Source organism: Capsicum annuum, chromosome 9 (genome assembly GCF_002878395.1).
Source record: "Capsicum annuum cultivar UCD-10X-F1 chromosome 9, UCD10Xv1.1, whole genome shotgun sequence".
NCBI classification, from domain to species: Eukaryota; Viridiplantae; Streptophyta; class Magnoliopsida; order Solanales; family Solanaceae; genus Capsicum; species Capsicum annuum.
In genome coordinates, this window is record NC_061119.1 from 206408393 (window position 1) to 206480481 (window position 72089).

Genomic DNA, 72089 nt, shown 5'->3' on the forward strand with positions numbered 1-72089 from the left:
TGCCCTTGTGTCCTTGAAAGGCCAAATCAACCTAGATTCAAATGAAAAGCAATTCTTAGATAAGAGTATACTAAATTAAAATTAGTTAGATCTTTTAATAAAATCGATTCATAATATATCGTATTATATCGCATTGTGTTAATATTGAGATCGATTTTTAGGTCGATCTTTTAATAAAATCGATTCATAATATATCGCATTGTATCGCATTGTGTTAATATTGAGATCAATTTTTAGGTCAATCTTTTAATAAAACTGACCTCACAAGGTAGCTTTCCTTGATCTATTTTAGCAATTCTTTTAGAATTGATATTGAGTCTGAGCAAAAATTATTAGGTTCACCTAAATTCGTAATCAAACCTCTAGATCCGCCCCTATAATTCTTTCACTTTTAGGTTGACATAATTCAAGTTTTTGTACTTTTCCCTGATCAAACATGTTGTCCATACCTTGAGTGAGATATCCTTGTCAATATTGAATGCCCTTACGTCCTTGAAAGGCCAAATTAGACCAGATTCAAATGAAGAAGCAATCTTTAAAAAGAAATATATGAAATTAAAATTAGTTATAAATGCATATACATGAATATTTTTTAAGAAAAAATCATCTTTGCCCTTGGTGTTAATTGGAAGTATTTGATTAATTTATTAATCATGACTTATCTGATAAAACTAGATTTAGATATTCTCCAAAAATATTATTTAGATGAATAACGGACAAAAATTATCAAAATATGAAGAATTAAAGCAAATAATATCTAAAAAAACATAAAGAATTAAAAATAAGAATAGAAAGACTACAATATAACATAATTGCCGGAGTTAGTAAAAACTCAATAAATGCACAAAAAGAAGAAATATCAAATTTAGAATTAACAATAGATAGTCTAGAATATACATACCAACATGATCTATTAACAATTAAATAAAAAATGAACAAAGAAGAATTTATAATAGATAAAAAAATATATGAAAACCACGAAGGATTAAAAATAAAAATAGTATTTTCTAATCTAGGAAGAAAATATAAGAAAATAGGTGAACACTTATATTTAATGTTAGAAAAAGAATAATTAAAATTAGAAGATAAATTGACAGTTATGGTAAGAATAGAAAAAAAAATGAAGAAATAGATAGAAAAAAGGAAAGAGAAAAAATTAAAAAAAAAACAACTACAGAAGAAATACAAAAAATAAAAGAAACTAAAAATAGTAGGATTGTTGAATTAGAAAAAGAACTACAAATGCTAAAAGATTTGTATGAAAAAAGACAAAAAGAAAAAGAAGAAAAAGATAAAGAATAAAAATTATTAAACGAAATAAATCAATTTAAAGAAAAATTAGAAATAAATACAATAGATGTTGAAGAAACAGATAATTGTGATTCAGAAAACAGTGAAACATATACAGAAATCTTAACAAATATAAAAAAAAATTAGAAATCAATGAAAAACAAGAAGTAATTAATGAAGAAAACTTAGAAAATAGAAACACAGAAATAAATACTCTTGATAAAAAAGAAGATAAAAATATAGTACCTAGAACATCAGAAATAAGAAAACCTACATATTATAAGAATAAGTTTAAAGGATGAATATGACAAATGGACACCAAAACAAATAGTTAATAAAAATTATAACTTTTTAGACTTAGATTGTGTAATAGATGCAAAAAAAAATAATACAATTATGGATAGGATATATGACAAAACAATTATTAGATAATAATATAAATGTAATAGATGCACCAGAATATATAGAAAGAACACTAATAGGAACAGTAAAATTATGGTTTTCAAATCTAACTGAAAATAGTAAAAGGGTATTAAGAACTGACAAACCTACAGAAGAAACATCATCAACAACTACAACTAAATTAACACCTATAGAATTATTAAAAAAATATGAAATAGCTATAAAAGACGAATTTAGCAGCATGACAACAACAGAAAAAGAACAAAATGAAGAGAAAGATACAAATAGGAATTTAATGTTAAAATTAGCAATATGTAATATGTGTTACATAGATGGATACACTTGCGCATTTAAAGAATATTATTATAAAGCAACATATAATACAGAAGAAAGTAAAGAAATAAGAAAATTATATTTTAGTAAATTACCTGAACTATTTAGTTCAAAAATAATAAAAAGTTGGGATGAAGCAGAAATAGTAGATACTCTAGGAGTAAGAATAAATTTTTTTACAACAATGGTATAGAAACCTATGTGAAAAATATAGAGAAGAAATAAAAATAAAAAAAACATTAATAAGAAATTTAGCATGTTGCAAAAATAAAATAGCACCTCAATTTGGATGCGAAGAAAGATATTATAAGAAAAGAAAAAGATATAAGAAATATAAAAAATCAAAATATAAATATAAGAAACCAAGAAAAAGATATTATGTAAAAAACTATAAACATAAAAGACCATATAGGAAAAAGAAATCTATAAAAAAATGTACTTGTTATAATTGCGGAAAATTAGGACATTTAGCTAGAGATTGTAAGTTACCTAAAAATCCAAAAAATAAATAAATATCAGAAATAAAAATAAAAAATACGGAATATATGCAGATAGATTATATAGATTACGAATTAGAAAGTGAAGATAGTATATATGAAATTTCAGAGAATGAAACAGATAATGAAATACATAGTGAATTAGATGAATTAAATGACTGAAGAAGATATAAGAATAAACCAAATAACTGAAGAAGATATAAAAATAATAACAAAGGAAGAATATTTAAATGAAGAAGGAACAAATCAAAAAAAATATTTGATAGTCATATATTTGATGAAATAAAAGGAAAAGAATTAGATTTAAGTTTAGAAAAAATATTTAAAATACCAACAATAAAAAACATATTTAGTAGAAGAAAAGAAGAATACTACGTAGTAAGCCAAAAAGAACATGTAATAGATTGTAGATATATAAAAGGAAGAGCTAGTATACCACTAGTAACAAAAAGAATAATTAATAAAGAAATAAATGATATAAAAAGTAAAGACCCAATAAAATTTGTACACCTTGGAGGAACAGAGATATTGATAAAAGTATGTTTTAGAGAAAGAATAGATACACCAATAGAATGATACCTAGCATCTGATAGAATTATAAAACCTATAGAAAAAAGTAAAATAACTGCCATAAAAGTAAATTTAATATACCAAAAATTTAAATTTATAATAAGTGTGAATTATTCAGCAACAATAACAGATAAAACTATAGATAAATCATTAGTATTATGTTGAAAAATATCAGGAATAGAACTAACCCCAGGAAGTAAATATTTACCGCAAGATGTAAATATCTATATGTATTAACAACAAAACATAAAATAACGGGAAAAAATAAAATTAACAAAATACAAATAGAAAGTCCTTTTGAACAATTTGTAAAAATAATTGATAATAATGATTGTAGTTATAGAGACATAGATATAGAAGAAAATTTAGAAATAATAAATGATAGAATAAGTACAACAAAAAGAATAGCTTATGAAAAACCAGAATCATCAAGTTCATAAAAAAAAAACAAGTTATGAAACAAGTTCAACAACTAATTTAAACCAATATTACATAACAGGAACAATAAATGAAAAAGAATATTTAATACTCTTAAATACAGGACAAGAGGAAAATTATATAGCAAGATATCTAGTAAAAAATGGAGAAATAAAATCTGACAATAATATATGCCCAGATCTACCAAGAAGTTTAATAAACACTAAAAATATATTAGAAAAAATAAATAACAATAGGAGTTAGAAAAATAAAAATAGAATTTGAAATAAAGGAAGAAATGCAAAAAACAGACATAATATTGGGAATAAAATAGTTAGAACAAGTAAAACCATCTAATATAGAGCATACACAATTATCTATAATATACAACAGAGAGAAATTATTCTTAAGAAGAGCTTTAACATGATATGAAAATATATGTATTAATGAAGATAGTAGTGGAAGGGTATTACAGTAGATATTATACGCCTATGATAGATACAGGAGCAGAACCTAATTTATGTAGATATAATTGTTTGCCAGAAAGTAAATGAGATAAATTAAAAACACCAATAATAGTTAAAGGATTTAATAACGAAGGAAGCTTAATTACTTATAAAGCTAAGAATGTAAAAACACAAGTATGAGATAAAATATTAACAATAGAAGAAATCTATAATTATGAGCTAACATCAAAAGATATACTTTTAGGAAATAACTAGAACGGATTGGTGGTTTACATCGCCATGTAAACAGAAAGTAAGAGCAAAAAAAGTTACTAATAAAATAAGAAAGGAAACTAATTGGATAGAAGGAAGTGAAAAAATTACACAAAAATTAGAAAATATAAAAAATACTAAAGAAACAATAGAACTGGTCGTATTTTCAATAAATAAAAAAGAAATAACTATATTTTCAATAAATAAGATAGAAATAATTAAGAAAAAATTAGAACAATTATATAGTGAAGATCCATAAAAATGATGGGAAAAACATAAAACTACTATAAAAATTGAATTAATAGATAAAAATAGCATAGTAACTCAAAAATCATTAACATATAATTTTGACGATTTAAAAGAATTTAAAATGCACATAGATGAACTAGAAAAACAATATATACAAAAAAATAATAGTAAACACAATAGTCCAGCATTTATAGTAAATAAACATAGTGAACAAAAAAAAGGAAAAAGTAAAATGGTTATTGATTATAGAAATCTAAATGCAAAAACTATGACATGTAATTACCCAATAGCAAATAAGATATTAAAAATAAGACAAATACAAGGATATAATTACTTTAGTAAATTTGATTGTAAATCAGGATTTTACCATTTAAAGTTAGAAGAAAAATCTAAGAAATTAACCGCATATACGGTATCACAAGGATTTTATGAATGGAATGTACTATCATTTGGATATAAAAATGCACCAGGTAGATATCAACATTTTATGGATAGTTATTTTAAACAATTACCTAATTGTATAGTATATATAGATGATATACTATTATATACAAAAACCAAAGAAGAACATTTAAAATTATTAGAAAAATTTACAGATATAATAGAAAAATCGAGAATAAGTTTAAGTGAAAAGAAAGCTGAAATTATGAAAAAACAGATAGAATTTTTAGGAATATAAATAGATAAAAGTGGAGTAAAAATGCAACAACATATAGTATAAAAAATAATAAATTCGAAAGAAGAATTAGATACAAAAAAGAAATTACAATCATCATTTTTGGGATTAGTAAACCAAGTAAGGGAATATATACCAAAATTAGCAGAAAATCTAAAACCTTTACAGAAAAAAATTAAAAAGGATGTAGAATATAATTATGACGAAAAAGATAAAAAAAACAAGTCCAGAAAATAAAAATACTTTGTAAAGAATTACCAAAATTACAATTTCCAGACGAAAATAGAAAATTTATGTATATAGTAGAAGCAGATGCTAGTTAATGTAGTTACGGAGGAGTACTTAAATATAGGTACGAAAATGAAAAAATAGAACATCATTGTAGATATTATTTAGGAACGTTTAATGAAACAGAAATAAAATGAGAAATAAATAGAAAAGAATTATGTTCATCAAAAAAATGTTTATTAGCATTTGAGCCATATATTGTATATAACAAGTTTATTGTACGAACAGATAATACACAGGTACTTTGGTGGCTAACAAAGAAAATACAAAATTCAGTTACAACAAAAGAGATTCAGAGACTAGTACTGAATATATTAAATTTTACATTTACAATTGAAGTAATTAGTACTAATAACAACGTTATTGCAGATTACATATCAAGATAAAGCTACACAGACTGATATAATAGAAGATGATGTTTTAGAAAAGATATTCAAAACCCTAACTACGCTTTCAATGAAAGTGGGTAGTATAGGTAATGAAATAGAAAAGCTAAAGACTAATGAAGATAAACTGAAGTCTGTAGCTACAAATCAGCTAACTCAGCAGTGTGCAGAGCTATGTCGATCGAAAGGCAATAAAATTCCAGAGCTAGAAGGAGACTTTGGGATACTCCGTAAAACCCATAACGTTTATCAATCTACAATTGCAGGTACAAACAAAGGAGTTATTGGACAAAGATACCAGAATATGAACTTAAATAAGATATTTAAAAAAACATTTACACCAAAAATACAAAAAGACCTCTTGAACATACCCCCACAAATTACCACACATCGAGATAGTCTGAACCAAGATAAAAAAGTTTATAACTATACAACCCAAAAATACATAGAAAATATGTACCGAGTACAAACTTTTCTAAACCTTAACCCCAGAGCTACAAATATCAAAGAACCCAACATAAACTATATAACCCAAAGATTATAAGGTCACAACAAGCTAATTGCACTACCCAAAACCAACCCAAGCTTAATAAAAACTTGTTTTGATTATGGATTATTAAATACCATATACACCCAAGATGGAGAAGAACTATCAACTATGGAAGAATTACAAAAAATATTCAAGACCTATAAAAGAATAACCAAAGGAAATCTATTTTATATAAAGTGTTATACTGCACTAGCAGAGATATTATATGATGAGATAAAATCAGTTATACAAGTTGTAAAAATAAGATTAACCAGAGATATGATTATACCAGAAGATATTGTGCAGCAGCCAAAGATATCCAGAATCGAGATACCTGATTTTTATGCAAACAAACGACTTATTGGACTAGCTACAATTATTCAAGAACTAGCAAATAATTATACCAATGGAAACCGAATATGGAGCTATTATTCAAGAGACCATCAGATGATTTATTCAAATTTAAAAGAACTACGACAAGCAGATATGGAAGATATCAGACAATGAATATTGACGTTACTTAACTCAGAAAGACAACCTACTGCAAGAGCAATTAGGAGAGAATTTATTTTAGACGAATTATTGACAAGATATTTCAAGATAATTGGACACAAATATCCAGACCATCAATGTTCGAGATGTAATGGAGAAGATAATATTGTCCCAGATGTACAGCTAGAATGAAGATAAGCATGCCAGCTAGAAAGAAGATAAAAAAGCAGCAGATACGATAGAGACAACAACGAAGGAAAATCAACTACAGATAAAAAAAAAAGACAAAAGTTATCAAAGTCATAAAAGACATGAAAAGGACATATGACTTATAGTTTTCAACATGTGAATTATAATAGTTTTTGATTTCCTTTAAGTAAAAGATATTGTATAGTTAGTCTTTACTAGGTTAGGTATATACCATTATTAGCCTACTATAGACTTTTTGACTTTTTTAAAGTTTGTAAGACTTTATGTAAAATATTAGTCTTTTCTAGGAATAGTATGTAGATACGTGTAAAGTTTTTAGGAACGTGTAAAACATTAGTACGTAAAACTATGTAAATCATCCATTATAAATGAAGGGATCGAAGGCAGAAAGAAGCAAGCCTTCATGCGTTGAAGCAAAAAACTCTCTCTTGCCTACAACAAATAATTTGATTATTTAAAAAACAGGTATATTTCAATGGAAAAATCTATGGAAGAACAAAGCTTAGAATTATCAAAACTACCAGAACAGGTATATTCATTTACTATTATGAATAGCTGAATTCATAAATTCCTAACAATCATAATATGATAAAATAAGTTCATGTTAGTTGCTTTATAGTAGAATTATTCGAAAAATAGCATGTTAAGAAGTTTATAAGCAAAGTGGAGAAAAGAGAAAAAATCCTAAGAACTATGTCATCCTAAAGGTGAAACCGGTGAGGCAAGAAAGCCATGATAGGGGAGTAACCAAAGTAGAGGCGCTGTTTAAGGGAAAAGTAGCCAGATTACCATGCTAATAGTGATCGAAGAATATGTTATTTAAGAATAATCTAGTATCTAGCAATCTAAAGTGATCATATTTTGTTATGTGCATGATTGAAGGGAATATTTTAAAAAAGCATCATATGAAAAATGAATACTAATTTATCTGACGAAATAGTAGATAAATTTAAAATACTTGTTTTGTATGTACTTAAGGATATAGAATTTGTAGATATAAGAAAAATCACATTGAAAAAAATATTTGATAAATATTTTATGACTAGAATAAATTATATTCCACACTTACCTAACTACTCTTACAAATACCTATATACCAAACCTACATATCAACCATGATAAATTATATATATTTAGAATTTTGGAAAATGGATATGAAAAATATACAATCAACAGAAAAACAAATGAAAACAAATCTAGATGAATATATGAGGACTAAAGATATAAAATATATACAATTTCTTAGTGAAAATATAAAAGAATTAATGAGATTAAAACAAACAACTAAAAAATATTATAATAAAGTATTTAATCAATTTTAAATGACAGATAATCTTAAAATATTAATCTTATATATATACTTAGAGATATAAAAATTATAAATATTAAGAGAATAATATTAGAAAAATTATTAGACTATGAAATTGAAATTATAAATTGGATAGAAAGTTATACCTGGATAATTACCCAAATAGATATCATTCAGATTAAGAAATGTTAAAATATATTAGAAGAATTAGAGAAAATCAAGATAATCTAAATAAGGAAATTAATTATAGAAACCGAAATAGAAAAATAATGGAGAATCTAAAAGAAAAATTAATATGGATAGAAGAAACCTTAGAAAATTTAGGAAAAAGTACATGTGATAGTTTATATAATTTTAAAAACTCGCTACGAGAAGAACAACACAAGGTAATAAATAGCATTGAAAATCTAGAATTAGATATACATTACAGTACAATTAGGATACATTTTTATACAAAAATTTGTAAATCTACAATTACTACAGGATAAAATGATAGACCATGAATACTTAAAATATTGGAGAGAAAATATGGAAGAAATAATATTATTAGAAAAACTTATGAAAGACAATCTAATTTGATATTTTGAAACAAAGGATATAGAATATTTAGAATACCTTCAAAATAATATAGAAGAATTACAAAAACTAAGAGAAAAAAATAAAGAATACTATAGTAAAACATTTAATCAATTACCGTATAATCACCCCCAAGATATAAATATCGATAAAACTAACATAAATAAACTCAAAATAAAAATAAAAATAAAAATATTTAGAGAATTTAAAAAATATCCAAGCACTATTTTACCACACAAGTTATCCGCACCCCCTACAATTGGTATTTAATTATTGATTTTTTGTATTTGAAGATCACTAATCTTAGACTTTAATTCTTGATCTAGATGTCAAATTCTATTGAAACATTCGAAAAATAATAATTTTTTAGATGTGAATTTAAATTGATCAGTTTGATAAGTACCAAATATCAGATGATTATATTAGAAAAAATCGTCTCATACAACAATCTTATAATTTATTTTATAGAATTAAGAGGAGCTATCAAATCAATACATACACATCATGTGCTTACACATACATTTTTTTCAATAATTATCCTTCGGCTAAGCTAACCTCCTCCATTCCTTGGGATTAACAAGGAATAATACATGAATGTTCACCCGTTATCTATTAACCTATAATTACAAAAGGATTTATCTCTAAAAATGCATAAATCGAGGTTATTTGGCTGGGAAAGAATTATTTTGAAATAATTAATTTCGAAATTAGCCATCTCGGGATTAACTATTTCAGAATCTGTTATGTAAAATGACTTATTCCATCACTATAGTATAAATGATGGAATAAATAATTTCGAAATTAACTTATACCTTCAATTAAATACAGAATAAAATAATCTTATATTTTCTTTTAAAAACTATATATAGCTTAGTTATGCTTCATACCAAACAAGTACGACACCTAAGAGTGAAAAGACGTGTAAAACGTGTTTATACTTTTGTTTGGTCCAACAAGGGTTGGCAAAATGATTTTTTAAATAAGTATTACCCCATTCGACCCATTAAATAAAGATTGATTAACTAATCATTCGAAAATGAATTAAATATAATATTTGTTCATATTATCTAAAAAAAAAAAAAGATATTCATATTATCAACACTCATCTTTTATGAGTTTTTGCTGTCTGAAAGTCTAAATTTATTTTGATTTTTAACTTATGTTCTCACATGATCACAAATAATATGAATATCATCTATTAACTGATAAATTGTTAGTATCAAATATGAATAGAACCATCAACGAATATGGTCCAGTGGATAGGGTTGTTTTTCCCTTAATCAGAGGTCTCGAGTTCGAACTTTGAGTATGAAATTTTTTTTAGTACGAAGCGCTACCTCGAATGGGTCCTATCCGACGCGAGTTTGAATTAATCAGGGTTCAACATGAATACCTGACATCGGATAAAAAATTCAAAAAAGAAATATGAATAGATAAAATATTTTATTTTATTTATTTTTCATCCATCCATATCTAAGTTTGACTTGCCTATTCTAGGTCCAACTAATGGGTTAAAAATTATATTCTTTTGTGTACAAGCAAATCTAAGTTAGATTCAAGTCGTTATCCCCTTGTCTTCTCATCATGTGCTAACATTCATGCATCTAAGATACCAAATCATGCTTTTGGTCCTAATTAGTTGGTACCAAAATCCACATTTTTGTATTCATAAAAATATTTAATCAACTGCATTTACAATGCTAACACAGGGGTGGATCTATTAAAGCCCGTGAGGATGGCACGTTATTTGCAAATTTCGACGGAAACTCTCTCTCTATATAAGTATATATATATTGATATATTCAAATAATAAACCTGCCACCCACAATACCAAAGTAATATCCAGTGAAAGTGGTAAGACATGTTTTTAGTGGCCCAATGGTTGTGGGTTCGACCTTTGTTGGCAGAAAATATTTTTTTAAAGCAATATATATTGATATATTCAAATAATAAACTTGTCACCCTCTACACCAAAGATTTTTTTAAAGCAATGCCTGCTACTTAGCAGGCGTAATTATGTTTTGCATAATATTATGCTAATTACAGTTGACCTAATTATTATGAAACGTTATAGTGCAAAAAGAGCGATCAATATTTGAATTATATTGGTACGTAATAGCGGAATTAAGACAAACTAACTGAAAACTGAAACGGACTAATCATTTGAAATAAGTCACCACATACGCCATGAGTAAGGATGTGTGAAACAAAAGACTTACTAACCTCTTCTTGTAAAACTGTCGGGACTAAAGTAGTGTAATGAGTGAGTTACTTAAAATATTGAAAACATGTAAGAACTTAAATATAAACTTTATAAAGTGTAAGTCCGAAATCGAAAGTAATCAATTCTAATGTTGTAATAAAACCACTTCAATGCAAATATCATAAGTAATAATTATAAGTAAGTCGGTCAAATACTTAGTATTTTTAGATTTAGGGGAGTTTCTCTTAACCGACATAAACCATGTGAGCAACATGAAGTTCATTGTTTCGCCCACATTAAGAAGAGTCGTCCTATACCTTGCCGAGATATAAGACGAAACATAACCTATAGATCCAATTGCTAGCCTAAAGGCACAACCTATGATGGCGATGTAATTATGGGGTATGTGACCTCAGACTCATAACCAACTCAGCGCTAAATAATTTTTTTAAAAATATAATAGTTGCTCATATCATAAGTCTTAACAATATTTTCTAAAATTATACTAGTCTCTAAAATATCGTATCAAGAAACATATCTTTCGCTGCGAGCCTTGACTCTAATTGCTATAACTTGCTTTTACTTTGCAAGATATGATAACTTCTTTTCACTTTTCAAGTCATGGTATAACACATAAAGGTTTTTCATAAGCTTTTCATAAATTGACTACCTTTGAATATTCTTTATAACAAAACTATAGTAGTAAACCTATTGAAGAATGAAATCAACATTCAGTACAAATTCCCAAATCATAAACTTTATGTGAAAACTAACTCTTGATTATGGAAATTAAATGTAAGTTTAAAAACGACCTTAACTCGGGGAATAATTCACAATACTTAAAGCATATAGAAGAAAATTATAATAAGACTCAAGAACAATACTTGAAATATTTAAATCTTCAAATCCAACTTGAATCATGACTTAACGTGAAACTATGACTCAATTGTGGAGATGAACAAGGTTCTCCACGAAAGGTATTTCTCTTACGTACCTCATAGATGAATGATGGGGAAGAATCCTTTGAATTTGGAGCCCTAACTTGATTTTCCTTGCAACTTGAAGGTTGAAAGCTTGAAAAAATAAGAAAGGGCTTTGATTTGAAATCGTAAGAGTTTCTGACGTTTTGAGGCGTATTTAACATAAGATGGGCGGTTTCTAAAAAGAAAAGACCATTTTGCCCCTAATATAAAATAAAAATTAAAAATCATGACGTCGGAAAAGGGGGTCTACGACGCGCCACCCCTGTTGTGCGGTGCCCCACCCAGTGTGGAGGTCTTCTAGCGGTTCTCTCTTGTGCTCCACGGCGCAGGGGTTCAAGGAGGAGGTCCTCGTGTACAGCGCACAACCTATTTCAACATCCAAAATCTCACTTTAAGTACCGAAAGGTATCCTAAACGATTCGGGTTGATTCAAGAGACTTAAGACTTAAGTTTTGAAGCGTAAACTCGTCTTTAGAATACTAAGATCATGGAATTTTTTTTGAGGCGTTGTATTATTTCTCCCTTGAAATCATTCGTACTCAAATGATGGGTAACTCTAAGATGAAAGAACAAGCCAAACCATTAGCAACCCTATCCTACACATAGGTTGTAAACATGAGTCAAAATGTTTTAACTTAAAATCAGGATATCTACAAAGCGTACATAGACACGAAGTCTTTAGAGCACGAAAATCATGATTTGGAAGATATGGAATATCCATAGGAGTTTACAAAATTAGTAAGACTTTTTCTTCTATCCCTATGGACTGATCATGGACTAGGAGAGGAAATGTTAACACACCAAAAGCTAGAGTAGAGTAACATCTCAACTAACGTAGAGAGTAAATATGCAAGCAAGGTAAAACAAAGCCATGCACAAGCCCGAATCTCTAAAAAGAAACTCAATGACACTAAGACTAGCCTTTGCTTATCAATTCACCATTTCCCTGTCATACTAAAATCAATAACTTAAGGTTGTAACTATTCCTATTTAATAAACTGTCCTTACTAAATCCACAAAAACAACCTCATATCAAAAGTTCAACACTAACCATCTATAGATCCCTCAGTTTTCTTCTTAGGAACACCCTTTACACTACCTTAGCCTCTTTCACACTAAGCAATATTAGTACACTGGCTAATCATACATGACACTCGCAACTTCAAAATTTCCAACTACAAAAAATTATATCTCAAGCACACATCACCTTAATTCCTTTACCCTCTAAGTTTCTCCTTCACCTATAGGCTTAACTACAATCTCTCTCTATATTTTGCCTAGGGGTTTCTTCTATTGTGTTCACACTTAACTTACTTTTCACTAACACCACATCAAACCTACAAAATCCAGATCCCTAAAATCAACATTAGCACCCTCATGTTACTCACTTGCCTAGGTTTTAAGCTAAGAAAACTCACGCCAAATATATAGTAGGAGTCTGAGGACACTAATTTTCTATGCATAGGGAAAGTTAAACAACGTATCAGTCGCAGCATCAGGAGAGTTTTCTGGATTTTGCTGCCTAGTCAAAGAATACAATCGGTTTCAACGTCTACCAATTTCTGAAGTAGTTCCTTTCTAGGCAACTTGGCTTGCTAGAGCGGATGATGCTGGAGTCGGAGCTCTACCCGCATTTCCTTGCTTTGTTGATGGGCAATCCCTTAAAAAGTGACCTAATTGCCGCATCTGAAACATCTATCTATACCAATCCTACACCCCCCCGTTTGAGACCTACCACACTTAGCACAACGAGAGTACTTTTAGATAATTAAATTTTTTTTAGTGAAATCATCGCACCCGTATCTGTAGGGATGCTTATCAGTTGGTTTGGTTCGATTTTTATTATTACCTGTTGGTTTGTTGATTTTTCATAATACGTTAATTGATAACCAAACTAACAAGATATTCATTATCAACTTTTGATTATTGCAATTCAATTTTCGGGTTAACCAATAAGAAAGTACTTCTTTAATATTTTTTGCATTCTTTTATTTACATTTATTTATATATACACAATCTTCATGCATAAGAGTCTACACAAACTACACCTTGTTTTCTTTAATGAAGTATCAAACTTGAATGCAATAGCGTTTCAAAAAGAAAACAAGGCCAGCTCATAGTTTTCACCAATGCTTAGAACACTACCAAGACAACAATTTAATAAGTAGACAACAACACCAAACTAACAATCATAAAATGCCAAAAATAAAATAAAATTGTGTTTAAAATCTGAAGTCATTATTATATGAGTAGGGACAAAAAAAAATTAATATTGTTATATAAGGTTATCAGTTTAATCATTAACAAAAATTTTTAATTGAAAACAGAATTAATATTCCAGTAAAAAAATTATAAAAATATTAATCAAATAACTCAATATCAATTTTCAATTCAATTTATTTGTTAAATTATTTTTGCACACCCCTACATATTCGTACATGAACCCAAATCCTAAGATTTAGATCATAAAGTCTGACTTAGATCTAGGATCCACACTCATATCGAACACCCATACTGAATTTGAACAACTTAGCTAACCGCTAATACCGACCATTCTACAAATAATCATCTTCATCATTGCTATCAAAGATAAATATTTCTTATCATGTTAGATTACGGGTCAGGAATCATCCATGTGGACAGACCCGACCTGTTTCTTAGTAAAAAAAGTGAGATTAATGTATAATCTAATTTTTTAAAAAAGGACGGAACGGTTACACAATAACTGTTCCCATCCCAAATCCCCTATATGTTCTATCTTTATTCTGACAAGAAAATATGTACAGAAAAAATTGGGTCATAAACAAAGAATCAAAATTAACAATGACGCCAAAATGAGAGCAATTTAGTTTGTGATTCAAGCTTTGTTTTCAAGAAATTCAAAGTAGACTTGGGGCGATTTTTCGGTAGCAAAATCAACACCTTTCGCTTTAACAGAAAAAGGTACACACTAATTTTTTATTTTTGCTCAGTATTTTATTTACAATGGCATCAAAGCCAGGTTTAATTTCTCTATTTTGCATGATTTTGGTATCGATTTTAAGTTTATAGACATACTTGTTAGATAGAGACCATAACTGGATGGAGATCAGAAGTTTGGATCCGGTCAAAAGTCTTAAATCAAAGCGTAAAAACAGACGAATCATAGGGAGTAGCACTTTTGAATTTACCAGAAATGGGTATTTTTTTACTGGCGATAATTTGAATAATCATTAGCAGTGGGGAGAATAACAGAGAGTGGCAAATCCATCGATTGATTAAAACACTCTAAAGCTTTCTACTTTTTGCCTCACAAATTTACTAATAATAAATGAGCATAATGTTCCTTTTTTCTTTTTGTGTTAACAGTTCTTGTTCTCGTACTATTACTAAATAAACCCCAATCAATAGGGACCTAAATAAAAAGGCCTATGTAAAATCCAAATCCTGACTGGGTCGAACTGGCTTCACAATTCGTATCCTACAGTTGCAAATTGTTAGAGGGAAAAGGAATTTTGCCGAAAATCGAGAAAAATATTTTTTGAAAGTGTAATTATTTTCATTATATATCTAATTTTATTATCAAGTTTATCATTTTACATGTGGTTGAAATTGATTTTGATATTAATTTTTCGAATTTAAGCCCTTTTAAGTTTAATTTAACAGATTTGCCTTCTAAATGATTTTGTGACATAAGTTGTCACATTGAGTATTTCAACCATTCTTATTGTTTCTTGGTTCCTATTTCAGAAATGGATGAACAGGGACAAACTCGAATCACTCCAAGTAGGAGTTCTGGATGTCGAGCAAAGAGACAGTGGAAGAGCACGTCGTCGAAAGACATGTTTCCGAGGTCGTGAGATCATGCAAATTAAAATGATTTCTTCAAGGCAACATAAAATCTGTTATGAAATGAAAGGGCTATACGTAGGGAAAGAGAGAAGAAAGTGAAAGAATTCAAGTCTTTTAAGATTACCCCAAGCATTTTTGTTGCTAGTTTTATACATTTGTTTGAATTGAAATGTGTCAAACTGAAAAATTATGTAGAAATCTAGGATTGGAAAGCATTAGCTATTTTAGCAAATTCTCTTTGTGATCCTTGGGGCGAGAGATTAATTAATGTTTACCACGAGATTTGATCTAGCGAGCCCTTTTGGGTGTATATAAGTCATCTCAAATATTTGTAGAATGACTTTTATCTTTGAATTGACTTGTAACTTGAAGTAGTTTAACTAAAACTTTGTATTATAAATATATTAAGTTGTTCCTCTCCTTTTATATGAATTTCATTCATTTATTTGAGTTTAAAATGACTTAATTGAAAGCAATCATTCTAATACACATTAAATAATTAATTTCTAATTTTGGTCAAATATTTCGTTCGTAGAAGATTATCGGATTCTTAAGTGTCCTTTCGATTAAGCACTAAACATGAAACCTTCATGTGAAATTATTTGCTTGAATGTGTAAGTTGCATGCATAATTGATAAAATATTTGCGTGATTGTCTCTAAATAACAGACATGACATGGAAAAGCATAATTACCGACTTGAACAAAGGAGAAAAACTAAATTGTGACAATTACAACATTTGAAGTCGTAAAATGTGGTATGTGCTGGAAGAGCAAAATGCTCTTAAAGGTATTAACCATGTCTTATGTCTACCAGAAGAGGGTAACACTAAACAACACAGAAGGTTGATTTCATTACACGTGAAATCATTGTAAGTTCTGTAGTTGATGACCTCATACATGAGTGTGAGGAATTTCCTACTGCTAATGCCATCTGGGCGCACTTTCGAGGAACATATGGGAGTACTTTTATCATCCGCCTCAGACAGTTGACTATCAAGTTTGACACTTACAAGAAGCGTCATGATCAGAACATCAAATAACACCGTAGGGTGATGTCGAATATGATAGCTCAAATCAAAAGTGCTGGTCACGTTCTATCGGATGAGCAGCAGGTTCAGGCAGTGATCCGATCTCTTCCCAGCAGTTGGGAATACTTGAAGGTCAACTTAACCCACAATGACAGCATTAAATTTTTTTCTGATGTTGCTCGTCATGTTGAACTTGAAGATGAGCGACTTGGTACTGCTAAAGTTATTTATAATGCCTTTATGGCAGAATCAAGTAGTAAGAAGTCTTCAGGATTCAAGCGTAAGAAGAAGTGAATAGCTGACGAGAAGAGTAAAGAGACCGAAGAAGAATCCCCTGAGAAAAAAAACAAGCCAAATTTCAAGAAGGAAAAAAGAATTCAAGAAAAAAGCCAAGAGCAAACTGAAGTGTTACAATTGCCAAGTTCTGGGGCATTTTGCTTGTGAATGTCCTGGGCAGAAAAAGGTAGCATTTCTAAATGCATCTCTAAGTGCTACATATGTTTCTAACTATTTTACTAACGGAATCTTATCCAATATGGATCATAGACTCAGGAGCCACCAATCATATAAGTCGAGATCGAGAAACGTTTGTAGAGATTCGTCGAGTTTCACCTGGATCAAGGTAGATTTATGTAGAAAATAATGCAAAACTTGAAGTCAAAGGTTTTGGCACTTGCAAAGTAGATTTGTGTGAAGACCAGTCTTTAATGTTGCATGACGTCCTATATGCTTCAGAAATTTGATGAAACTTAGTGTCTGTGTCTATTCTTTTAGATGTTGGTTTTCATTTATTTTTTAGTCGTAATTGTGTAAGAATTACTCTAGATAATGTTTTTTTATGGTTTTGGACATCATTATGATCGCTTTATTATTTTAGATTGTAATCTTTCAACTTATGACTATTATGTTGACCGTTGTGTAATGTCATGTTATTCTAGTGATAATGATGTTGATATACTTAAATGACATACTAGATTGGGTCACATAGGGCAGTATCGAATAAATAGATTGGCAAAGAAAGGACATCTAGGTTCTTTCTCCAAAATTGAAATATCAACTTGTGAAAATTGTCTTGCCGGAAAGATTGCACGTAAATCATTTGGGAAGGCTAAAAGAGCTAAATTCCCATTACAATTAATTCATTCTGATATCTATGGTCTAATAAATGCGAGGATAAGGACTGATGCTTCATATTTCATTACATTTATTGACGATTTCACGCGCTTTGGTTATGTCTATTTGATATCTCATAAATCCAAAGCACTTGAATGCTTCAAAAATATATGATGAAGTTGAGAATCAATTAGACAAAAGTATAAAGGCATTAAAAACCGATAGAGATCGTGAATATTTGTCAAAGTAGTTTGAAGAACTGTGTATTGAAAAAGGCATTATCAGACAATTAACTACTCCTTATACACTTCAACAAAATGGTGTAGCCGAAAGAAGGAATAAAATATTATTGGATATATCAAGATCCATGATGATGCATGCGAATTTACCAATCTTTTTTTGGGGAGATCCATTATTAATTGCGGCCTGCATATTGAATAAAGTATCTTCTAAATTAGTATCTTCTACTCCTTATGAACTATGAACTTGTAATAAACCAAACTTTAATGATCTACGACCTTGGGGTTGTGCTGCATATATCAAAGATCGTTTTAGTAAGTTTGAAAAACTAAGTCCAAAAGAAAAGAAATCTTTATAAGATACTCAGAACACTCCAAAGGGTATGTGTTCATTGATGAATTGGAAGATGAAAGTACAACTGAAATTGAATCATGAGATGTCATATTTCTGAAAAATGATTTTTCAAAAAGGGGTGAAATAAAGAAAAATGAGCCTCTTTACAAAATGTTGAATTCAGATGATCAAATAATGTCCCTAGACATGCTTGATAAATCAATAGATCAAGAAATAATTTTTGGTCCAAGTGGGAGTTGTGAATCCCAAAATCCTGTTGAGGAATCTGAACTTCAATTACGTAAGAGTACCAGAAAAGGTTTACCTAAACGATCTTATGAGATTGAGGATTATGTTTTCTTGGTATCTCCCACAGAATTGGATGAGCCTAATTCTGTGACTAAGGCTTTATCGAGTCCTGAAAAAGATGAATGGATAAAAGCGATGAAAGAAAAATTAGAGTCCATGAAAATCAATAATGTTTGGGATCTAGTTGACCTTCCTTCTGGGCGTAAAGCTATTGGGAACAAATAGATTCTCAAAGTAAAACGCAAATCAGATACGACAATAGAAAGGCACAAAGCATGATTAGTGGCAAAAGAGTTTACTCAAGAAACTGGAATAGATTATGAGAAAACTTTTTCACCAGTTGTGAAATTTACCTTAATTCGCTTGCTTTTGGTTATAGTTGCACGTTTAGATTTAGAATTACATCAAATAGACGTAAAGACCGTTTTTCTCAATGGAGAACTAAACGAGGAAATCTACATAAAACAACCTGTAGATTTTATTGTTAAAGGACAAGAAAAGAAGGTTTGTAAATTAAACAGATCAATATATGGCCTTAAGTAGTCTTCAAGGCAGTGGTACCTGAGATTTCATAAGGAAGTAATTTCATTTGATTTCACCATAATCGATGAAGATCATTGCATCTATGTGAAAAAATTCAGTGAAATGTTTGTGATTCTTTCACTTTATGTGGATGATATTTTATTAGCTAAAAATAATTTGGAGTATGTAAAAACTGTTAAGTCATGGCTTTCAAAGTCATTTGACATGAAAGATATGGTGAAGCAGACTATATATTGGGTGTTAAAATCTAAAGAGGTCGTCTCAAGAAAATTTTGAGTCTTTCTCAAGAAACATACATAAAGAAAATTTTGGAACGCTTTCGAATGAATAGTTGCAAATCCATGGATACTCCTATAGCAAGAGGTGAAACTTTAAGCCTTGAAATGTGTCCAAAGACTGAAAAAGAAAAGAAAGACATATCTCGAGTTCTATATTCTAGTACAGTTGGGAGTTTGATGTATGCTATGACGTGTACTCGCCCGGATATTTGTTATGCCGTAGGTTTAGTTAGCAGGTATCAATCCAATTCTGGAAGAGATCATTGGAAGGCAGTAAAGAGAATTTTTCGATATCTAAAGGGAACTGCTGATTATTTACTATGCTATAGTAGATTTGATTTATTCATAAGAGGTTATACAAATGCTGATTGGGTTGGTGACCGGTATGATAGAAAATCAACTTTTGATTATGCCTTCTTGCTAAACGGTGGTGCAATTTCGTGGAAAGGTAAGAAACAAACTTGCACAACCCTGTCAACTATGGAATTCAAATTTGTGGCTTGTGCATCTGCAGTGCAAGAAGCTGTTTGGCTGAAGAGATTCTTTGCGTATTTGAATATCGCAAAGAATTCTAAGGGTCCCATGATTTTATATTGTGACAGTCCAACTGCTATCACATATACGAAGGATCCTAAATATCAGTGGAAGACCAAACACATTGATATTAAGTATAACTTTATAAGAGACATAGTAGCAAGTGGAGAAATAAATTTACAATATGTTTCTACACGAGAAATGATAGTTGATCCCATTACAAAGGTCATTCTAGAGACTTGTTTGAGAAACATGTTATGACTCTAGGATTACGTAGGGTATGATTATGTTTCTGTATTGTAGATGACTTGATTGTAATTATTATCAATATAAGAGTCTTGAATTTATGTTCAATCTCATATGTATACGAAAATGTGTTTTATTGATATAGCGTGTCGAACAAGTCGCGAGATTGACTCTCTCACACGAGCAATCGCCTTTTACATCGAGGAACGTGAAGAGAAAATATCCACTATCATATTATGACTTGTTTTGAAAAGCCAGATGTGAATTTCTTTAAGAATATGTATTGAGGGTTATGAAAGAAAGAAACTCAGGTTAGACATTTAGAGATGTCTAGACCTAGATCTGTACGATGTTGAATAATTAAGAAGATTGAGAAACACACACCAATATAAGGTGTGAACATCGTAGCACGTGTTTTATACTACGTGTGCTTAGCGACTAATGGGTTAGTGAAAGAATGAATCCCTGCTTCTTCATTGTGTGAGACCCTTAAAGTTAATTTTAACTTTTCATTGAAATACCCTTGGACCTTTGACTGTTTCTTGAAGTTTCGACCGATGTTGCTATTTTAGCATGTTACTAATAGCCATAAAAAATTCGGCAATGCGATGCATGTCTAGGAAAATAGTTGATTTGCAACAGATTTGAGTAGAAAGGAAAGACGATTAAAATAAATATTTTAAATTGTTTACACAAGCCGGCTATTACACTAACCATATAAGAATCAAGTGTAATTGTGTATATAAAGTTAACCATGAACTTGAGTTCACTTCTTTAAGAGTATGAGGGATCGGATAAGTGACTACTGAAGCAGTGAATGATGTCTGGGATATTGTGAGTATTACTATCCTCATATTAGTAAAGAATTATTTCCACATATGATTGGATTCCCAAATATAGCTTGTAAAACCTTATAGGAAAAGTTAGTGAGCATCACAGGTCGCACAAACTATTTGCCGTATGAATTGGTGATTTGTTGATGTTGTACTGGCTCGGGTCATGTCCACCACGTGTGAAGTGGGAGATGTTGGATTACGGTCATGGGTCACTCATGTGGATCGACCCGATCCGTTTCTTAGTCAGAAAAAGTGAGATTAACATATAATCTAATTTTAAAAAAATGGGAGGAATGATCACACAATAACTGTTCCCGCCCTAAATCCCCTATATGTTCTATCTTTATTCTGACAAGAAAATATGGACAGAAAAAATTGAGTCACAAACGAAGAATCAAAATTAACAACAACGCCAAAATGAGAGCATTTAGTTTGTGATTCAAGTTTTGTTTCCAAGAGATTCAAAGCAGATTTGGGGCGATTTTTTCGATAGCAAAATCAACACCTTCCGCTGTAACAGAAAAAGATACACACTGATTTCTGATTTTTGCTCAGTTTTTTATTTACATATCAAATAATTGTTTTATTATTAAATTCATATATTTTAGAAAAACTACAACTTTTTATTTAAATTATATTTATGGATAAAATTATACATAGTCACATATGAAAAAAGAAACCATTTTAATAATTGACAATCAAAGCAGATAAGGGGAAATGGAGAAAAACAATAGTATGAAAGGGAAGGTCACTGACATTAGTCTTCTTTTCACACTTAAGATACCTCAAACTTCCAAGGCTACTTTTACCTTTTTTATGTCACAGCCTACAAAGGCTACAGTATTGTTTAGTGCCATAACTACAGGGCATCAATAATATAGCTACATTTTTTAGTTTCATATCTAATTATCATGAGTAAAGTAATTAGTATTCACTGAGTTATAATCAAATTTGCCACGATATACTCAATTTTACGGGAATTCTATTATTTCTAAACAAAATTTTCGCATATTTTTATCAATATTTTTAGCTGACATGTCATCTTTTGTCAATCATTTTAGTTAACGTGATATTTTTAACCTTAATTTCATTTTATGTTATCAAGGTATCACGACAACACAAAGAATGATAAAAATATACTAAAATTGAGTTCTGAGGGGTAATATGAATTTTCTTTTTGAACTATTATTAGTTATTATTGAAATACACTTTCGTTCTACTTATTTACTTTTTTCTACTTGAACGATGTTCACGACTCAGGTAGAAAAATGAAATAATTAATGATGATATCATACATAAAAGTATTCTTTAATTTGGTTTTGATTGACAGTTTATGTTATTCAACTTCGAATATTCACAATTTGACATTTAAACTTGTATAAAGTTAAACAAATCGATACATGCGTCCTATGTGATAATTTGTGTAATATATAACGTCTTATGTGTATTATGCCATACAGGACACACGTGTCTACTTGTTTAACTTCATACAAGTCAAGTGCTATTTGTGTACATCTAAAATGGAGGACCTATATGCTAATAGAGGTCAAGTTAAACGACAAGTCAATATATAACACAATTGATGATAAAGTGTATTTTGATAAATAATTGGTAATAGTTCATATAGAAAATATGCACACCTAATAGTTCATGTATAAAATTCAAAAAATAAAATACTTTAAGTGTATTTTTTAAATTTCATTTAATAATATATTAATCGATAGTATGGTACGTAGAAAAGATAATATATTCGAGATTAAATTTATATCATCGATTAAATATAGTATAGTATAAATCTAAATCAAACTTAATTGTGAAAATCTTATCTAATTCCATTCAATTTAAAATTAGTCACAAGAAAAATAATCAATCTAAAGTATGATCTTAAAATTATAATCCCAAAATAATTTACAAGAAAAATAAATCAATCTAAAGTATGACCTTAAAATTATAATCCCAAAATAATTTAGTATGATTATCACATACATGCTTCTACAACTAACAAAGTAGGAGTAATTAATTATATACTTCAAAGTACTAATACTAGTAAAGACTAAACAGTAGTTTCAGCAATCTTTCATTTTCGATAAATCTTCTTTCAATCTTTGAGGGTCCCTCTCCTTTTCCCCTTTACTGCTTTTTTCTATGTAGCTTTGAATACTTGAACAGTGTCACACTGAAATAATTAAATAAAAAAAGTGCTCAAAGATCTGTACAAAAAAAGCTGCTTAATTTACTGTTCTTTTTGCATAGATTTAGTTGTTTAGAGTTTCAAGATTTTTACTTGGGAACTTAAAGATCCAGTTGCTTCTGTAGTCTGTGGAGAAAAGGGTTTTTTTTTTTTCCCTTGATTTTCAGTGATTTTAGGACAAGTACGTAGGAGTTGACATTGGTGGTGTTTAGCCTGCTTCTTGTTTTTTGCTTAGTGTGTGTCTGTGTGGAGGGGTTGGGGTTGGGTGGTATAACCAGTTGCTCTTTTAGTTTCTTCGGAGAAAAGGGTGTTTTGGGGTTTTCTTGTTTTATGTTTTTTCTTGATTTTTTCAGTTATGTTAGGACTAGTATGAAGTAGCTGCCATTGGTGTGTTATGCTTGCCTGCTTCTTGGTTTTAGCTTAGTGTGTGTGTTTGTGTAGTGTCAAAGGTCTGCTATAACTAGTTGCTTCTGTAGTTTCTTTGGAGAAAAGGGTGTTTTGGGGTTTCCTTATTTTTGTGTGTTTTCTTGATTTTCAGTGATTTTAGTACAAGTGTGAAGTAGCTGCCATTGGTGGTGTTTAGTTGTATACTTGCCTGCTTGATGGTTTTTGCTTAGGGTGTCTGTGTGTGTGTGTTTTGGGAGGGGGGGGGGGGGGTGTGGTAAATATTTTTTTTATAAATTGTTTTTTTTGTTTTTTTTTTGGGGGGAGGGGGGGTTTGGTGTTTTTTTTTTTTTTTTGTTTTTTTTGTTGTTTTGGTTTTTGGGGGGGGGGGGGGGGGGGGGGGGGGGGGGAGATTAGTGTCAAAGTTTTCATTTTTAGCCTTCTTTTTGCTCTTTTGTATATATTTGGGGCTTTTTTCTTTTAGCTTTTTGGGTTAATTAGGAAAAGTAGTTGAGTTAAATTGATTAAAGGGAATGAGGGTGTCATCTTCTGGCTTCAATCCTCAGCGTGAGGAAGGTGTGTTTTGTTTCTCCTTATTTATTTTTGTCATCTTTTGTTTATTGAGCTTGAATTGAAGTATTCTTTGTAATCATTAATTTTTTTCTTTTACTTGGGAGTGAACATTTTTGATGTTTGATTATGGCAGGAGGGGAGAAGAAATGCCTGAATTCAGAGCTGTGGCATGCTTGTGCAGGGCCATTGGTCTCTCTTCCACACGAAGGAAGCCGAGTAGTGTATTTTCCTCAAGGGCATAGTGAGCAGGTTAGTAGTAGAACTTATGTTATACCATAAACTCATAAAGTTAATTATAAGCACAGGTGTCTGATATGGTTGGAGTAAATTCTTATGTTGTGGTTCTTCATGGTTATGATCAGTGATGAAGTCAGAAAGTTTGTTTAGAGTCTTCAAAGATACTTTCAAGATTGTAGTATATACGTATCGAAAGTAACATTTGACCTATATACATAGCATCATTTTCAGACAAAGGGTGTTCAACTGACCTCCCTTCGATGTACATAGCTATGCCCCTGGTCATGTTCGCTTTGAAGTTTGAACTTAGTTTTTGTAATGGTAGGTGATTGATATAAGTAACTTTCAAGATTTAACTTGTGCCGTATGAGGGTATGCTACTATTTTGTAATTTGAATGTCTCTCTGTCATGCCTTCTGGGATGTTTGAGCTTTTAGTTGAAGGGGTTAACTATTTTGCACTTCCAGGCATGTTGTGCCTGTCAGGGAGATGTCCCTACGTGTGTAGGTATAGGAAAGAAACCTTTCTTTCTAACTCTGGAGAACTAAGTAACTCCCAGTGCCGTATTCATCTTGGCAAATTAGTATTACAGAAAAAGAACATCATTAGTTGTTGATATATTTCTTTTTATTAATTTGTGAGGGATTCTAATTCATTAAGCTATTTCCTAGAGTTGATCTTGTTCTTGATATAATTCTGCATTAGTTTGGACTGTTTGGCTAATTTTCGGTGCGACCAGAATAGATTACCCATTGGATTCCTAGAACTCCTAATTATGGGTGAAATGATGTTACTTGAAATACTTTGTACTGGTCTTTTTTTTAATAGCTTGTACAGTAGTGGTAGGCTATGTTGCTCGGACTGTCTGAAAATGTGGCCACACCCATATCCGATCTTCAAAAGCTGTACCTCGTTTTGAGGATCTGGCGACATATTTGAAGAGTCCAAGCAACAAAGTTGGTAGGCACCTTTAATCTTTTGTGGAAGTCTTACAGGTTGCTGCATCCACAAACAAGGAAATAGATGGTCATATCCCGAACTATCCTGGATTACCACCTCAACTTTTCTGTCAGCTTCACAATGTGACTATGAATGTAAGTTTGACCCTACATTCTCTTCAGTGTGAAAATCATGTTTTTTGGAGTATTAACAGTGGTTAAGAGATTGAAAAAATTCTAAACTACAGGCAGATGTTGAAACTGATGAAGTATATGCTCAAATGACTTTGCAGCCATTAACTCCAGTATGTTACTTTCATCAGTTCATTTGTTTTCTTTCTAAATTATTTAAAAGTGCTAATTGACTATTTCACCATAGGAAGAGCAAAAAGATTTGTGCCTGCAACCAGCTGAACTTGGGACCCTGAGTAAACAACCAACTAACTATTTCTGCAAAACATTGACTGCAAGTGATACCAGTACCCATGGTGGATTCTCCGTCCCTCGACGTGCTGCAGAAAAAGTTTTTCCTCCTCTTGTAGGTCCCGTCAGATGCACTCATCAGCAATTTTTCCTTTTTCTATTTTACTTGAGGTGCATTTGGTTTTAGGATATCCTGCTAGTGGCCAATTGTGTTTGATTGACTCATGTTATATCTTGCTGTTGCAGGATTACTCTCAGCAGCCTCCTGCGCAAGAGTTGATTGCTAAAGATCTTCACGGAAATGAATGGAAGTTCCGGCATATATTTCGCGGTGAGTTTCTGTTCAGAGAGTTGATATAGTAGTATCACATTGAAAGACTTTGTTGCAATGTTGTCGTGGTGGTTGGTACCTTTTTTTGAATCGTCTATGTTGAAAGTTCTTAGGGACTTTATATATACTGCATTATATGAAGTTTGAATTCACTACATTGTGGTAGGAAGTTTATGATGCTGCTAATATACTTCTGAATTCAATTCAATGACTACACCAATGGTTGAGCGATCCAGTTCCCTGGCCTAATAGACCTCTGCAGAGTGATCTAATGACTATATAACATGTTGGACCAGCGTTTAAAATTGTATTGACCTTTTACTCATCAGGACAGAAAAATTCACCTTTTCCTTTTAGCTTCTAAAACACTGAAGATGACACAAAGAAAAAGTTGGAAATTAAGAATTCTTGTTTATCGCTTAAATTAAATGAAGAACCTAGTGCAGCAGTGTATTATTGTTTTGACTTAGGTTCTGTTGTCTCTTTCCTCTGACCTAGATTCCATTATGGATGCAATATGATTTTTTCCTAGTTGTTATCCTCTTATTGTATGATGTAGGACAAGCGGGTCTGGATTTCTAGTGTTGTTTCTGATTGCTGTGCTATGATTTATGAAATCGGACACTAATGATCTAATTCCTCGTACTTAGGCCAACCAAAGAGGCATCTCCTGACGACAGGATGGAGTGTGTTTGTAAGTGCGAAGAGACTTGTTGCAGGCGACTCAGTTATCTTTATCTGGTAGAAAAATATCATCCTAGCTATTGCAGTTCCTTTAGAAGTTTCCATACAACCATTTAACACTCACAGTTGATATGTATATGTGTTTATAAATTGAATGTATCTGAGCTGCATATGCAATATAACTGTTCTGTTGCTCGTCTTTTATATCCAATAAGGAGGCTGTCAATTAAATCGATTTGTTATTTGTCTTTCCTTATAGGCTCACATTAAGTTGGTGGTTCTGTGGGGTCTGTTACATTTGCCTATGTGCTCTTTTCTCTGGTTGAATACATGCAAACATTTGAAATCTCCATTTTTGTGTTGTATACTTGGCAAGCTAAATATTTACTGCTCGAAAACTTTACAGCCAATGTAAAATACATTTAGAATCTTCATGAAGTTTGGAAGTGGTTAACAACTTCTGCCTAGCATGCAGTCTATATTGTGTGCTGGTATAGGCTATAGCTTGTTGCATTTGCAATTAAATAAACTCTCTTGTTTCACCTTCTCAAACTTTCAGATCGATTTTATCTGGCTAAATGCTGTTATCTCCCATCAGGAACGAAAATAATCAATTGCTTTTGGGGATACGACGTGCCAATCGTCCACAAACGGTTTTGCCTTCCTCAGTATTGTCAAGTGATAGCATGCACATTGGTCTTCTAGCTGCAGCAGCTCATGCAGCTGCAACAAATAGCCGGTTTACAATATCTTTCAATCCAAGGTAATGGTTGCATTTCTAGTTCACTAATGGAATTAAGTTCACATTTGATGTTTTAGCTTTCCGATTTCAGGGCTTGTCCATCAGAGTTTGTAATACCTCTCGCCAAGTATGTTAAAGCAGTGTATCATACGCGAGTTTCTATTGGCATGAGGTTCCGTATGCTGTTTGAAACAGAAGAATCAAGCATCCGCAGGTAGGTATAATCTTCAAGAAAATTTTCGCAAGCATTTTTAAAACATTACGAATGACAAGGTCAGTTGGAGAACCTAATCTTTTATTGATAAGAGAGACATTATATTGAAATGTGAAGGGATGGGCCAGGGGTTTTATCGATTTCTCAAAGAGTTTGGTGTGAAAGTATTTCAACATCTTTGAAAAGTATAGACTGCAGTGTAAAAATGTTCTTGTTAGAATAAGGAAACATTAGGAGATCATAATTTTGGTGGGAGCTGCTGCCTAACTCTCTCCTCCCAGGAAAAGGTCATGGGGAATTAATCTTGCTTGAAAGAAATGGAACTCCTTATTGTTAAATAAGTTTCAATCTAGGACAATCCGTGTTTTTGAGTTGTTTATGATTCAGTTTTCTCTGCCTAATATTTTTGACACAGTTCGTGATAATTTCCCAAGAGAAAGAAGATAAACTCTGCCCTTTGTATTTTATCCCTTTTTTCTTTCTAATTGGTACAAATAGTTTAATCATGTGAACGTCTTTGGTCTCAGGTATATGGGCACAATTACGGGCATCAACGATTTAGATCCTGTTCGTTGGCCAAATTCTCATTGGCAGTCTGTAAAGGTTAGTTCATAGCAGGTGGTCATTTTGTATTAAATAATAAATTGAAACTATTGCTACTTAAATCCTTTTATTACTTGTGGATTCTCACAGGCATACTGTCCGTTTGGGTTTAGAATTTCATTGTTGATCCTCTTATCATGCAGGTTGGATGGGATGAATCAACTGCAGGGGAGAGGCAGCCTAGAGTTTCGTTGTGGGAAATTGAACCTCTGACAACCTTTCCAATGTATCCATCTCCTTTCTCCCTTAGGCTGAAACGGCCATGGCCATCTGGACTGCCTTCATTTCCTGGTCTGATATTTTTTCTGTTGTTCCTGGGGGATATCTGTATGAGTGTATTCATCAATTTGATTTCAGTTCTAACTTTAGGTGTTCGCTCTTCTCATCCATTCAGGTCTATCAAATGGTGATATGACTATGAATTCTCAACTTCCATGGCTGCACGGTGGCATGGGCGATCAGGGTATACAATCACTTAATTTCCAGGGATTTGGTGTTAATCCATTCATGCAACCAAGGTTTGATGCTTCTATGCTAGGCTTGCAGCCTGACATTTTGCAAGCAATGGCAGCATTAGATTCTTCTAAGCTTGCAAATCAGTCGCTTATGCAGTTCCAACATATCCCTAGTTATTCAGCATCTTTGATTCAGAGCCAGCTGTTGCATCCATCCAATTCGCAACGTACTTTGCTTCAAGGTTTCCCTGAAAACCAGCTACTATCTCAGGCACAGATGCTGCAGCAGCAATTGCAGGGCCACCAATCTTATGATACTCAGCAGCAACAGTTGCAGCGCCAGCAATTGTGTCATGATCAACAACTTCAGGAACCACATCAAGCACTCTCGCTGCGTCAAGATCAGCAGCAAACCAAGGCTGAGTCTCAGTCACAGCTTTCTCATTTACAGGTCTTAGGTTCAACTGGTTCTCAACAAACATATTCTGATATAGTTGGTAATCATATTAATACATCTAACAGCAGTTCCACCATGCAAAATCTCCTGAGTTCATTTTCCCGTAATGGAGCATCCACTTTCCTGAACATGCCTGAAACCAACTCTCTGGTGTCTCCTTCCTCATCATCAAAGCGGATTGCTCTAGAATCTCAGCTCCCTTCACGAGCTCCGTACATAGTGACACAGGCTGAAAATTTGATGGTGCCTAATACTAAAGTCTCAGACTTCTCCAATTTGTTTTCACCGCTTCCTGGCAGAGAAGTTTTGGATTATCAAGGTGTAGTAGATAGCCAAAACAATATGCTATTTGGAATTAATAATGATTCATCTATCATACAGCAAAATGGTATGTCAAACCTGAAGGGTAACAGTCCGGATAAGGGATCTTTACTTGTGCCTTATGCTACCTCTACCTTCACAAATACAGGGGGTAGTGAGTTTCCTGTTAATTCAGATATGACAAGTTCAAGTTGTGTAGATGAATCAGGTGTCTTGCAGTCCTCAGAAAATGTGGATCAAGCAAATTCACTTGCAGGAACCTTTGTGAAGGTGAGTGTATAATCTGCTGTGAGAAATGTGGAACCTTTAATTTGCTGATGATTTAAAGGCACATCTTTTTATAACTTCTAAAAGTTGGGAAGGGTTGTCAATAATGTCTCGATTCACGTGTCTTGTTTCTGGCAGGTTCACAAATCAGGGTCCTTTGGACGATCACTGGATATCTCCAAATTCAGCAGCTATAATGAGCTGCGAAGTGAGCTTGCTCACATGTTTGGCCTTGAAGGCCTGTTGGAGAATCCTGAGAGATCAGGCTGGCAGCTTGTATTTGTTGACCGTGAGAATGATGTTCTTCTCCTTGGTGACGACCCCTGGAAGTAAGTATCCAACCACTTGTTTTCTGTGGCAGGCTTGCTCCTACCACCAACTTTTTTTTTGTGTAAGCGCTTTTTTTTCCCCGGAGAGGGGACGGAGTGGTTCTGTGTATTTCATTTGACTCAAAGAAATAACGGAAGTCAGGAAATCATGGTAAAATACTGAGGAAGCATGAGAAAGCATTCTGGAAAAAAAGGAACTGTAACTACAACAGAATAGTGCACTAATTTTAAGTACAGGAGACAGTAGATAGTTCTGATATGTGAGGTTTTGGGATAGTTTCTGATGTTTTCTTACGACCTACTAAAGATCAGTTTGGATTGGACCATCTCTAAAACGACTTGGAGGTAAAAGCTAGATAGGCAAGTAACATCTCCAGTAACTTTGTCTAAGGAGAGAGCCCATACTTCCTCTTTGGTTTACATTTACGAATTTCCACAGATCATTAGTTTCTGCTCTCTAGACATTACGAGTAGCTTTTGGTCTTGTACTGCTATTTGAAACAATCCTGAACCGAGGGTCTATCGGAAAGAGCCTCTCTACTTCATTTGAGGTAGTGGTATGAACTGCGTACACTTACCCTCCCAAGACCCCACTTTGTGGGAAATACACTGGGTATGTTGTTGTTGTTGTTGTCATAGTACTGCTATTTGAAACAATCGCAGTTTCCACTTTAGATACTGCCAATTGCAGCTCCCCTACTTAAAGCTTTCAACTTCATCAGTTCATAGCATCATATTTCCCACTTGCACATTTCCGAGTACTTATTTTACTAAATTTAGTTGTTAACCAACATGGAAGGGGAGCCTTGGAGTAACTGGTGAAGTTGCTGCCTTGTGACCAGGAGGTCATGGGTTCAAGCCTTGGAAACAGCCTCTGGCAGAAATGCAAGGTAAGGTTGCGTACGATACACCCTTGTGGTGGGGCCCTTCCCCGGACACCGCGCATAGCGGTAGCTTTAGTGCACCGGGCTGCCCCTAGTTGTTAACCAACATACACTGACGATGTAGAATTTTTAAATTTTTTTGAACGTCACCTTGTCAATGTTATAAGTAGCATATTTGTTAGAACTTTTGGTTATTTACATTTTTAACTAATCTCTATCTTGCTACAGCGAGTTTGTGAACGATGTTTGGTACATCAAGATACTCTCTCCACTTGAAGTGCAACAGATGGGCAAAGAGGGCCTTGACCTTCCAAGTGCTGGCAAAACGCAGAGTATCGCTAGCAATGGCAATGGTAATGGCTGTGATGATTTCATGAACCGGAACCACTCGTTTAGTATTATGAACGGAATGCCCTTGGGGTCACTTGACTACTAATCTATGTTTGCTTGGACACAACAAAAATGTTGCTGCACCTGTGTTGGATCCTCCAAAAATACCCTACTTCTGGAGGATTTGACACTCATCGGTAATTTTGATAAGTCCGGGCAATATAAGCTACTAATGAAGTGATGTATCATGTAGCTGCTCTTGTACTTGGTTAATATGAGCAATTCTTTGTACCTTCTTCAATCAATATGAAGCTAGTAAACCAGATAGTTTTCAATGTAAATTATTCTGTTTATTATTGTTATTACTGTGGAACTACCTTCAGAGACATGTACAACTAGTGTTACTAGCTGAAGCAATGATTTTCACCTGTTGTATTTATGAATAGACGTTCTCTATCTCTATGAGGTAGGTGTAAGGTTCGTGTAAACTCTTACTTTTTCTAGACCCCACTTGTCAATGGTGGTAGTCTGGAACTATTAGTTGTTTCCTTTTTTATCTGAACTATCATCATTGTGATACTTCGTGTGTTTTTGACAAAACATGCCCAAGAGCAGATTGACGGTGTTAGTTATGGGTTCAATGAAACCCAATACCTTTGGCGTAGACCTGTAATGTGTTACAAAGTTCACCAACTATGTACAAATATTAAATTTTGAATCCAGTTATTGCAGTTGGGGTCAAAAGTATAACAAAATCTCAAATTCATAAAGTTCAGATCTTGAATTGCATTTCAAAAGCAAGATTGATCCTCACCTAAGCTTCTAAATGAACTATAAAAATACACTTAATTTTACCTACCCTTTATCAATATAGCATATTTTGCCTATGATACTAATCTATACATTAGTCTAAACCAGGACTGGTGGTTGTACGTGTACCTTAGTGAATTTCGTACAAACATATTTACATCAACTCACATTCTGTTCCTTTCAATGCATACAAAGTTGCATTGTTAAAAGACAAAAGGCAGTAAGAACAAGTACCTAATAATATACTTCATTCAACAGCTAAATTATCAGACATGACATCAGACGAAATCAGAGAGTTTTTGGAACACAAGAATGTGTCTTTCCAGGGGTATTTCAAGTTGTTTGTATGGGAATCAAGGCCACTTTGGCTTCTGTCAGGGGCTGTTTTTACAGTCTTGAATTTTAACTACATGCTTGGCATTGTCACACTTAGGTTTGTTGGGACATTTAAGTTCATTGGAGTTAGCTGGTGCTTCCATTGCTAGTGTGGTAATTCAAGGCCTTGCTTATGGTGTCATGGTATTTTTTATATGTTCTGCTTTTTGTCAGGTTGACGCGTAAAGATCTTTTTACACCATCTGTGTACGTAGTACAATTTAGGGATTTACGTATAATTAACTCGTAAGTGATCAAAAATTGTGTATATCCTTATATCCCTCCCACCAAGACATGGAATTAACATATGAGAAATCTAGTAAGTGGTATCAAGAAAATAATTCTTTTTTCTCCAAAAAAAATAAAATAGTTCAGGAGATGGAAGTAAAATCTCTTCATTCCATGATTCAATGAAATATCTTGAGATTTTGTTGAATTCGTAAGTGTACCTGCAAATATCAATCAAGTGAATTTCAATCAATATGACGTGCTGCTGTTTCAAACTATGTTACTCATACTATCCAAAAATGGTATTTCACCTATGTCAAATCCTCGAAAAATGCACTATTTTTGGAGAATCCGACCACTGCAATGCGGGCCATGCAATGTTTTTGAAGAGTTCGAGCAATATACGTTTCAAATTCTCGTTTCGCCTCTGTCAGATGTCATATGGATTTTTGAACTTTGCAAATATTGGTAGGTTTTGCTACATGGCTTAAAGAGATTTGTATTTCTTTGAAAACAGTTGGACATGGCAAGTGCTGTTAAGATTGTGGCCAAGCATATGAAGGGAGTAATATGCCAAAGAGCAATTTTACTTCACCTTGGAGCAGCTTTTCTCCTTTTATTCCCTTACTGGTTCTCAGGGCCATTGCTTAAAGCAATAGGCCAATCAGAGACCATATCTGAGCAAGGCGAATTATGTCGCGCGCAGATTGATCATTCAGCTATATGCATTTGCCATAAGTTGTCCAATGCAGATGTTTTAACAGGCACAGAACATTGTCAAACCTTTGGCTTATTTTGCAGTTTATGTGTTCAGTGTGCATGTTTTGATCACTTGGCTTGTGGTTCGGAGCTGTCTAGCAGAGAGATTCTCGTGGTGGCTGTCGGTCATCGTGCAAGGTATTTACGTTGTGTTTAGTCCTTTGTGCAAGGAGACTTGGACTGGACATTGGTTTCTCTGTGAATGCTTGTCAATAGCATTTGGCCTTACTTCAAGCTAACTGTTGCCTTTGCTTTCATGTTATGGTAATTGGTTCCCTCTCTCCCTCTCAAGTAGATTTGTCATGTAGGCCAGGTCAACCTACAACCCAGCCCGTTTACCAATTTAAGTTGACCCCTTAGCCAGCCCGGCCCACTTCATGCATTAACCGATCCATAAAGAGGCCTGGACCGGCTTCACATATGCCATCTACTGGACCTGGACCTGAACTACATGTAACGTTTTCGTCATACCCCTTTCTTGCCCCGGCCTGCCTCATGCATTAACCTATCCGTTCCCTCTAAATAAGGGGTCTTGGCCAGTTTTGCATGTGTGACCTGTGAAGTGAACCAGGCCGGGGTCAATTAGTGGCCCGGTCTGACCCAGTTACAAAAAAAAATCACCACGATCAGTCACCACTACCAACAAATGTTGCCACAAACACTGAGTTTAGTAAAAATTATATTCAAACAAAATTTTTGATTCTTTTCCAAAATGTAGCTTGGTGATATGGTACTTCCAAGGCCTAGTACTTGTATCAGGGCTACTTCCCTATGCTACAATCTATCTGGACTCCCATCTCTTTTGGTAAATTAAAGAAAGAAAACCATCCTTTGCTTCATAAATGACTTTAATTAGATGCTCACAACTTTTATTGACGCTAACAGCATGAATTACTGGAACTGGGATATGCAATTTATGTTGGGACTAGCAGCTGCAGCCAGGTATTTATACATCAGAGAGCCTACATTCTTCATAAATGATTAAAAATAGCTGGAGCACCGACTAGAAAAAGTAAACAGTAAATCCTGCCACCTATTTATGTAAACATCCCATAATAATTTGCAAGTTGCACATGATGAATCACTTCATTTCAGAGCTAATAAAGAAATTATTATATCAATATTATCCTATTGAATGCCGAAAGTCTATCATAAACAACTTTTTTACGCTACAAAGGTAGGGGTAAAGTCTGCATAGATCCTACCTTCCCGTGATCTCACTTGTGGGATTACACTGAGTATATTATTGTTGTTGTTGTTGTTGTTGTTATTAATCTATCGATTAATTCATGTCCCTGCAGTGTTTGAGTTAGTAATGAGCTTGGAGCAGGAAATCCGAGGGTCGCGAAAATGGCGGTGATTGTAGTGAAACCTAGCCGTTATAATGAAATATTGTTATAAATGATGGCTGTTATAAAAAGATTTGACTGTATATTGATTGATAACTTTAAAAAAATAGTGAGTTTTAATGTTACTACAAGAAATATTTACACCGTCAGTGTATATAACTAAAAATCTTTTATCAAAATTCTATAAGTTCTCTTGAAGCTACGACCTGGAGATCTCCGCGTAGACATATATAGAAACCCTCTGCAGATGTGTGGAGTTATAAGGGGACCTTTATCTCCTAACTACTAGCAATGGACACTTATAATTTCTAGCAAGTTTTAGGTGTGTGTGTTGGCAGTGGATGGCAAGCTGTGGTAGCATTTGTCAATTTAGCTACTTATTATTGCATTGGCCTCCCAATTGGATGTTGATGAGGGATCAGGTCCCTTGAAAGTAGTATATGACAGTAAAACAGAAACACAACAAAAGAAAGTAAATAGACACAAACAATTTTTATGTGAAAGTAAATAGACACAAACAATTTTTATGTGGAATCCTCCTCGCTCAAGGGAGAAAAAATATAATTTGTCCTCATAGGCTTTCTTAAGCTTCACTATAATCAAATCAACTCTTGATTACAACTCAAAATGGACTTAACTCTAAGTTCTAAGGAAGCAATAACTCTATTACAACCTTCTTTAAACAACTGTTGGTTTTTGACATTAAAATTAGAGAAATAACAGAGAAAGATATGGAGAGAAAAAATATTGCAATTGTATTGTCAAAGGAAATTATTTTTAATGACTCAAAGACATATATTTATAGAATAACTAATTCCCAATTCAAATAACAAAGGGATAACTAATACCTAAGTCTAAGTCACATACGATTCTAATAATTTAAAACTACTAAAATTATCTCCTCCTACTTTATTTCTGAGTCATATCTTCAACACTCCTCCTTGGATTAGAAATTGTAGATTGCAGTCTCGACTTTGGCTGAATTTGACGACCTCTTAAATAAATCTGTCAATTCATCTTCGTTCTTGCATGGCTTGTGTGCATCTTCTGTTGGATTAAATAAGAAATTTTTGCCTCTCATCTTAATGTTAAAACCTCTTTTCCAGCACCATCATTGATGAAGCAATGTTTACTTTGTATCCTTTTTTCTATCAACTGACATATACTCAACAAGTTTTGATCAATACCAAGTACATAAAGAACATCTGAAATTGCTTTATTACCTGAACTTGTTTTGACGGCAACGGTTTCTTTTCCTTCAACAAGAATTTGATCACCATTTTCAATCCTATCTTTGGATATTTCAGTAGGCTTTAATTCTTTAAACAAACTCTTGTTATAAGTCATGTGGTTGGTACAACCGCTATCAATCAACCAAAAATTTGTTGAAACCTTACTTGAGATACATGTTGCAACAAAAAAATGGCCTTCTTCTTCTTTGTTGACCACACGTGCATCTGCTTCATGGTTTTCAAATTTGCTTTTGCAAATCACTGCTTCATGGCTAAGTTGATTGCACTTGATGCACTTCGCGTCTGGCCTTTTCCAACATCTATATGGTGGATGACCCATTTTTCCACAGTGCTCACAAGGTGGATAATTTTTTATATCATCTTACCTCATAAGTTTTCTTTGTTCCAGTGCTTGAAAAGAATTTAACAACTTCGCCAAAGTAATCTTGGACAAATCTTGTGTATTTTTCAAGGTTCATATCTTTCGGGTACTGTAACAAGAATTTTTCAACAATTCTTGAATCTTTAAATTCGGTACCTAGTAATCTTATCTTGTTAACAATGTCAAGTAATCTATCCGAGTACTCTTTGAATGTCTTGGAGTCTTTCATTCTCTGCAACTCGAACTCTCTTATTAAATTCAGTACTTGCATTCCTCGGATTCTTTCATCTCCAACATATTCTTTCTTCAGATAATCTCAAATTTCTTTTGGTGGTGCGAGAGACATAATTCTTGTAAAAATAATTGTTGAAATAGAAGCAAACAGAGTTGCCTTCGCCTTAGATTACGTGGTTTTCTTTTCCTTGTGACTCTTGATTTGGGCGGGTGAAATTATTTGGCAGCGGATTAATTTCATAATCCTCTTCCATAACTTTCTATGGATGAAGAGCCTCCAAGTAAGTTCCCATTCTCACAACCCATAATTGATAATTTTCACCATAAAAAATGGGTGGAGCCATTCGTGAAAAACTATTTTCAGAATTCATTTCTTCACTCACAGGTCCCTCAAGAAAAATAGCTTTAGATACCAATTGTTGGTTTTATTACAATTAAAAACTGAAAATCGAGATGAGTTAGAAGAGGAGAGACGCAGAGACGTTTATTTTTCTTTTATGGTAAGTTTAATCTATTTTGGTTGTAATAACACTATTTAAGGAAAAGTTGATGATCAATAATATGTAGCTCTGATACCAATTATTGGTTTTTGACTTTGAAATTAGAGAGATATCAAAAAAAGATATAGAGAGAAAAAATACTGCAATTGAATTGGTAAAGGAAATTATTTTATTAATGACTCAAAGACATATATTTATAGGTAAATTTTTAACTAAACTTCAATTCAAATAAGGATAACTAATTTCCAATTCAAATAACAAAGGATAACTAATACCTAAGTCTAAGTCACATATGATTCTAATAATTTAAAACTACTAAAATTATCTACCCCTACTTTATTCTGAGACATATCTTCAACAACAACTCTGTCAAAATTCTCTCCAAGTTGACTAACTCTAGCCAACTCTTCTTAGGTAACTCTATGTAAGTTCTCTCAACACAAAATTAGAATAAAAACTTTACTCACAACAACGGAGTAAATCGATTTCTAGGATATGACTCAAGAATAACAAAATTAAGAGCAATGAAAATTCCAGATCTTGAGCTTAAAGAGTTTTTGCTGCCTCCACTTGATATATCAGATTGCAAAAACTGTTGAACAATGTTGCTTCCTTTTGTATATATAGGAGTGTAGGAATCTTTATAGAAATTTGATTGGATCAAGTGTCCATTTCGGTACACTGTGCAGAGCGCGACAGTTGTCCTTTTTCAATGCGTGTAGCGAACCTGGTCCTTTGAGCAGCATGTAGTCATCATCAAAACATGAAACAACCGATGTGTTTTTGGCTTCAAAACAAGTTTGCAAGCAGCAGCATGTTTCTTTTCTTTTTCTATCATCTTAAGATAACTGGATAATAAGACGTGAAAGTTGACTCGAATACTATAATTATTAAAAATACAAAACAACAACTACTACGCGTCAGTTACAGACAAGTTGGATCAACAAATACAAAATGAGCGTGTGTGTTGTTTTTGACAGGGAATAGGGTGGGGGATGATTGTTGGAGTAATCCTACAAACATTCAGCTTGTTTATTTCAACTGTCAGAACAAACTGAAATACTGAGGTAACTTATTAGCTGCTCCATTTTTATCACTTCACACTTGCACAAGACGTAGTCTATTGGAAACAACCTCTACCTTATACTGAAGGTAGTGGTATGGATTGCGTACACTCTCTCAGACCCCACTTAGTGGGAACACACTGATTATGTTATTGTTGCACAAGATATTGGCATTAACTATTGATTCTAGGTTTATAAGTCTCAAGTTATATTCAAGTTGACAGAGTTGGATCTAGAGCGAGTTCAATGAGTGCAGACAATGAACTTACTGACTATAAATCTTAGATTCGCCTCTACTTAAGTAGCATGCTTCATTTGATTCTTCTAGTTCATGGAATATTTCATTGTTCCTAGATCGGTATGAAATAAGCCATGCTAGAAATTCTAGAATGCAATCTAATACTGATCAAGTGGACACACACACATATAGTGTTTGCTTCACTACAAATAGATTATTTTTATCGCTATTTTTCTTAGCGAGATTTAATTTTAAATGGCGACACCGAAAGATCCTATTTGTGCAAATCACCCGATTGTGAAACCATATGAAACTTAAATCTCATCAAAGGGATTTCTTTATATCTTCCTTTCTCATTATTCATAGATGGGGAAAAGAAAATAGATCATAATTTGGAAAGTTGGAAGTTTGCCAAAACCTTGGCTTGTATGCATCTCCTTTTCATTCTATTTGATGGATGGCTCATATTCATGATCAAATAAATTTAGGTTCAAGATTATATATAATCTTAACTGGCTCAAGAATCCTAAGCTAAATGCACCAGCATACTAGTGCAATCTCACAAGTAGATTCTGGAGAGAGTAGTATGTACGCAAATCTTACCCCTACCTTAAGAAGTAGAAGGGTTGTTTCCAATAGAATCTTGCTTCAACGAAAAGAGCACAACAAAACAGTTCAAGAAAAGAATTAAAAGAAGTGAAGCCGCCACGAGAAAAATACCAAAGATGGCATGAGAAAGAAAAAGGGTAGCTGGATTGCAAATGAACAGGGTCCAAGGAAGAATTGGACAGCAAAGATCTATTGTATACCACCTTATCATACATTTCTACAAGAGGTTGTTTCCACAACTTGAACCCGTGACCTCTTGATCACATGGGAATAACTTTACCAATTACTTCAAGAGTCACCTTCCATCGAATGAGAAAACATTCTGAACAAAATAATACTATAATTGAAATACAAGAAACAACAAACAGTATTAGAAATCGAAGAACAAGAAACCACATGAGTAATACTATGACTACTATAACGGATGGACAAGTGAGAAAACGCTCAATTACCTTCTGGTCTTCTACCCTAATCTGTATTACCCTAATCTGTATCTCTCCATAGCCTCCCTATCTATGAGAAAGGTAATTCTTTAAGAGGCAAAATACAGCAAGTGTTTGTACTGTTTGGTAGTTAAAAGGTCACCTAAGGGTCAACAAATCTTACTGCTACTTTACAACTGTGTTGGGAAAGAAAAGAAATGGTTAGTAACACATCTGTCAAAATGAAAAGAAATTGCCTTGGAAAACAAATACACCTCATTATGCAAAAATAAGGTAATTCATCCTATAATTCAACAATTTGCAAAGGTACCATAAATCACACAGGCTGCAATTCACAGCACAACAAGAATGTCCAGTTCACCTGGAAATGCTAAATTTTCGACAAGAAAAGACCACCTACTTTAGCTGATGTCTGAAAACTTATTCTGGAAACCTTGTGATTTACGATTTTTCTGTCAAATTGTGTTGGCTCAATCCCATGACGCAACTAAATTAAAACGTTTTTGTGCAATGAAACTTAAAAGTTACATTCTGGATATCAAAATGGGAATATGCGTTTCCTCATCCATGACTTGCTGGAAAATATCCAACTTTCCATGTCGCTCCAGGACACGCATCCTGCATTCCTCAGCAGCCAGCAATCCGGTTGAATATGCACCATGTACAGAACCTGGGTAATCAGTACTCGTTGCCTCCCCAGCAAAGAATAGGTTATCTACTGGTATTCTAAGCTTTTCATATAGATCATGGGGCATCCCAACTGTATCATAGCTATATGATCCCAGTGAGTTTATGTCTGTACCCCAGTGAGAAACAAGATACTGAATCTGCATCAGGACCAGGAGAATAAGATAAGAGTTAGATATCGTAATTATCATGAAAATAGTAGTGAAATTAAAATGATTATAACATGGACAACTGGAACTATAATTGCTTTTTCGAGCAGTAAAAATGATACTGTAACCATTGAGCTTGTTGAATTATCACTCAAACAAGCCAAATGTTTTTTTTATTCGGAAAAGGTCCCACTTATTACCACTGGAAATATGAAAATTGGCACAAATCACAACCATGGGTAAGATGAACTATTTGTAGTGATATTGTTTAGATATTGGTAAACGACAGAATTTCAAAAAAATTATGCAATTTGATTAAAAAACGTCATATTTGACAAACAAAACTAATGACCTAAAGAAATAAAGACACAGAGGCATAAAGATCATGTAAAGAACTCTTCAGACAATTAATCAAGCTTCGTCTTTCACTTTTAAGTTCGGACACTAATTAAACTAGAGGAAATTCCCATTACTAAACCGTCAGCTGCTACCATCTTGACGAAGAGGTAATCAATACGAATGACAAGGAGTTTATTCATAGAATAATGCTAAGCAGACAAAACAGTGAAGGGCATAGAGCAACTCAATAAAGTAAAACACAAGAGACATGGGAGCAAGAAAGGAAGTAGCATTACAGGAGCAGTCGCATTTGGAAGAATCCTCTTAAGTTGTGTAAATGCAAAATTAGCAGCAGCCTCATCAGATAGTTCCCCAGTGTCACGGGCCAGTTGCCCAGCAGGCATATAAACAAGGACAGAATAGCCAGTAGCCTTGTGAAGATTAAGAAAGTAACTGCACTCATAAGTGCTTTCTGCAACTACTCCCAAGAACTCAACATTTGGCCAGAACACGTCTTGAAAGTGCAGAATAATCTTGTTCTCAATTCCAACACCAAGTTGTTTAATGGCAGTATCTTTCCATTCAGGTAATCTAGGTTCGAACCTGATATAATTTGATTTCAGAACACCAAGAGGAACAGCAATTATGGCAGCATCGGCTACAAAGGTACTTCCATCCTCAACTGTTACCTTCACACCATTATAATGTCTAACTACTTCTGTAACCCTGAGGAATGATTCCAAAAACAAATTAGTAACAACTGCATTTTTTTTAGGGGGGAACGGGAGAGAGAGAGAGGAGGGGATGTCAGGGAGGTACTCTTTACCTGCGACCTAAGCGAATGTCAAGCCTTTTTGCTAGTGTATTGATGACAGGCTTATATCCCCGTACCATAAGGCCATGGCCACCAGGAAGCAATTCTTCCTATATATCACAATCACAAACTCGTAGGCAAAACTTCAAACATTTTCAAGGACAATAAACTATACTCATTCTATTTGATGTTTTTCCTGTCAAACTTGACTAAAAGGAGAGCAATTATTACAATCACATATTTTTTATAAAAGAGACATTTTCAGAGCTCCAAACATCATAGATGGGGATCATTTCGGCACTGGTATTAGCCTTATTAGGAGATCTAAGCTTTCAAACCAGCAACAAGTTTGAACTCAAATGTTAAATAAACAATCAATAGATATTCTTTTACCCTATTTTATATGACATAATTTGACTAGGCATAGAATTAAATAAAGTAACTTGACCTATTATATTAGTAACAATAGAAGAAATTACTACAGACGTAGATAAGCTGGTGTTATAAAACATCATATCATTGTTTAAATTAGTTCAAATCCTTGAAAGAAGTGAGACTTGCATGGAACAATATCATCTATAGACATGAACCAGACATCTTAAACATCCCAACATGTCGAGTTTGTGGGATTGAAGGAATATCTGGAATGAAAGCTAGTGAAAAAGACAAAACTGGTTAAAAGCGTAAAAATGATGAAATAATTCTTCAGAGCTAGTAAGCAGCCAAGTCCCTGGAACTGCAGAAAATGCCCAGGGCTGCTCGGTACACTGAAATTATTTTATCTCTTGGTCAATCATCTTTCTAACTAGCATCTTCTCTGCAAAAGTTGTATTAAATTCCTATATGGTAACTTCACTCATGTACTGCTCACCAACATCATTTGTACTCTATATTGTCAAAAGGGGGCCTTTTTTCCCTCATCCTCCAGATATTTTTACTTATTAAGTTAATAGACCTATACTAGACAGATGACACCTCTGTTGATCGGACTCTTCAAAAGAGTCACCTGCTGCGTGTAGGATTCTCCAATAGGTAGTGTATATTTGGAGAATCCAACGAGGGTGCGACATCGAAAGTGAAGAATCCCTGCAACTTAGGATGACACAGATCCCATTTGGTAATAGGAAAGACAGAATGAGATTCTCTTTCTAACAAGCTGTCTTTTCAGTTTATACTATGGTGAGACCTAGAAACAGTTCAAATGTCTATAGAAGACAACGGTCAATGAGAAAATAAGCATTCCTCCAACGAGTACGCTCTAAAAAAAGAGTCATCGAAATCAACCTGGTCCCAACACTTGAGTGATATGGTATCTGCATCCGCAGCAAACCAGCCTTCCATTCTACATAGGTACCACTGCAACACCTTATGACCAATGCCAGCCAACCTGTAGTAACAGTTTTTCTCTTTAGTAAAAAGTTTGTGCTCTTTTTTCCTCTTTAAATTGATTAGGGGAGAGGCAGTCAATATATCAACGAAACGGAATTAAGTATGACCTTAAATCGGGTCTCCTTTCAAAAACCATTGATATAGCACGACTGATAGACATGTCTTCACTGTTTTCTTGCCTAATTTGATCAGTCTGCAGCCAAAGTGAGATAGCTCATAATCGGAAAATGTCCAAGATAATACATACATTAAAGATATGGAAGACAGATCCTTTCTTGCAGAAGGAATTAGATATTTCACGAAATGAATCACATAGTGAAAGTGGGTAGAAATAAGAGAGAACATGCCTCCTTCAAAATGCTCTCAAAAGTCTCGCCAACCTTTGAGACTAACTCCTGGGGTACTTGATTACCCTCCATGTCAAAAAGCCCGTAACTGGAGAATCAACAGATATGTTAGTTGATCGTCTTACAGCTTAGGAAGGTCATTACTAGACTAGCAATGGCTAATGTATCCACAAGTCCACATAATGACACGTAGAAGCATCTCAACTTGATCATGAAAGTTATAAATCTAATGCACTTTAAGAAAGTAGACACATGAAAGGTAAGGAAAATTTAGAATACAAACCTTTCCAGATCATGGTCGTACAAAACTGAATTGTCACCACTTGTACGATAGAGAGGAAGTCCTAGTTTTCCAATTAGAGGTGCCAAAGGATTCTCGTTGCAGACGCCATGCAGCCTACAGTAGTTAAAACTTCAATATCCATAGGAAGTGTTAAATATGATATAATTAGTGTGGATATGAGAACATCTAAATCTGGTATAATTAGATAGTGTCGATATTGGAATACTAATCCCTACAATTAGGTAATTTTTGGTTTCTTTCCTGCTTTACACTATCTGTAACAACTATTTAATCCCATTAACTTGAGGGAATAATCAATTCAATTCCCAATATCTTTTCTTTCTTTTTCTAATTTCACATGGTATTAGAGTCAGACCCATCCCAATAAGATTACCGATGTTGGGACTCCATGTTAAAAAGATGTCCAATCCTGGCAGTGAGTCGGGGTGCTAAGTCTCAAATCGGTGGGATGAGCAAAAAATGGTCTCCTTATATGGACTTGGGCAATCCTCCCCTCATAATGTAGCTTTTGGGGCTGAGTTAAGACCAAGATCCAATTCTTTACAATGGCAAACTCAACTACCTTATGATCACACGGCCAGAGAGATGATGTTAGTGTAAGTAGCTAGTTTTTGCAATCACTTTGTGATGGCCACTGTAATGCAGTGATTCGCATCTTGCGATATATCAAAATCTCTCCAAGACGAGGTTTATTGTATGAAGAAAAGGGACACGCTCACACTGTTGGATATTCTGACGCAGATTGGGCGGGATATTCTTCTGACATGAGGTCCACTTCAGGTTATTGTGCTCTAATTGGAGGCAATCTAATGTCTTGGAAAAGTAAAAAGCAAATTGTTGTAGCTAGATCAAGCGCACAGGCAGAGTATCGAGCTATGGCACTGGCTACGTGTGAGCTTATATGGTTGAGACAACTTCTCCCAGAATTGAAATTGATTTGTGACAACCAAGTTGCACTGCATATCACTTCTAATGTCGTGTTTCATGAAAGAATGAAGCACACTGAGATAGATTGTCACTTCATTCGAGAGGTGATTGAGTCTGGGGACATTGCCACGAGTTTTGTCAACTCAAAAGAACAACTGACAGATATTTTTACAAAATTACTCCAAGGATCCAGAGTTGACTTTATGTGTGGCAAACTGGGAGCATGTGACGTATATGCCCCAGAGCTTGAGGGGGAGTATTAAATATGGTATAGTTAGTGTAGATACGAGAATATCTAAATATGGTATAATACATAGTATAGATATGAGAATATTTTCCAATCCCTGTAGTCAATTCCATTCCCAATATCTTTTCTTTTTCTAATTTCACAGGAAGCAAAATACAACTATTTACTGTATAATAAACACAAGTTGTTCCAAAAAGCAAAAAATTAGCTACCATGATGCACCCAAGTCAACAGGAAAACCAAAAGAATAATCAGTGTGAACTCGGCCTCCAATTCTATCTCGTGATTCTAGCACAACCACCTGCAAGAAAATATTAATTTTATGAAATATATCCACCATCACCATTATAGCAAGTAAAAAGTTATAAGATGGTCACTTTTTACCAATACATATTTCCAAGGCATACCTGAAATGATGCATCATGAAGTGTGCGAGCAGCTGCAAGTCCTGCAAATCCACCACCTATTACAATGACAGATGGTGGCTTTGCCACAGACCTCCTTCCAACATCTGAGAAGCAAGGAGCTAGGAGAAAACAACAACTCTCTTTCATAAAGTTTTTAACCAGAAAAAATGATAAAGCATCCATAATGTTAAGACAGTGAAATGTACAAAATCATGTCTCAAGTGATCAGATAGACAGCCAAATCCGGAGGTGACAATTTTGTATTAGTACAAGCAAAATACAAAAAGCTCACTCTATTATATTCTTCACGTGCTCCTGATTCCAAAAGCATGAAAGGACTGTAATTATCATATATAGGGTGCCTTGACCCTTGTAAAAATTCTAATCAAGAACTCATTTATACAGAAATTTAGCAAACTTTGAATCTTCTATAAACAGGATAGCTAGTTATTTTTGGAAACAAGAAAATATAAAACGTCCTAAATGGCATTTAACCAGTAAAAAGGTTCACTGATACGTTATAAACCTGGTCCAGCATAGAAATCTATTACTAATACAAAGTCCGCTCTTATTCTTGATATGGAGGACGGAAAATATGCCGTGACACCGAGGCAGAAAACCGTTTATAATATAAGCATATTTCTTACGAGTTGAAAACCTTTCTTAAAAATGGTTCTTTTTTTGCTGACGTGTTCTACCTATTCTGGCATAAAAATTCAACAAATAAACCTGTTATTATTCATGATATATAGGACGAAAAACGGGTAACGTCATAGACTGTTCAAAAAGCATATTCCTTGCAAGTTGAAAACTTTAAAAGTCTAATCCTTTTTATATTAAATTAACCAAATGTTCCCATTCTGATGCTGCAGTATACACATTTTATATGAAGTTATGAACTACATAAATCAAATGTCAATCACCTAAATTCAGCTCAAATCAATACAAATTTAACTGTCAAACAATACTAACCTAGCTGAATTAAGTATTAGAAAAAACGGATCTGGAGTGCAGAGTCTGCATGGTCGAAATGGGTGCCGCCTTTTTATACATACAATTTTAAAATTTTTACATCTCCATACTGTAGCCCGGAAAGTAGGAGTAAGACTGCCTACACACACCATCCTCACCAGATCTCACTTGTGGGACTATACCCTGTTGGTCTATACTGGGTATGTTGTTGTATACTGTAGCCTGGAAGGTGGTAGTAAGTTGCCTACAAACTACCTTCCCGAACCCTACTTGTGGGACTACACCCAAATCCCCAATTAGGGAACTACACTGAATATGTTGTTGATGTATACGACAGCCCAGAAGGTAGGTAGGGATAATGTTGCCTAGGCACTACCCTTCCTAGACCCCACTTATGGGACTATATTGTTATGTTATTGTTGTATCCTATAGCTATTGTTATGTTATTGTTGTATCCTATAGCTGGAGAAGTAGGGTAAGGATGTTGCACACAGTGGTGGACCCAGCATTTAGGAGTCGCGGGTGCTCAGGAGGTTCAAATATATATATCGATACCCAAAGCTTTACGGTTCCGCATGGAAATCAAAGCACTCAGTTATCTTCTTAGTTTCACGGGTGTTTATTTTCCATCTTATACCAATTTTTATACACTTCTTATATAATTATACCTATTCTGTATCGGGTTTAACGGGTGCCGGAGCACCACAATTTTCCACGTAGGTCCGCCCCTACCTACAAACTATCCTTCCCAAACCCCACTTACGGGACTACAATAGTTATGTTTTGTACACCATAGCCCGGAAGGTAGAGATAACATTGTAACACTAACCTCCGAAACTCCACTTGTCGGGCGACAAATACTTCTTTATATTTTGAACGCATAATACATAAATATGCCCGTCAAATTAACGTCAGCTCACATTTATGTCCTCCAACTTTGGCGTGCATAAGTAGTCACTTAAACTTACTTAAAACTTATATAAAGCTGAATAAATAACCAAACACACATCCTACGTGACAATTCACGTGAGTTTTCCATGTAAATGGAACATAGCACACATGTATGTACTTATTCAACTTTAAACAAGTTTAAGTGCGTCCGCATGCACCAACAAAAAAAGTACATTGTCATCAATTAAAAAAAAAACTTAACAAAATGATCAAAATTAAAACTTTTAACATAAACAAACCTTTTTGACTGTACTTGTTCAACTTTAAACAAGTTTAAGTGTGTACATCATGCACCGACAGAAAAGTACGATCATCATTAATAAAAAAAAAACTTAACAAAATGATCAAAATTAAAACTTTAACAAAAACAAACCTTTTTGAACCTGACGATTACTCTTCTTCTTAGAATCCATGGCTAAAAATGCAATAATTAGTGAATTAATCGTAATTAATTTAATTAAGTAAGATTTAACGTAAAAAATCTTAATCTTAATAACAATCTCAGTATTAATAATGAATTAATACAACAAACTTTACTCTTAAAATTTAAAAAATTAAAATCAAAAAACACAAAAGGGTAAAAATGGAAAAAGGAAATTAAAGAGAAAAAATCCAACTTGATCATCAACATACAACACATGCGTAATTCAAATCAATCCAGAATATCGAAAAGGGCAAAATCGTCCAAAAAAAATTTAAAAAAAATTGAGAAAAAAAATTCTCTCTCTGATCAAGAATTGATTGAATGAATGAATTGTTATGATCAGAGAGAGAATTTGGATTTTTTTTATTTTTTTTTGAGAAAAAAGTTGAATAATATGAGGGTTTTTGGAGATCGGAAATAAAATAGTTGAGAGAAAAATGGAGGATTAATTGGGGAGAAGTGTGTGGGGTGGGGGTGGGGGTGGGGGTGGGGGTGGTGGGGGTCAGGCGTAGGAGTGGGATTTGGGGTCGCGGTGGTACGGGGGAATATTCAGTATTGATTACTCAGAATATTCAGTTTTAAATTTTAATAAGAGTCTATTATTTTAATTATAGGAGGAGTTAATAATTTTATTTATGTGTCTATACAAAGGCTCATAATTAATAAAATTTATATGAAAAAAATTTCATTTAGATTTTTTATTTTATCTTTCGTCTTTTTTTCAAAAAAATATAACAAATATCACTTAACATTTCATTTTAAAATACATAAGCGAATTTTACATCTTTACTTGTCATTGATTTTCATATTTTTATCTTTTATTTCAAAATTATTATATTTTATTATTTAAAAGTATTTTAATTCATTTATGAATGAATGATATTTTAATTATGACACTAAAATTTATTGATTATTTTATTTTTATTAATAGTATAACAGTCATATCTTTTAAGAAATTGTAATTCTTTTATTATTTGAAAGTTAAGATGTTAGAATTAATCGGCATCTCATAGTAGCTTTTAAATATCACTGTTGTGGTATTTCTACTTGTAAATGATATTAGAAATTTTATTTTTTATGAGTTTCTTTAATTATATTTTAATTGCTCAAAAATTAATAATATACCTTTTTTTTTTATATAATTTTTGAGTCATTGTACTATTTTACTTTATTATAAAATTAAAAATTAAAGATTCATGGGACTTAAGCTTCATGCCCCGGCTTATATTTTGCCTCACGCTCCAACCTTTTAAAATACTCAATTTCAAACATGTCTATCTTTAATCATAATTTTTCTAAAAAATAAGGATTTCATGGTCAAACTTACACTGTTTGAGTCTCGAAAAGCAAACAGTGTCACATAAATTAAGACAGAAGGAGCAATTATTATTTAATTTATTTTTTTTATACCAATTTTTTCTCAAGAGATAAATAACCCGTTACACTAAAAGATGCAAGTAACAGAGCCAGAATCATATTTGTAATCCAAGTCAATTTGTGAGGCATATAGCCATAGCCAGAACCATATTTATAATCCAAGTCCATTTGTTAATTTTTTTTTTTAATATTCACTAGTGAGATACATACGAAATACATGCAGAATTGTCGTTAGGATCATCGTACTTGTTGATCATCAAGAAGACTGATAAAATTAACCAATTAAAGTTTACTTTAATCATTATTTATTAAATAAAAACACAAGCCTTATTTTTTTTTTTTGAGATATTTCTAAGAAAAATGGATATTAAACTTTGAAAAAGAAGTTGATGAGGAAAGTGTATGCATAATGTTTGGGTAAAAGCTACTGAATTCAAGTGAACTCGTAATTAAACTTTTAAATTTGTCCATCTGGTTTGAATATATGTGAACCAAATTATTATGACAAAAATAATATTAAATTAAAATTAAGTAAATATTATTAATTAAATTACATTTTTAGTTAATATTTTTAAAGAGCCTATAAACAAAACATAATGAGTGAAGTGTATATCTACTACTATTATATAAGTGGTGATAGACACACAGGAGATGGACGACATGCCTATATCGCCATCTAGGGGCATTGTCATCTTTTCATACCTATACCTGCTTCAGCTGCTTCACTCATAATTTTACTATATTATCCCTAGTTAATTATTATAAGTCATTTATGTATTTCAAAATTAATATTATTTAATTTTAAAAAATAAATTAAATATTTATGTCATGCCTGCTTCAACCTTGATTCTCACTATATTAACCCTAATTAATTATTATAGATCATTTACGTATTAAAAAATTAAAAATATTTAATGAAAAATTGAAAATAGACATTTATGACATGACAACTCCAGCTGCTTCAATTGTGATTTTACTATATTATTCACCTGTAATTTTACTATATCATTCCTAATTAATTATTATAATTCATTTATGTATTTCAAAATTAATGCTATTTAATTGACAAAAGTAAATTAAATATTTATGACATGTCTGCTTCAACTGTGATTTTACTATATTACCCCTAATTAGTTATTACTATAAATCATTTACGTATTAAAAAATTTAAAATATTTAATAAAAAATTTGAAATAGACATTTATAACATGACATCTTCAGCTGCTTCAACCATGATATTACTATATCACTCATAATTAATCATTATATAAGTTATTTAAGTATTAAAAAAATAATAATATTTCATAAAAAATAAAAGACATAAAATAATAAATTATTTTAGAACGTTTTTATAAATCATTTAAGTATTAAAAAATTAATAATATCTAATAAAAAGGATAAAATAGTCATAAAATGATAAATTATTTTCTGATGTTTTCAATTAACTTGACGTATTATATGAGACCACTTAAAAAAATTTCACAAGTATTTGTTATAATAATTTTACTATGTCACTTCTAATTAGTAGAATAAAAGAAAAAAATATTATAAATCACAATAATTAAAAAATTAAATTATTAAAAATATATAATTGACTATCAATGCAACAAAAGTTTGAATAAATTAAAATGTTGTTATACAAATTTCATCAACGTAAATATATTGTTTTATGTTTAACTTATAATTTATCAACCAAATGAATAGAGGTTTAAATTCAATGATAAAATTATATATAACATAAAATTTTTAAGGATCGACATTGGGACGTGCGTAGTATGGCCTAAAGCCCACTAGTATATATATAAGCGTAAGTGGCAGCTGAAAGCAGGCAGCTGGCGGTTGACATGCTGCTTCCACTTGCCTGCTTGTTTCGTGATTTTACTATATCATCCTTCATTAATTTCGTAATTTTATCATATCACCCCTAATTAATTATTATATGATATTTATGTATTAAAAAAATAATAATATATAATAAAAATAAAATAGACATTTAGAAAGTAAAATAGACATTTATGACGTAGTTGTTTCAGCTGTTTTAACTGATTTTACTATATTACCCTTAATTAATTTCTATATGTCATTTATGTATTAAAAAATTTAATAAAAAATTTAAAATAGACATTCATGACATGACTGCTTCAGCTGCTTCAACCGTGATTTTACTATATCACTCATAATTAATTAGGCGGTCGACATGCCTGCTTTCACCTGCCTTCTTATTTCGTGATTTTACTATATCACCCTTAATTAATTACTATATGACATTTATGTATTAAAAAATAACAATAATAATATATAATAAAAAATAAAATAGACATTTATAAAGTAAACTAGACATTTATAACGTAGCTGTTTCAGTTGTTTTAACCGTAATTTTACTATATTACTCTTAATTAATTTTTATATGTCATTTACGTATTAAAAAATTTAATAAAAATTTTAAAATAGACATTTATGACATGACTGTTTCAGCTGCTTCAATCGTAATTTTACTACATCACTCATAATTAATTATTATAAGTTATTTAAATATTAAAAAATTAATAATATTTAATAACAAAAATAAAATAGACATAAATAATAAATTATTTTATGATGTTTTAATACGTTATTTAAGTATTAGAAAATAATAATATTAAATAAAAAAGATAAAATAAGCATAAAATGATAAAATATTTTTTGATGTCTTAAATTAACTTGACATCTTATATGAGATCACTTAAAAAATAAATTAATTAGGGATGATATAGTAAAATCACGAAACAAGCAGGTAGGTGGAAACAAGCATATCGACCGCCAGCTGCCTGCTGCCACTCACGCTTATATATAGTAGTAATAAGTTGACTATGTCACTTCTAATTAGTAGAATAGAAGAAATAATATTATAAACTATAATAATTAAAAACTTAAATTATTTAAAAAATATAATTGGTTATCAATGTCACAAAAGTTTAAGCAACTTAAAATATTGTTATATAAATTTCATCAATCTAAATATAATAATCTATGTCTAACTTAAAATTTATCAATCAAATAAATGAAGGTATTGATTAAATAATAAAATTATACGTAACGTAGAATTTTAAAGGATGAATATTGGGCGTGCATAATTTTAAAGGATCAATATTGGGCGTTCATAGCACGGCGTAAGCCGCCAAGTATATTTATAAGTTGGGTGCATTTGAAGACATCTATTGCATCACTTCCATTTCATTTAGTTCATGCATTTATTATTTGGAGAGTCAAAGATTTTTCTTTGTTCATATTTTTTAAATAGTTTCTAATATTCTCAATTAATAAATTTGGTTTATAGTAGTACATTTTAGTTTAATGTTTAACTATATACATTTTATTCTTAAAATATTAAATAGTGTCCAAATTCACATTAAAAAGTAAATTCTTTGATTTTAAATCGTGCCAAATAAGCTAGAACATAGGGTTGTTATGCATTTTGATTATTATTATTTCACCACCAACATTATATCTAATTATAGCACATTTTATTGGTTTAATTCTTGTCTGATAATTATAATATTTGAGTTCTTTAAATTTTTGTAAAAGTCCTTCAAAAATACACAATGATTGAAGGATTCGATACATATCAACAACCAAAAGTAGAGTCTGATCAATGTATGTAATATGATATAGAATAATGATCTTTGAACTTTTTTTCAATAATTGTGTGGACCATGGGATTGTCCTCTTGATGTATTTTCTATTTGTCTCTTTCATTGATAAAAGAAAATATAATAACCATAAAAAGAAAATAACATAACGAAACATACAAGTAAGATATTTTCTAAGCGAATTTAGAATCCTTCGACAAGACAAGTTATTGAGAAAACTTTATATACTGTTGTGACATTAATATTATTAATAGAAAGAAATGGTAAACTCTTTGCTCACAATGATATGGCTTTTAAAATTGGTGAAGAATTTTATAATCTTAGAAGACTTATTGTTTCAGGGGAGATTTTTGTCTATTTCTATGTTTTTTTCAATATTAGTTTATGACATAGAGGATATTTGACCAAAACATATTAATAATATGCTTTTTTTAGTATATTTTTCTTTTTGTTTAAATTATCATCTCTATAATTTGCAAGTAATACGCTTTCACATGACGCTCTATCAATTTCAAACTCAAGAATTTCCTTAAAGAATTAAATCACAAAAATATAGAGGGGCGAGGGATTTAAAAACGTTATTTCAACTCCAAAATGAGGGAACTTTGGATTAAAAAGGACAAATAAGTTGTCCAATAAGTGATTGAGTTAACAACTTGTCCCGGTTGTTGAACAACTAGGCATAGTTGTTCGACAACTTTGTGAAGTTGTTCAACAATTATCTCAGTTGTTCAAGGGACAAATTTGTGAGACCCACTTGTCCCCTTTTTTTAGTTGAAAACTTGGAAGGCCCTTGTGGCTCATCTTTCCCAACAATGTGTAATTCAACTATAGTCAGCCTTCAATATAAGTATCAAATATTAGTGATAAACCAAAAAAAAAAGTTCAAATTTTATAGTGATCCAAATTAGACTTGCCATCAAGTCCTTTCTTGCTAGAATATTCAAAGAAGTCCTTCACTGTTGTTGCTCTATATTTTGGAGGATTGTCTTTTGATAGTAACTCCTCAATTGGTCCATAAATTCTGGAAGATGTCAATGCCCCTGTGGTAAAGAAATTTGCTACTGATATTCTTGGACCAATTTTATTTGCCAACACTCTATGCTCTATGCTTTTGTACTTGTCATTAGATATAAGCTGAAAAATCAAAAGTTGAACAATGAAACTTTACAAGTTGATAGTAAATTGTTGAAACTCATTAAATGAAAGATTTAATGTAATGTAAGCTATGTTGGTCAGACTCTCCAAAAAGATTGTCGCATCGTGTCAGATCATTAAACAATGCAGTGTATTTGAAGGAACTGACATATACTCAGAAACATTTTGAAGTGCCTGAGCATCATAGAATGTAAGTAGCCTCCCCAGACACATTCATCAATGATTAAATTTTACAGCTCGAACATCTAACCTATAAGTAAGACGTATGAGGACAACTTTACCATTGCTCCAACTCTCTCATTCAATGAACACCCATGAAAAAATTATGAGGAATTAATCTAAATAGTCTTCCACCAACCGATTAAACAGAAAATAGCCAACGAATGTGTAATATATGTATAATCCATCTATAATACGTCTATGATCGTATATAATAAGTGTATAATCCATGTATACCGGCTAGAAAAAGTAAACAGTACGCTTAAGAGGCAAATAAAGAATGACAAAAACACTCTACCTGAAGAATGTCACCAATATTGATAACTAAAGCTCCATGAGTAGGAGGAACATCAACCCATTGATCCTTGTGAAGAACTTGAAGTCCACCAATATCATCTTGCAAAAGAACTGTGAAAAAGTCATTATCAGCATGTTTACTTGTGCCTATTGCAAGTTCTGGTTGTGGGCATGAAGGGTAGTAATTGCACAAAATGCCTAGCCCCTCAGCACATCCCATTTCTTTGAGATGGTTTGGTTCGAGACCAAGTCCCTGTGATAATAATTCAAGCAATGTGTATCCCAATTTCATCACATGATTTGAGTACTCAATTACAATTTCCCTGTAAAAATGTAAAAGTTGATAAATTAAAACAGAGGAAACAACCTTTCTACCTCCACAAGGTAGGGGTAAGGTCTGCCGTACATTCTAACTTTCCTAAACCCCCCTTGTGGAATTTCGCTAGGTATGTTGTTGTTGTTGTACACTAATAGTTTATCCAAAACAACATTTCTAGTCCACAAACGTAGGGTAAGTTCAACGACAGCACCGCTGTCCTGATAAGACCCCGCTAGTGAGATTACATTGAATATGTTATTGTTTGTATAATAGTTAGATGGAACTAATTAATTGGTTGTAACATGTTATTACTCTATTAATAGTTGACATATCAAGCTTGTTATGAAAAGTTACTTTCAGATCTCTCTATAAAAATCATCTTCGATGATAGCATTTCATTATAACAGCCTAATTTTCTTTAGAACCATACTTTCATACGTATATTAATCATATAGATTCTATAACATCATCACCCTATAACAACTCAAACAGCTATACAGACAAACAATATTGCTATAAGAAATACCTGCACGTGTCAGGCAATTCCTCAGGCTTAGCAGGATAAGGAGCCATGACAGAGTAAAGTGAGTCTCTCCAATTTGCTCCAAGAGATTTTTCACTAAACAACTCAAAATTGGAATTGTACATAACATTCCTTGCAACATCTCGACTATAGTATGGTTTTTTAATGTCAACATCTTGCTCGTGAAAATGTCGTGCCCCGTGCAATATTTCATCTAGGATTGACATTGGAATACCATGATTGATCACTTGGAAAAAACCCCATGTCTCTGATGCTTCTTGAATTTGTTTAACAATTTCCTTCTTGTTGTTGTTGATGTTTTGGAGGTCTATTAAAGGGAAAATGGGATTTGTATTTTTGGGATTTGAGGGGTTATTTTGTAAGGCTTCTGGATGGATGAATATTTTAGGTACTTTAGTAATTCCAGAATCAATAAGCCCTTTGACTCCTGCTTTTGTCTCATCAAAGGCTTTTAGTTCACTATATTTGTCATAGTTTTGTTGGAAAGTAGTAGCAAGATTCTGTTGTGTGTTGGCGGCTGCCATCAAGTCTTGGTGAGATGTAAGAAGTAGGATTTTGGGTTGAGGCCTCGAATATTTAGGAAGAGCAAGAACGAAGATATCACGTAAGTTGAACCGAAGAGGTATTATGTACCTGAATTACCACCAAGGTGTGGTGAAATGATCGAAATTCAATCCCTCTACTCAAAAGCAAAGATCTTGGATTTCGAGCCGCTGAGTCCAATGAGGTACTAATATGTTCTTGAAGTACCACGTAAAGGTGTGGTGTGACGATCGAAATTTCTTTACCTTTAAGTAAAAATCACAAAGGTTTCGGATTTGAGCTTTCGAATGTTTGAGCAAAGACAAATATATCACTTTAAGCTGGTAAAAAATGTATAGAAAAGATATGAATCAGAAATTCTGATTAGAAGAAAATAGAGAGATGATCTAGATTTTGATTGAGAATGCTAATCATTTTTCTTTGGGACCAAGTACAATTCTTTTAAATAATTAGTAAGCACAATACAAGAGGGACCATGGAGTTGGTGGTCTTGGACGGAGCGTGTGGTCTTTTTCAAAGTTCATTACACGAAATCGCGTCTAAATTAATCAAATCATTGAATTGAATGATGGAGACATTTTCCATTAAGAATTCCACCGACGTATCTTTGAATCAAAATTTTCCATGTATATATGTTACGGTTAGGTTTTTGAGAGTATGAATAAAAAATAAATAGATGTTTTTTTCAAAAAAAAAAAAAAACAAGATGCAATATGGGTGCATGATTATAACTTTTAATGGGTTGTGGCTTTTCTGAAGAATTACACCTTTATAAAGAGGTGCATCTTTTTGAACCATTATATCACTTGATGAAACAACACACTGATGACTCCTCAGGTAGAAAGATGAAATTTTGCAAGAGAAACATCTTCTTCCTCTTAAAACTCTAGTGTGATCTTTTAAACTATTAAGTGAGTTCGTTGTTTAGAAAATTTGAGGTACCACTTTTTTCTGAAGTGAATCATTTTATCCTGAGAGGATATAATCTATTAACCTCAGGTACTTGAGGGTAATAAATTCCTTAAAGACACAATGAATTCGGTAGACTTGATTCTATCAGTTCTGCTTTCATCTTCTTTTCTTAAAGTTGTTTTTTATTATTTTTTTAGAAAAATAGTTTGAACTTTCATATTAACAATTCTTCATCTGTTTGAACTTGTGTTTGGAGTTCTTGAAACTTTATTTTGATAGTTCATAAATTGGTTGAACTTGTGCTGAAGTTAATGTGAATTAAATATAGAAATTTATTAAAGAAAAAATATATTTCTTTTTTGTGCTTGTTTGGTGAAAAAAAAAGATATCACTATTTATAAAGAAAGTACTTTTGTAATCTGTATTTTGAATTTCTGAAGATTAAAACCTTTGGTTTTTTACTCTGTTTGAACTTAATAGTGATTTGAAGAAAAAAAACTTTATCACGAGTTAAAGTTTATTCGATTGACGGTTAGAAAAATATAAAAATTTCATTGTTAAACTAGAAACAAAAGGTTTAAAGTTTAAAAACTTTATTGTTAGTATTTTGTAATACTAAAATTTTGTCTTATTGTGACAGAAAAAATGACTATGATAACCAAGTTAATGAAGGAACGACGACTGTTGCAGCAACGAACATTGCTACCTCAAGTTGTACGAATGTAGCTCCTGCCATGACACCGACGAAAAAAATCAGCAAAGTTTATTGGTGTGGATTTCAAAAAATGGTAGGAGAAGATGTTTTTTATCTAACTACTCCGAGTCTGCAAAGATTCATCACGAAAAGTGTTCATGAGTTGATGGAAGAAACTCCGAAAAAAGAACACTTCATGATGACGAAAGCTTGAAAGCATTCAAATTTTTTGTGTAAGAATTACATATTGAGTGGCCTACATGATGATACGTACAATGCACACAGTAATATGAAGACCTCAAAGGAACTCGGGGATGCTTTAGAAAAGAAGCACAAAACAGAGGATGCTGGGATAAAGAAATTCATTATTGCAAGATTTCTATAATTTAATATGGTAGACAGTAAGACTGTTGTTGCCCAAGTCCAAGAATTACAAGTCATAATTCATGATCTCCTAGCTGAAGATATAAACTTAGTTAATACCTTTATTGAACAAATTAAAAATGTTCTTGATACTCACATAATCTTTGATGTAGATTTGATTGTGAACGAGGTTTTTCAAGTAGCTGCTATAATCGAGAAGTTATCACATTTGTGGAAAAACTTCAAGAACAACTTAAAGAATAAGCGCAAGTAGATGTTTGTTGAAGACCCTCATTGTGAAGTTAAGGATTGGAGAGGATAACAAGGCAGTCAAAAAGAGGTCTCGAGAAAATTCTGCAACAAATGAGCGAATATTGTAGAAGATGACCCCAATAAATCAAAGAAGAGGCAATCATCCTAAGAAGAAATTCAAAGAAACTTGCTTTAACTGTGGTAAAGTTGATCATAAATCTACAAATTATCGGGCTCCCAAGAAGGGCAAAAAAACGATCAAGCAAACATGGATGAATCTAAAGATGATGCGGACGATCTATGTGCTATGTTTTGGAATGCAATTTGGTTGGAAATCCTAGAGAGTGGTGAATTGATTCAGGTGCCACTCGCCACGTGTGTGCCAATAAAGAATTATTTGCATCATATGCTGCGGCTCAAGCTGATGAGAAGATATTGAACTCGGAATCAAAATAAGTCAAGAAATTAAAAAAGTGATTAAAATAGGTCACATATTTAATAAGTTACCAAAATAGGCTAAACGTAATAATTTATTACGTTTTTCACTTTTTCTTCTAGCGATCAACTAACGAAGTCAACTTTTTATAAAATATAATAAATTATTACGTTTTACATATTTATTTGTAAAACGTAATAATTTCTTACGTTCTACCAAAAAATATGTAAAACTTAAGAAATTCTTACGTTTTACGCGAACTTCAAAATAAAGTGACAGTATTTTGTCACATCAATAGTAAAATAAAAAATGTGCCAAATCGTAACAATTTGTTATGTATATCACTTTCGGAAAGTGACTTTTATGTGACATCACCGTGGGCCCCTCTCTTATGCAAAGCCAATTCCTTTTTTTTTCTATTTTTTTCCCTCTTCGTATATATTTGGCAGCATGAGTATAATATACTTTATTACTCATCTCATTCGATTTTATTTGTCATATTTATTAAAAATAATTAATAACATAATTATTTTATGATAGAATCCCTATTAAATAATGCTTAGATTGTATCTTAAAGTTAATTTAGAAAAAAATATTTAATGTTAAGAATAAAAGAGGAAAAAAAATCGTCTTTTCTAGATATGTCAAAAATGACAACTAAAATTAAAAATCTAATTAAAAAATTAAGCGAACGAAGGAAGTAGATTGGAAGATGGTTTTAACGAAATTAAGAGAATAAAGTCACATCTCGTGAGCACATTTTTCGATTCACTATTGTTGAATGAAAGATGTATTTTTGCTAAAGCTACTTTCTCCGTTGTATTTGACCGCCACATTTATTAAGAAAATATTAATTAAAAATGTATTTCACAATAACTATTTTCATCGCTTTTATTATTATCATCTTTATGACTATTGTTATTATTATTATCATTAACATTATATTATCATGGTTTAAACAACCCCTTCACATGCTACTGCACTTATTTATCATAAATGTTGTTATTATTTTTACATAATTCCAATATATTCATAACCAGCCACCTATTTCTCACGCTCTTGAAAGTACATTTCGCAAATAAACTCCCATGCTATAAAATATTTTATTTACTCCATAATAATTGTAATTAAATATTTAAATTCATATATCTTCAAATTCTCATATAGAACTATAAAGACTATTAACTTTCTAATATATGTAAATTATATTATCATCCTTAAAATGCATGTAAATTTTTGCGATAATTATGTTACTTCCTTGTACATGATAGCATCACGTTTGGCTATACCTTAAGTTTCCTTTCTCTTTTGAAAAGATAACAATAATAAAATATGCAATAAAGGATTTCTTATAACTATTTTAGCAAGTAATGAATCAATAAATTTTTGATAGACCAAAATCCTTACTCAAAATATTTTCGATAAACCAAAACAGAGTTTTACATAAAAAAATGATTTTTCGTAAAAGTTAGGTGGCAACTCAAAGTAAATTTTCAAAACCCAAGAGTCACGACAGAATGACAACTCTGCTGGAAATTAAAGAACTTAAGTTTTAACCTTAACACGCTTAGTTTAGGATTTCTATGCTTTTATGATGTTATTTACTTTACGTGTCTTTATATCATGCTTTGTGTGAAAGGACGCAAGCCAAATTCAAACTTGCGTTCCTTATTTGTTTGAAAACACTACTTGTTACTACTTTATGACTTGCATTTTCCCATCGAGTCTTTGGTCGTACACAATTCACACAATATGGTTCACGCATCGGGGTGTATCTACACTCCTCCAAACCTTTTTTAGTTTCAGAGTCTGTGCAATTAAGTTAGTGTGCCTTCTCGCAGCTATTCAGTCCCACTCTCAAACATTTAGAAAAATTTTTTATTCTAGAAATAGGTCATATTGCATATACCTTAAGCGAGACGGTCCAAGACATCGTCATCGCAATTAGGAAACCACCCTTTTGTCAAAGGTTACAAACCTTTCGACATATTTTTGTGTGAAGGGTCCAAACTAAAACACGAGGAAGGTATTAGGCATTCCTCGGTGCCTATTTGAAGATAGTCCTTACACTCAGTTTAGAAAAATAATTACTTTTATTATTTGTGAAAATGGCGGTAACTACACATATGTTTATCAAATTTTAAGAAAAACACACAAGATGCACAAACATATTCTTGTGATATACAAAACGTTACATAATTTATTATCAAAATACGCATGTATATTTTTATAAAAGAAACATGAAAGCGGAGTGAAAAAGTTAACATTAGCATTTTTGTTATACTAAAAGTTTTATAATTTATACAATTTTATGATGTATAAGGGTGTAAAAAAAATATTTATAAGATAAAGAACATGCCATTAAAGTTTGTAAAAATTTATTAGTTTATAAATCATGTACAAAAAAAATTATTTATTTCGAAAGTAAATTTATACAAAACGCGTTTCTCAAAAATAAACAAATAAATAAAATATATTAACGTTTTAATTTTTGAGTAAAATAGGCTTGCATACTATAAGGAATCAATAAAGGTAGTAGTAACAACATTTTGTATATGACAAGAGTATATTTACTTGTATCTTATGTTTTTGATCTTTTTGGGTTAAAAAAAGCCTAGTATATAAAATTAATTTAAAAGGATGAATAAAATGTGATGAAATATTGATACAATTTATTTTATTCAAGTGAGTTGGAGTTGATGAGTAGTTCCATATAAACTATTTGTATGATCATATCAAAACTCTTCTTTTGTTTTGAAAAAAAATTGTTGGAGTTGCGACCTTATTCATTTTATAAAAATATTTTGAGAGCGATTAATTGTGAGAAGTTAGCCGGCTATTGGAGTTGTTTAAACCCTTTTTTATTTAAGAAAATTCATTTGTCTAGTCATGTGGTAACGAAAAGGTAAGGGCGTTAATTTATTTCGAAGGAAAACCGCAAACTTTAAGGCAATATACACACAATAAGCAACAAAATTTCAATAACCAACAATAACTAACTACCGTTTCAAGTCTAAACTAACAACATAGCATGAATATTAAGTAAAGAGAAGGGACTAAGAGGTACTAGACTCCTAACGGAACTTGAAGTTTTAAGTTGACGAAATTTCGAAACTCTGCGATCCTAGTAGTGTTTGACCCAATAGTTGGGTCAAGAGGAGTTTCAATTGAAACTCCCAACTCTCGGATTCACATGTAAGAAAAAAATAAGGAAACAGATTAGAAGCAAGCTAAAAATAAAAAATAGATTAATGATAACAAATAAATACTCCAATAGTAAGACATAGATCACAAACTAGTGTTGAGACACTCAAATATATAAGCACCCAAGTCATACCCTTCAAGCAATTGTAAGAGAGAGTACCCAAAATCTATAACTACTTACGTGAATAATAATAGTAAAATGACATTAATAGAGACCTATGATCTCCATTTACTAACTAAAACATCATCTAACATAAGTGTGCGTGAGTAATATTAGCAACAAAGTCACACACTTCGTCTATCTAAAGAAATATATATTTTTTACTATAAACTTTGACAAAATAGGCTTCAAAGACACTTGCCGATACAAACACTAGCGAAAAATGTTCCAAACATGTATTCCTATCTATCAAGCTAGTTTTGATTCAAGATGACAAGAAAAACAATTACTAACAAATTTTAATTTATCTTTACTCCGAAGCTCCCCGAACTCTCAAACAAGAAAGGAAAAGATAGAAAATTAAGACGTCATATTTCAAGTTAACTTGAACAAGGGGGAGGCTTTTGTTTATTACTTCCTCCGTTTCGAATTAGTTGACCCACTTTCTTAAAAATTTTGTTTTAATTTACTTGTCCAACTTATCAAATCAAGACTATTTTACACTAATTCTTCCCATAATGGGTATTAAATAATCTACACTTTTCAAAATAACTTTTTTATATTATCAATACAAGCTTTATGACTTAGACTTTTTTTTCTTCAAGGTGTACTACTAGTATTATTCCTATAAGATGACACGACACCACTTTTCAATAGTCATCCATTACTATAAGATACTACTCCATATAATAATTCAAAGATACAAATTCTATTTCTTCTTACTATTCCTGTAAGATACAAATACTATTTCTTCTTACTTTTCACTTGCTCCATATAATATTTCAAAAAATATGGAGACACATCTATTGTTAAGGAATCATTTACGAAAGTTTAAAATTCGACGAAGATTACAGTTGATGATTCAATAAAAAAGATTGAGAGTTTTGATTTGAACGTCAAAGATTGTAGGTTCGACTTAAACAAAATTCCGGTAGAAAGAGAGGAAGGATTTGAAGACGAAGAATTAGAAAAAAAACGTATGCAAAATGATTGAAAATATTACTTCCTAGATTTTATTGAGCTTGGAGTATAATTTATTTTAGCAAGTTCTCTATGTGAACTTATTCAAAGTTACAATCTTAATGACATGTTTTTGTTATTTTAAAAATATTATGATGTTTTTAGATTATAATTGTTTGTTGATATAAACGTGACAATAAAATATAAGATTAACACAACTAGACTATTAATTGTGAGTTGTTAATAAGAGAAAGATTTCATTTTAAGAAGTAATATAATATTCAAATATAATAAGAGAAAGATTTCATTTTAAGGAGTACATGCCATGGTTGAAAGGGCCTACAAATTCGAAACGGAGGTAAAATGTACTCCTAATCATTGGATTTCTTAACAGAGTTGCAGGCACACTAGAGACAAAATCAATATCTCCAATAAACAGAGACGTTATGAGGTCATTTTTAATTGAAAAAGTCATTCCTGACATTAAGAAAATATGGCCGAGAGAGGACTATTGTTATCCGATATTTATTCAGCAAGATAATGCCAAGCCACACATCCGCCATAAAGATGAAGAATTTCAGCAAATCGCACAACAAGATGGATTTGATATTCGTTTAATATGTCAACCTCCTAATTCTCCTAACCTGAACGTGTTGGATCTTGGATTTTTCAATGCTATTCAATCATTACAACATCAGGAGGCGCCAAAAACTATGGATGAACTCGTTAATGTCGTTATTAAGGCATATGAATTGTTTCCAACTGAGAAGACCAATCAAATTTTTCTGACGCTACAATGTTGCATGGTAGAAATTATGCAAGCGAAAGGTTCTAATAAGTACAATATTCCGCATATAAAAAAGGCAATGTTAGAAAAAGAAGGTCAACTTCACATTCAACTGAAATGTGATTCAGAACTAATAGATGATGTTCTCAATTATTTAGGATGAATCTAGTTTTATGTTTACTTTTTTTTTTCTTTTGAAATTACCTATCTTGAAGCATTTGAATATTATATTACTCCTTAAAATGAAATCTCTCTTATTAACAACTCACAATTAATAGTCGAGTTGTGTTAATCTTATATTCTATTGTCACGTTTATACCAACAAACAATTGTAATCTAAAAATATCATAATATTTTTAAAATAACAAAAACATGTCATTAAGATTGTAACTTTGAATAAGTTCACATAGAGAACTTGCTAAAATAAATAAATTATACTCCAAACTCAATAAAAACTAGAAAGTAATATTTTCAACCATTTTGCATACGTTTTTTCTAATTCTTCGTCTTCAAATCCTTCCTCTCTTTCTACCAGAAATTTGTTTAAGTCGAATCCACAATCTTTGACGTTCAAATCAAAATTCTCAATCTTTTTTATTGACTCATCAACTATAATCTTCGTCGAAACTTCAACTTTCGTAAATGATTCCTTAACAATAGATGTGTTTTGCATATCAATCTTCATATTTTTTGAAATACCATATGGAGCAAGTGAAAAGTAAAAAGAAATAGTATTTGTATCTTATAGGAATAGTAAGAAGAAATAATATTTGTATCTTTGAAATATTATATGGAGTAGTATCTTATAGGAATAGTAATGGATGACTATTGAAAAGTGTTGTTGTGTCATCTTATAGGAATAATATTAGTATTACACCTTGAAGGAAAAAAAGTCAAGTCATAAAGTTTGTATTGATAATATAAAAACGTTATTTTCAAAAATTTTGAAAAGTGTAGATTATTTAATACCCATTAAGGGTAGAATGGGAAGAATTAGTGTAAAATAGTTTTGATTTGATAAGTTTGACAAGTAAATTGAAACAAAATTTTTAAGAAATAGGGCCAACTAATTCGAAACGGAGGGAGTAATATAGTATTGATATAGACATATTGTAAGGAGCTACATGCAGTAGACAAGTTTTCTGCTTGACAGAGGTACTTAAACATGCCTTTTGGAACTTAATCATTAATCATCATTAGTGACAAGAAAAACAATTAACGAATTCAAACAAACTGTTACAGCATACTCCCACGATAAATACCAAATGAGATATGCAAGCTAAGGCCGGATTTTGTCATCCTTTTCCGGATATGCTTTAAACAAGGCTCTTACAAATTGTGGTCATATGAAAAATACTTATGTGAAGATAACTGGTGAAACTCCTTCACATCATGAACTATACTACTTCCATTTGGACCGTGTGCAGAAGTGAAACAAAATTAAATTGACGCTATTCCCCTGCTCATTTTAGTTCAAGTAGTGCGATACACATAAAATTAAAAATGGTAACAATTGTTCTTAACAGTTTCGCCAAAATATACACGAGCTTTAATCGGTTGATTTAAATAACAACCTCAAATTCCAACTACCCGCCTTTATTAGAAAGAGATGACTGTTTCAGCGAACCATTCGGAACGAACCTTGCTACAATAACCAACGAACGCTCCCAGGCCCTATCTCGTGAAATTGGTGGCTATGAAAACTTAAACTAAAATCATGCGTTCGACTCAATTTTACAGAAAACGAACAGTTATAGCACAATCAAAATTGAAACCAAACCACATCTTATATTTTTGTACCCATGAACTTGTATGCACGTAAATGTAATTAAAAAAAAACAGACCCGAATGCTCGTTTACGAGACCAAAACGCAGCAACAAACAGTATTACTCCAAGAGCAGCGTTATAAAATTAGAATAGAGGAAGGAAAAGTGAACAAGATGAGATGAAGGGGGGCGGGTGCGCACCTTTTTAGGGGCAGCGAAACCGGGGCTTTAACGCTGAAAGATTTCCAGCAACAAACTCAACTTCGAGGCTTTGAATTCGAACCAATGGTAAGAGGCTAACAATTTTCGAGACGCCTTTTGCTTGCTTTTTTTTTTTTTTTTTTTCTGTTTCTTCCCTTGTTCTTACTATTTTTTCACTCCTTTTTTTTTGTGAACTCAGACTATGTTTTTCCCCCTTCTCCACTGATTCCAAAACTTTGCCTTTTTTTCGTTTGAATTTTTGAATTCTCTTCGTCTGTTTAGAGAACCTGCTCCCTCTTTTTTTTCACTGTTTTTCCTTTTCCCCCTTTTTGACCTCTTCCTCCTTAAACTTTTTTTTTTCTTATGGATTTAAAGCTTTCCAAAAAAAAATTTCTATGCTTTTTTTTTTCTCTCTCTGTCTCCCTTTTTCATGGGAACGGAAGACCCACATTTAGAGGTATAAATCCGGACTTGAAGTCCGGATTTGAAACCTCAGACTGAAAAAACGGAAAGGAGGAAATTCGAATTTCTGAGATGAATCCTTTCGTACCTCAGCTTTTCCAGGCCATTAATGGCGAATTTGAAGCTGATAATATACTATAGCACCATTCTGAGGTCTGGTTTTTCTGTTTTTTCGCGGATTTACGGGCTGGACAGACTGAAAACCGGGGTAGGCGGGTTGTCATTTTTGGGAAAAATGGGGATGGTGACCCATCGGCTTTTTCGGGAAGGGGGAGCACGCTTTGATTTGATTTTTTGGGAAGAGAAAAGGCGCATGCCCTGGTTTCTTTTAGAGAAATGAGACGCTCGCTGTACTCGTTGTTGACTAAAATATGGGTCGTTGATCGTGTAATCGGACGGTCTAAATTTAATATAAAAATAAAATAAATAATAAATTTTATATATAAATATAAAAATAAATATGTAATCAAAACTTTTGAGACCATCGAACTAGAAATAAATTAACAGGCTAGATCAATTTATGTTTATTGGGGTGGAATGGTGAAGCAAATATGAGAATTGTTTTAAGTTTTGGACTAATTTTTATGCTTTTTTAACTGAAACTTGTGAATAAAAGTTGAATTTGGGTAAATAATAAAAATTTAAAATTGAGTTATTATTGATCTAAATATCTTTCTTCTATTGAAATTAATTTTGTTGATGCTTTCTACTATCCTAAAGATTATTTTTAGTATAATGTATATAAATTATATAAATAGTTTAGTATACACGTCCGATTTAATAACTTATTAGTTAATTTTTATAAAAATATATTTATAATAAGAACCTGATTGAGATATGTGTGTATATATATAGATATACATACACAAATTGGTATTGGGAAACCAAAATAAATATTAGAAGACTTAATAATAATATAAAAAATTTTAAAAATTATTCTCGAAGAATATATATCGGTTAAAAAATTATTTAAATAACTCTCAAATCAACGGATTAAGAATACTAGTAGTTGCAGCTATAAATGAAAATCATAATCTAAAAATGACACAGATTACTCTGTTAAAAAGATATAAAAATAATATAATAAAAACGACTTCGTTTACAGCTTAATGAGTTATTATACTTATTTCTTAGATGAAAAAATATTAATCACTATTTTAAAAGTGATAAAATTAAATAAAGACTTATAAGAAAAAATCCTAGATAAAATCATAGATCATATTATGCTGGAACAATGGTCTATTAATGATTATTCTTACAAAGATTCTGATGAAGATGATTTTGGACCATACTCTGATGGTAACGATTATTGGCCTTATGAATATGATGATGGTTATTTTACTGACTAATTGTCTAAATATTTCTCATATTCACCCTGTTTTTAAAATAACTTAATTTTATTGGTATCAGAGCCTAGTTGCTAAATATATTTTATGAGAAGACCATTCAAAATATAAAATTTTTTAAAAAAGTCAAAAAGGTTCTGAATAGTAATTATTTAGAATATAAACAATTGAATGAAACAAAAAATGATTATTTAGAATATAAACAATTGAATGAAACAAAAAATGATCCCAAAGATTGAATTATTTAATCAGATCTCTAGTTTAGAAGCAAAGTTAGTAATTCATTTAAAATCCAGAGATTCTTTTAACTTAAAATATGCCTGTAGAATACATAAGTAGAATTAGATTAAGACAAAGTTGGTTATACGCCGAAATTAATTACAGAAGAGAGCTTAAAGAGATATTAAAATATCGTAAAGAAAGTTTAGCTTGGATAGAAAGCATTATAACAAAAACAATAATTGGTTAATCATTAACAATATGTTAATAAAAGAACGAGCTTTGATAACAAAAGAAATCAAAGATATAGAACTTGATATTACATACAGCACAAGTAGATTAAAATATTATATAAAAATCTGTAAAATTGCAAGTTCTTTAGGATAATAAATTTACTTAAACACTATGGATAAAGAACAAGCTTTAAAAATGTTACCAGAATTACAAAAAGAACTCGGTATCCGAAAGGAAAGAAATGCTTATAATCAATTTGCAGGAGTCTGTAAAAAATCTTTGTTTTATCAAAAGAAAATCATTTTTGTGCTAGAACTAGAAATCTGGTATCTAGAATTTAAACTAGAAAATAATTTGTTTAAAAAATGAATGTCAAAGAATTTATAGAAAGAGCTCTAAATAAGTTTGAAGATCTTTTAGCTATGCAAAAACATATAAGCCTTAAAATAAATCTAATAGAAGAAGAAATTAAAACCCTTAAAAATAATTCACTAGCCAGTATGGGTAAACTTATTGAAAAAATTAAAGTTTTTAATAAAGAATTAGGAAAAAGAATTAGAAATGAGATTTTTACCTCAAGAATTTCAAATAAAGGAAACTATCAAAAAGGAAACTTAGATGAAAAGATTATATCAAAATTTTTAGAAAAAAGACATAGACAAGATTTAGAAAAATTAGAAGAAATTTCAAAAGCCTCTAAAGATAAAGAGGAAGCCTCTACTTCTCAAAATAAAAATCAAAGAGCTTACTGAAACAGAAGAGAATGAATGGACTAGACGAATTAGTCTATGCTCTTGAAGAACTTGATCTAAACGATCAAAATTATCGTGTGTATATGAATAAAGAAGACATAGGAGGACCTCAGGGTACCTTTGAAACCCCTAAAAAAGAAGAAAGTTCTTTTAATGAGCCTGTACAAAGAAGTAGTTTCTTACCAAGATCCAAAAAATGGAAAGATTATAATTGTCAATACCATATAAATTCTAAAGCTAAATTCATGCCAAATAGGTTACCAATAGATGATGCTGGAGCAGCCCAGTTTCTTAATTTAGACTGTAAAAGAGAGCCCGGAGAATTTTTAAATTTGTGGACAAAAAACTTATTATTATTTTTCATCCTAGGAAAAGGAAGTAATTATACAAATGAAGAAAAATATTTAATAGCTATAAATACCCGTACAAGAAAGGTAGACAATTGGTTTAGAAGAGTATTTGTAGAAACTGAAAAAGTTTTCAGAACAGAAGTAATCGCAGATTTTGAAAAATCAACGCGAAAAGGAATTAATCACTTATTAAGATATAGAGGAGCTGAATTCTTAGGAAGTCAATCAGATATCTCTAAAGGAAAATAAAAATGAGGGTTACTAGCAGCTGAATGGCTAAAAAAGCTTCAAATTTGTAAAATGAAATACATTCAGGAATATACTTGCGAATTTGAAACCTACTACTACCAGTTGTTTGATAGTAGTAAAAATCTAACTCTATTTATGGATAAATATTGTCAAAAATTACCAAGATATTGGATTAGTTATTTTAGAAGAGAATACACTAAAGAAGATCAAACTGATGACTCTTTAGGAAAAAAAATTACCTTCCTTAACCAAAAACTTAGTCAACTTTGTATGCTACATAACATGCAAAGAAAAGCTAATAGAATCGGTACCCAAATTTACTGTGAAGATACAAAAGCAACATCTCAATGGGGATGTCATAACAAAAATCCTTCAAAAAGAAAAAGAAAATACAAAGGATTAATTAAGAGAAAAAATATTTCAAAAAAAAAAAACTATGTGCCAAGAAAAATATACTATAAAAAACGTAGAGATTTCAAAAAGAAACCTACAAGCAAGTGTAAATGTTATAACTGTGGAGAAGAAGGTCACAAAAGTTATGAATGCAATACGAAAAGAGTAAAAATATCCAAAATGGATAGAGAAGAAATTGAGTCAGACTTGGAGTCAATTTCATTAATACAAAGTAATGATTGTCATGAAGAACTCTATGAAGAACTTTCAGAATCTAGTACTGATTCAGGAGAATGAATCAAGAAATAGAAAAACTTGAAGAATCAACTCAAGTTATAAAATCTGAAGAAGACCGGCGTGGATACGCATTAAAGCCAGCATTTGATTGAGAATTGCTAAGAAAAATTCAAGGATTAAAATTTAATCTTCGAACAGAAGATAGCATATTCAATAAACTCCAAAGAACCTTTTCAAGAAGTAAAATTACCTATCACGATTATCAGGAAATTGAAAAGGTAATAGAAGTTACTCAAACTACTGTTAAATATAAACTTAACCTATTAACAAAATCCATGATCGACCAAATCTTGAGAAAAATCCCAGAAAGAAATAGGAAAAAGATGAATTATGTTCATCTTAAAGGAATCCAAATAATCGTTAAATCTACTTTTAAAGAAGGAATAGACTGTCCTATAGTAATAAACCTTTCAAATGAAAGATTCATTAATACTAGAGAAGGAAATTTAGGTATTGTTGAAGGAAATTTGGCTTACATCAAATTACTATTCACCTACTATCCCAAGTATTGTATATCCTTAAAAGATAAAAATTTTAACGAAGCTTTGAGTTTACACTTTCAGGTAAAAAGAAAAGACTTATCCAAACTAGGTAATCATATAATGAGTATATATTATCAGGCTCTATATACGGTTACCAATTCAAACTATGGAAACATCTATAAAAATAAAAGTTTAGTCGAAATCGACCAAGAATGTACAGGTATAGCTAGAATAGTTGAAGCAGAAATTCAACAATCAAATATTCCTATTGAATATGAAATTCATGTGGAAAAAGCTATAAAAATAGGAAGCAGCACAACTTCAAACCAAGACTCTCGATAGAATGCGGGAGAAATTCCATTCGCAGAGGTAATTCTAGAAGATTTCATATTGAAAATACTAACGGAGTTACAAAAGTTTCAGGAAGATTCTTTAATGGAAGCGACTGGAATAAACAAACAATCCAGATACAGTCAGGATCATCGGCAAATCACGTAAAGGAAAGTATCTTAGACGGATTAGTTAGCTATGAAGGTAAGCCTTACATTTACAAAACATTTGAGGGAAATAGCTTTGAATGCTAAAAAATGGTAAAATTACCAATACAACTAGGAACGGTCAGAACAGAAGTTCCTTGTTATATTAGTAATCATGACAATGATTATAATATAATTTCAGGAGGAACATATCTAAATAATTTAGACCAATATAACATCCAAAAAGAAGGAATTCAAATAACCCTAGGAGATAAAACCTGTTTTATCCCAAAAATTTAAATGCCAAAAGAAACCACTTTTAGGGTGTCAGTATTCGTTGAATTTACAACCTATGAAACAAAACTAACCTCTTGTTGTCAAATAGATAATGGGTCGGAAACTTGTTTAGCAAAATTCTTTTTAATAAAAAATTGGGTGATCAGTAACAATAGCAATATCATTTTAATAGGCATTATCGGAGATAAAGAAAAATTAATGAAAGAAAAGAAAAACGTTGAAATAATTTTAGGATCTAAAATTGTTACTATAAAACATGTTTTTGCTTATGACAAGCTTGACACTGACTTACTCTTAGGAAATGATTTTATACAATAATTTCAAAATTATCAGCAATCAATCTACATGGTTAGTTTTAAAACCCCGTGTAATCATTTCATAAAAATCTCAAGAAAACATAATCCTTATGTTTTAATAATAGAAGGAGAAACCTTTAAAAGAAAATTTTTAGATAAACCTAAAAACTATTCTTGTAAAAATTTTAATCTTGAAAAAATAAAACAAGATTTACAAGTCTCTTTTGGAGAAAATCCATTAGAAAAATGGAATAATAGTCATGAAAAGGCAGTTCTAACTCTCAAAGACCCTAGTATCACTATAAGAGTTAACCTAATGCTTTATAATGAAGAAGATAAAGCTGAGTTTAAAATTCAGATAAAAGAACTCCTCAGTCTTAAACTAATTAGAGGGAGTAAAATCCCGCATAGTAGTTTCGCTTTTATGGTAAGAAACCATGTGGAACAAAA

The 72089-nt window shown here is 31.8% G+C and overlaps 3 protein-coding genes and 1 pseudogene across 3 annotated transcripts; 2 read left to right on the top strand and 2 right to left on the bottom strand.

Annotated features, from left to right (window-relative positions):
- Positions 1–23528: 23528 nt before the first annotated feature.
- Positions 23529–32363, top strand: LOC107841891 (auxin response factor 6). Its single transcript, XM_016685744.2, has 14 exons — positions 23529–24572; positions 24703–24818; positions 25802–25900; positions 25993–26049; positions 26124–26282; positions 26414–26498; positions 27149–27239; positions 27781–27945; positions 28016–28138; positions 28666–28741; positions 28885–29032; positions 29136–30244; positions 30380–30570; positions 31683–32363. Exons 1-14 carry the CDS (start codon positions 24530–24532, stop codon positions 31888–31890), a joined length of 2670 nt encoding a protein of 889 aa, XP_016541230.2. The 5' UTR covers positions 23529–24529; the 3' UTR covers positions 31891–32363.
- LOC107841189 lies at positions 31894–40138 on the top strand (annotated as a pseudogene).
- Positions 40139–40268: 130 nt separating this feature from the next.
- On the bottom strand, positions 40269–48541 carry LOC107841896 (polyamine oxidase 2). The gene is made up of 10 exons (XM_016685752.2): positions 47914–48541; positions 45618–45736; positions 45423–45511; positions 44016–44129; positions 43733–43820; positions 43493–43578; positions 43281–43383; positions 42009–42106; positions 41479–41908; positions 40269–40834 (listed from the first exon to the last, which is right to left on the bottom strand). The coding sequence occupies exons 1-10, from the start codon at positions 47951–47953 to the stop codon at positions 40532–40534; spliced, it is 1470 nt and encodes a 489-aa protein (XP_016541238.1). The 5' UTR covers positions 47954–48541; the 3' UTR covers positions 40269–40531.
- Positions 48542–53551: 5010 nt separating this feature from the next.
- Positions 53552–66544, bottom strand: LOC107841900 (1-aminocyclopropane-1-carboxylate oxidase homolog). The gene is made up of 4 exons (XM_016685754.2): positions 65787–66544; positions 55490–56295; positions 54646–54967; positions 53552–54107 (listed from the first exon to the last, which is right to left on the bottom strand). The coding sequence occupies exons 2-4, from the start codon at positions 56029–56031 to the stop codon at positions 53856–53858; spliced, it is 1116 nt and encodes a 371-aa protein (XP_016541240.1). The 5' UTR covers positions 56032–56295; positions 65787–66544; the 3' UTR covers positions 53552–53855.
- Between the last annotated feature and the right edge of the window lie 5545 nt (positions 66545–72089).

Excerpts from the sequence above, each read along its gene's own strand:
- LOC107841891 (XM_016685744.2), top strand. The coding sequence starts at position 24,530 with ATGAGGGTGTCATCTTCTGGCTTCAATCCTCAGCGTGAGGAAG. Across the intron at positions 30,245-30,379 it reads TTGCAGGAACCTTTGTGAAG|GTTCACAAATCAGGGTCCTT; the intron begins GTGAGTGTATAA and ends TGTTTCTGGCAG. Across the intron at positions 30,571-31,682 it reads CTTGGTGACGACCCCTGGAA|CGAGTTTGTGAACGATGTTT; the intron begins GTAAGTATCCAA and ends ATCTTGCTACAG.
- LOC107841896 (XM_016685752.2), bottom strand. The coding sequence starts at position 47,953 with ATGGATTCTAAGAAGAAGAGTAATCGTCAGGTTCAAAAAG. Across the intron at positions 45,512-45,617 it reads TTCATGATGCATCATTTCAG|GTGGTTGTGCTAGAATCACG; the intron begins GTATGCCTTGGA and ends ATTTTCTTGCAG. Across the intron at positions 43,579-43,732 it reads TTGAGAGCATTTTGAAGGAG|ACTGATCAAATTAGGCAAGA; the intron begins GCATGTTCTCTC and ends CTTTGGCTGCAG.
- LOC107841900 (XM_016685754.2), bottom strand. The coding sequence starts at position 56,031 with ATGGCAGCCGCCAACACACAACAGAATCTTGCTACTACTTTCCAACAA. Across the intron at positions 54,968-55,489 it reads GAATTGCCTGACACGTGCAG|GGAAATTGTAATTGAGTACT; the intron begins GTATTTCTTATA and ends ACATTTTTACAG. Across the intron at positions 54,108-54,645 it reads ATATTGGTGACATTCTTCAG|CTTATATCTAATGACAAGTA; the intron begins GTAGAGTGTTTT and ends TTGATTTTTCAG.